At 37.3% G+C, this 72,089-nt stretch overlaps 1 protein-coding gene across 1 annotated transcript; it reads right to left on the bottom strand.

Moving 5' to 3' along the window:
- Positions 1-19,522: 19,522 nt before the first annotated feature.
- On the bottom strand, positions 19,523-60,633 carry wscd2 (WSC domain containing 2). The gene is given in 3 exon segments (NM_001113082.1): positions 19,523-20,874; positions 24,539-24,653; positions 59,972-60,633. Coding segments are annotated over 3 exon segments (693 nt in total). The 5' UTR covers positions 60,354-60,633; the 3' UTR covers positions 19,523-20,678.
- Positions 60,634-72,089: the final 11,456 nt, after the last annotated feature.

The raw sequence follows: 72,089 nt of genomic DNA, 5'->3' as shown, positions 1-72,089 counted from the left end.
AGAATATATTTACACCCATTTTAACAAGTATTTCTACTTTTTGTGAATTGTGCTAGTCCTGGGTTCACTTTTAGGGGCAAACCAAATGGGGCACATTCTTTTGTTTGAGTTGTAAATTCTGTAATTCCAATATTGAAAGGCCTAATATACATCACCCAGCTACAAGGAAAGAGATACCACTCCAAACATATGCCACATTTACTACTACCTATGCAGTACAGGAATATGTTCTAAAAAGCCCTTGTGGTATGTTGTAAGTAGGCAAAATGATTAGATCATTTAACAGCAGGATTGAGGTATATAGTCAAATAAATCCTGTCCACTCAAAAAATTAACAAGGGCACTGCTGCACATAGATGATCTGTATAGGAAACACTTTTTCAGTATAATTCCCCAGGATAAAGTATTTGCCGAAAACACTGGGGTGATCAATGAAAATCACTTATTTGAAATCTTTGGGGGCTTTGAGAATCCTCATACCCATTTTTGGCAAATACCATATCTTTTAAGTACCCTCCACTGATTTAGATTTCAACAGCAGGATTAAGGAACATAAAAGCAATACCTCTATCTTCAGACCCAAGACCTATACTAATACCAAAGTGTCAAACATTTTTCTACAGTGAAAAAAGCATAATGTCTGCTAATTAAATTGATACTGACACTATAAACTGACTGTTTTGCCAACTTGACTGTCCCTTCCCAATTTGAGAGATAGAATAGTTAAAACATAGACTACTGCAGCACAAATATGGCAGCCCCTCATAGAGGAACATGGGCACTGGATCACTGTTTTTGATTTTACAGATTCATTTGGGGGTCATGAAAGGATATCCATGGAAGGAAGCCTATTTTCTGTAAGTGCTTTACAGTAACTGCTCGGGTCAGACTGGGAGGTGCAGGGCCCACCGGGGCTTCTGCCTCAGGGGCCCCTGCACCCCCTAATGGCCCCTGCTGCCTTCACACACACCCCCCTGCAGGGGCCCAAAACACCTGTCTGATCCCCTCCCCTGAGCGCACCTAAATTAAATTTTCCTGATGTGCGTTGGTGGAGGCAGACTGGCGGATCAATGGAGCTCCCTGCTGGGAAAACAGTATTTAACTGCTCTACAGATAAATACTGTTTTCTGCTACATATACACATGACATTATTTCAGTTTTGATAGGCTTATTTATTAACAATTTTTAACTCCCTAAAATATTACCTTTGGACCTTGTCCAATTAATACAAAAGGAGTATTAATAAAGAATATCATGCTTTATCCTTTAGAATATACTGTATTATGTGGTCATTTCTAGTGAAAGATGATATTCTGCTGGTTTATGCAAGGAGTAATTGCTAAAGCATTATTTATTATCCTTGCCTCACATGACATCATATAATAGGAGGTGCTAGGAAGTCGATTTACTACATTTCTAATTCATGTTTTTTTAAAACTTGATTGGCTAGCATATTTAGTAAACAATGATGTTGGGGAAAAACTTGATTGCAGCAAAAAATCCTTTGTTCCATTCATTTTCAATGAATCTGTAAATATTTAACTGTTAAAAAAAAAAAACACATTTTTAAAAGTATGATTTTTTTTCAATTGATAAATCTCAAAAATTCAAGTTTAAAAAAACTGGGACAATTGTCTCTGCAAAACCTTAAATTCCAGTTTGAATACATTTGCACCGTAGTGCATCATTTGTGAACAGTTTGCTTAATAAATCCATATATTTGGAATGATATATTTTGAACAGCATTTCATATTTGGTTACACAGTTCTCAGTTCTGACTATGGAGTAGAAACATCCAGCAGGGAGCCTATTACCTCGCATAATTTTGCGTTGTCAGCAAAGAATGAGTTGCTGCTTTCAATGCCAACTTCAAGATAATTAATGAATACATTAAAAAGATGTGGCCCAAGGACAGAATCCTGATGTACTCCACTTACAACACTAGTACAACTATAAAATGAACCATTAATCAAAACTCGCCATTCTTTCCAGGCTCATTATTTTTAATCCACGCTGTAACCCAATGTATGAAAATTGTTTCAAAACTATTAACTTTCTCTGTAACAGGTCTAAGATTCTACTCACCCCTTCTAGCAAGCTATTACCTCTGTTTGGCAAGATAGTCATTCTGGTGTAATGCGGGTTTCATTTTCTAAATGTAATAACTGTAAATTGTATTCTCTTATATTAGTCCAAAAATTTCCAAGAACAGATGTTATGCCTAAATTTTAAACATTTGGTAAGTGAAAAAGTAGTCTTTTTGAATAATGACATTATGGGGCCGATAATTAAGTACCGATTCATCGAAGTCATTTCGCATGGGTTACTACTCATATTACACACGCAAAAATCCTGATTATCGCAAAGCGTTATTTCCAGGTAATTATCGAATAGAAATAATACTAAGGCATAATTCACAGACATATTTGAAGGGTTAAAAGCATAAAAAGTGGCTATAATTACTGTGAAACTTAACGGCTCCCAGAAGTAGGCGTTACTAAACAAAATTGCAGCTGGCGATTGTCTGTGGTGACAAGATGGAGTTTGCAGTCGGATTTTTTCAGGTATGTGATCGTTCTATAGTGATGTATCCTCCAGTTTTCAGGGAAATGGTAATTTTCAGAACAGTAGTTTTCAGAAAGTAACTGCTACGTGTGTAATAGCGTGTGCTAATATCGCCTGCTACGAATAACGCATAAATATATTGCATGGTTTAAAATAACATTTAAAAATATGTCATCGCCAGATAAATAACGTCAATAACATCACTTCTTAATTCAGACAAGTGGCCTTTTAGTGAATCGATCGTTAATTCACAAAATATAAGAAGTGATAATATTTTTAACGCATGCTATAAATATCACTCATTTTTTTGGCCTTAACTGAATTGGCCCCTATATCTACAGAGTTTGAATAGCAATGGGCCTTGGCAGGCATCAAAGAGCAATTCAAGCTACAAATGACTAAATTGTACCTGTAGGTGGGGCAGTCTGTAAATTATTTTAGAGAAAAAAATATTTAAAGGAATAATGTCATGGAAAACATGTTTTCTTCAAAATGCATCAGTAAAAGGGGACCTGTCACCCACACATAAAAAGCTGTATAATAAAAGTCCTTTTCAAATTAAACATGAAACCCAAATTCATTTTTATATTAACACATCCATACCCATTATAAAGGCAATTAAAAATCCCAGCTGTCAATCATATATTGCTTGCCCCGCCTCTACGCCTTAGGCATATCAGACAGTAACATCTAATTGTGTAGCCAGTGCATGGGCATCAGGCTTCCCATTCTGGCACATAAACAAGATTTTGGCATGATACAAAGTTTGCCTTCATAACAGTGTCCACAAAATGGTGCCTGCCTGCTTGCTTTGATTAAGTAATTCTAAGACAGAAGGAAACAAGGTTTCTATTATCTATATAGAGTAAGTAAAGTTTATTTTGCTCAACTAACAATATAGAAAATAATTTGGAGTTATTTCTTAGGGTGACAGGTTCCCTTTAATAGAGCTACTCCAGTAGAATCCTGCATTGAAATTTGTTTTCCCAGGGGGCCACAGCAGCGTGACCTGTGCTCTGACAAACTTCAATCCAAGTCCCACTTGTGACTCCTCCAGTTACATGGGAGTAGGAGAAACAATAGGTTACCTGAAAGCAGTTCTAATGTGTAGTGCTGGCTCCTTCTGAAAGCTCAGACTCAGGCACAATGCACTGAGATAGCTGCCTAGACACCAATATTACAACTAAAAAAAATACATAGTTTTCTGTCCAAGCTATCTTCTGTTCTCAGATCCTGCTCAAGCCTTTGTTTATGGCGTACTTCCCTGTTTTGTTTTTTTACTCCTCCCTCTTGCCACATGCCCTGAAATCTAGTCTGACTCTTTCTATGACTCTGAGATGCTCCATTCAGCTGCCTTCCAGTGTTACCTGTTAGCAAACTGTTACATTGCCTATATATTTGCAGAAAAATCTGACTATCAATGTTTACTTTACTTTGGAACCTGCTAGAAAAAAGCAGGTCAGGAGATAAAGGTCACTGACGCATTGAGCAATAATTGATTGCAATTCCAGGGTCAGTGCAATAAACATTGTAGTCTAGGCAGAGGCATTTTTGTTTGTTTTGCTGCCCACCCCTAAGCCAGAATTCACGTGGTTGGAAAATGCTCAGTCTGTCATTACCCTCACAGTTAGAACTCTTGCTGTTATGTATTCTGCAATAAAAGAACAAGGAACACAAAGAACATCCAAAAATGGCATTTCATGGTACAAAATAGAAAATATTAAAAAAATTGTTTGCTAGGTCACATATTAAGATATAAATTATCTGTTGGTTACATGTTATTTATAGATTCTCTTTAACCATGTATTTGCAGTACCTGGTATTTGACATTACACTACACAAGACAACAACCTTCAGTATAATATGCAGTTATTGTATCCTGTGGAAAAGTTCTAAAGCAAAGGACACTAATGCAATATAAAAAGATGGAGAGTGTATGGCCCAAAGAACTTTCTTATGCAGATATGGGGTCTATTATCTGGAATGTTGTAAGCCTAGAATTTTCCAAATATGAGGTACAGTAAGAAGTCTTTCTGTAATGTGGGGTATCACCCCTTTAGGTTACTAGATTAGCATTTAAACCTTTAAAAACCTAGTAAGATTCATTTGCCATCATTTTACTTAGTTACCATGACATACAAAGTACCAATAGGTAAATTGAAGGAATTGTTCAGAATTATTCTGATTCACATCATATAGTATAGTGTCTGAGATTTGATTTGACCGACAGTGATCAATACTGATAGTGATCAAATCATAAATTAAGAAATTGCTCATAGCCTTCTTTGGGATTCGACCTTTCACTATTTAGGTAAAATATCAAAATCCATTTTGATTCAATTATACTGGCCATTCAAATTGACTGAACTTCAGATGGTCAGATGGTTCAAATCATTAAAAATCCAAATTGATTGAATTTCCAGCATTTCCTGTTCAATTCTTTATATATCTGGTGCTACATCTTAGTAAATCAGATGTATTCATTAGGTTCATGGATAAAATATCCTGAGTAGAATGTGGGGCCAGGATTAAGCACGCAGAGCTCTACTTCTTACTTCCTGCTCAGGTCATGTCATGTATAACTATTCCTGCCACTTACAGATAGATGCTTTAGACTGTAACTCATAATTGAATGCTGTGCTCATAAAAATCTTTTTCTCAAAATTCAGTTATTTAAATCCTACTTCTTTTCAGCTGATCTTCTGTAAATTAATAGTGCTAGCAGCTCAGGGTCTAAAAACTGACAGAACAGTCTTTATATTAGCAGATAAATAATCTTGCAACCTCCCTTTTTCTGGGTCACTCCCTCCCTGCTTTATGTATGTATGTATGTATACTTTTTGCAAAATGTATTACCACATTAGAGCTTGCTGTGTCCCCATTTCTTGCTAGTAAATTTCTTCTACCAAGAACACTGGAGTTTACTGGTAGGAAAAAAATTAATCTTTCCATGTTGATTGCAAACTGCCTGCCTTGATCGCTTCGTACACTGGATTATGTGTAATTTGGTGCACATGATTACTGGTAAAAAGTGATCAAGGCAGGCAAGCTTTTAAAGGAACAGTAACACCAAAAATGAAAGTGTATTAAAGTATTTAAAATATAATGTACTGTTACCCTGCACAGGTAAAGTTGCGTATTTGCTAGAGTAACAGTACTATAGCTTATATAAATAAGCTGCTGTGTAGCCATGGGGGCAGCCATTCAACCTGGAAAAAAGAAGAAAATGCACAGGTTACATAGCAGATAACAGATAAGCTCTGTAGAATATAATGGGGCTTTATCTGTTATCTGCTATGTGCCTGTGCCTTTTCTCCTTTGAATGGCTGCCCCCATGGCTACACAGCAGCTTTGTTTATATAAACTATAGAAGTCTTTCTGAGCAAACACACCAGCTGTACCAGCACAGGGCAACAGTACATAATATCGTAATTATTTTTATACACTTTCATTTTTTGGTGTTACTGTTCCTTTAAACAGCATAGAAAAAAGATGTAGATTTGACCCCGTTAATAGAGGTCTGCATTATTAGTAAAACAAAGGCAAATGCTTTGTGGTGTTTTTTCTGCCAGTGGAAAACACCAATACACACCAATGTGCCCCTTGTTTGGTTAGAACTGACAGGCGCAGCATTTGCCTCGTCGTGCCTGTTGAGAAAATGCCCCGTGTGACATTAGCCAAAGGGAGCATTGTAGAGGCAGAGCAAGTTGGAATGTGATAGTAAATTTTCACAAGAGCCACTATTAGTGAAGATTGAGCAATCAAAAGAGGGCTGAAAACAACTCTTCAGAGCAGCAAACCCAGTAGTAATTAGCAAATGCCCCCTTTCCATTTGGTTTACTAAGGTCAGAGCTATTTGTAACCCTTTCCTGAAATCTTCTAGGGCAGGACCTTCCAATATATACCTGGTGCTCACCTTCTAGGTGTCAGGCAAGGAATACATTATGGATCCTCTATATCATCTTCAAACGATTACATGTACACAAATATACTCTTATAGCCAAATGTTGTATAAGAAAGAGGCTGCTATTAATGATGAGCGATTTTTTTCAGCAGGCATAGATTTGCAGCAAATTTCTGCATTTCGCCATTGCCGAATTGTTTTGCGAAACTTCAGAGAAAATTTGCAGGCGAAAAATTTGTTGCGTGACAGACATGTTTCTCTAATTTTTTGCCATTTCGCAAATTTTGCAGTTGTTTTGCGAAATTTTTAGGCGAGGCAAAACGGGACAGATTCGCTCATCACTAGCTGCTATATTAACATGAACTCTGCCAGTGCTAATGAAGCAGTAAAATAAAATAAAATGGTTTATTGACACAATATGTTGCCCACACATTTCAAAATATTCATATAGCGGAACCTCCAGGGACAATTATTATTATCACAAAGTGTCACGCAATACAGCAGTTCTGCCATTCGAATCTTCTAAATGAAATGAGTACCACCAACAAAATAGCAATTTTTCCATTAATTATTTGTTTGTGTCTGTTTTCACTCAGTAATTAAAGGGATATGTGTTAGTCATCTCTCTATTGATTTTAAAGTTTCCCTAAAAATGGTGACATGTGACACAGACTGGGTAATCTGCATCATTAAATGCCCTTGTTGGCTTGGCCTGTGTACAACATATAAAAAGACAAGCCCAAATTAGCATTCAAGACAAATATAACCAACTTCTCCCAAAAGGACACTGCTGAATAAAGAATGTTAGTTGATTACATTTCTTGTTAATGTGGTTAATCAACATGGTTTGCACAAAAAAAACATAGAATCTTAAGTGCTTTCTATACTAATAATAGCCTTGCATTAACTGATTGCTTCTGTCTCTTGGATATTAATTATTATCCCTAGATTAAAAGACTCTACTGGCAGGAATGCCACAAGTCTTTTCTTAAACTGGATTTACAACTTTGGGGACTCCATTTGTACCTCTGTGCATTATTGTTATTTCTCTGAGGCTGCTTTGTCTTTTGTATTATGCACTATGACATGGATAAATACCATATTTCCCATCTGTGTAAGCTCATATTTATAGCAGTTCTGCATCTGGTTCCTTGCCTCCCTTATTGTTATTATTCAATATTATGACTGGATTGCATTTTTAGTATTACCTTTCCTACTCCATGATTGGTCAGACAATTTGCCATAATAGGGTGGTACGTAACAACGACAGATGTAGAATGGGCCAAAGTGGTCTACAGGTTAGGGCAAAACAATGAGATAAATGTAAGTTTTCTAAGTACTAGTTCCATTCTGCTTTAATTTGATCTACTGATTTATAGTACTTGATAGGTCATCATTACGTTTCTACAATAAAAAAGTGACTTAGTTTTATTGTTAAAAATATGTTTTTTAAGTTCACATCTGAGGCTCATTTGCTAAACAATTTTCTAATACTTTTGTATTTGAAATATTCAAACCAAATGATTTGAGGAAACTGATTGGCAGTGGATCACTCATCTCTGTAAATATTTCTTTTCTATTTTCATGATAGCATTCCTTTATATTAATTGGGATATAATGAGTATTTAGGCTACTGTTACTCATAATGGATTTGAATTAGTGTAAATTAATTATTTAATTAGTGTCTTTGTTCAAGGTCCATCTGAGAGAGGCCTGGTTAATGTAATTTAATTAATGAAAGATTCTGTTACAGTACTGTTGAATCAGCTGTGCCTTTAGTTTGGCTCTTGTAAGATGCAATATATCCAAGTACAATTTTAAATGAATAAAACATGCCTGGCAGCTTTACTGGATAAATGAAGACGGCTGCTGTGCTTTCTACGAGTACCATGTTCCATCACGTTCCACTGATGAAAAATCCATAAAGTTGTTTCTCCATTATCATCTATTTTCTGTTTATCAACAGCTGATAACCTGTAACTACAAAATCATCTCCTTCAAATGAAAAGGCTGAAATCATATTTGTGCCTATAAAACTGCCTTTATGCAGAGGTTGAAAAAGTTTCAGATAAAAAGGAGTAAGTGCTTAAATCATTATTACATTGGGCTGTACAAAGGCAGTGAATGAGTACACTTTCTATAGCACTCTTAAGATTCATTCACCAATCCTCTATGGTATCTGACTGATCGGCCCTCACAGTATGAATGCACGGATACAGTACAAGTGGTCAAAAAAGTGGCCACCTTCCAATTGTTTCATATGCTTAGATTAACTCAAAAGAAAGAGTGGAACTTCAGGGAAGTAAAGAGGAGCTGGAACTCTTATTCACAGCCTCATCTGGCCATGCAAAAATAAAAAAAATGAAAACTAAACCAGAATTTTAATTATTTAGTAAACAAATAAGAACCCATAGTTACCAAAAATGGGTAATGTTAATACTAAATACAAATTTCTGTGCTACTCAAAAATCACTAGAAATTTCATGCTAACCCAGCACTAAATCATAGGCTCCCTCTCATCTGGCTATGTGCCATGTTTCTGCCAACATGGGTCATCAGCAAATTAAATTTTTTAAACATCTAAAACAATATATGACACTTTTCAACATCTTTGATCCAACAAGTTTGCAGGATGGTACAGATGGTGGGGCGTTATGGCTGAAATCCTGAACGTGGTCACATATGGACAACATTATTATCTTTGCAGTGTATGTGTTTATTTTGTGCCCTCTAGTCTTTGGGCTGAAGTAGCAACTAGTGATGAGTGAATCTGTCTCGTTTCTCTTCTGTAAAAAATTTGCTGAAAAGTTTTGCAAAACAGTGAAAACGCGGAAAATGCCGCGCATCGAAAAAAAGTGTCAAGTAACTTGCCTGGTGAAAAATTTCGTTCATCACTAGCAGCAACAAACCCACTTCTATACATAACTTTGAAATAGAATGAAACTATATGTTCAGTCTGTGTTGGGACTGTAAAAGTATTTTACTGTATTTACTTTGAGGCACAAGTATTTCTCTGAAAAAACAAAAAGATTTTCAAGATTACTCTGAATTACAGTACAGAGAAAGAAATCTGAAGAGCAAGGGAATGCATAAAGGGATCAAATCATGTGTCCATCAACATAAATTTGCAAACAAGCTTAGCAACATTTACCTCTCAATCGCCTGAGAGGGTAAAGGAGAAAAATGCTGAAGAGCAACAAGAATTAAGAATGTTAAAAATATATATTTAGAAATTGTGGTGAGCTCCGCACCAGTGTCAGACAGGGGTTTCTGGGCCTACCGGATATCTCACCTCCAGGGCCACCGCCAACAAGGCCTCCCATATCCACTGTAAACCCGCAGCTGAGTCCATAGCTCCCATCACAATTCTGCTAGCACTTATATGACACCCATGGTTAGCATATGGATTTTTTATATACATTATATATATTTTTTATTATATATTTATATAGAAATTCTCCTGAATACAGTATGAAGATAGAAGTGATAATGTGGGATAGGGCATATGGACAAATGGGTGAACAGACAAATAAACAATGGAAAGAGATTCATATAATGAAACATAAATCTTCTTTATATCAACTTATTACTACATATCAAATAATCATAATTATTTTGTCTTAGCATAACTTGCTTTCACAGCAACAGATTTGTTGCCTTTGGATTTGGGAAAGTATGCAGCTTCTGAAAACAAAACGACAGCAAAAGTCTGGGGAAATGCACAATCTCAGTAAATGTATTGTTACCTTCTCAGTGCAGAGATCAACACACTTGTCCACAGACATGTTCTTCATGACGCTGCTCACAGGGAGGGCAAGGGATAAATTGTCCGGTCTGCGGAAACATCCACGAAAAATGGCACTGCCATCTATAAAGTAACCAAGGGAAACCAATGAGCTTCTCAATCTATCGTCTTGGACAACAGAGGGTCAGAATGTTCTATAGGTTGGTTTCTTGGCAATAGAAAACAATTTAAAGACACCCAGTTATGGAAACAACTCTTCTTCATAGACTTCTACTATCACCCCTGTTTGAAAGGGAAAGTAAAACTAATTAAACTGTTGGTGATCTTTCCATTTCACTTGCTAAGTCTGTAATAAGCATCTTAATAACTTAAAATAGTTATATGCAATGATATCATTATTACTGTCATTATATTACTGTTAATTCTAATGATGAAAAGTACTCAGTATTGCATGATTAAGCAAGCTACCTACCTCCCATAACAGGTACTAACAGCAGATTTTAGATAAACTGAGATAAAATACAGTACAGTAAAATTAAAAACTGCTTTCATTAAAAAATTACAACTTATAGTATTTTTTTTAATAACATTTTAAAGTAGAAATAACCCCCAAGACACTTTTCATTGAAATAGCCTATGAGGAGAGGGAGCAAGGGGAGAGGGACTCAATTGAGGGCAGTAGATGGGGGCTTTTGTCAAGGGGAGGATTAGTTCTCCTTTAAAAGGTCATGCAACTCAGTGCTGGCAGTATGAATCTTTTGGGGAAATGCATAAAATAATTTTTTCATTGTCTGCTTATATACCTGTACCTAGGCCAGCACAGTACTGTCCTAAAGGTATGAGGGTACTGATTTCTCTACAGGTGTATGTGTTATAATGCAATGGTAAGACCCCAACTGGGGTATGAAGCCTTAGTACACAAAAATGATATCTTGAAACTAGAGAGAGTTTATTTAAGGGCAGCCAAGCAAACAAAAAGAATAGAGGATCTAAAGAGTTATAAAAATAGTTTGGACCAGTGGGGATTCTTTGCACTGCAGAAGAGGTACAAAGGAAACATGATCACACGTTTATTATTATTATAGACTCTCATGTAGTTTGTCCAACAAGAGTTTTTTTCTAGAAATCACAATTCAATACAGCATCCCTTGACATTAAAAGAAAGAAGTTATTATCTCAAGAAAGAATTACTACATGAAGAATGGTGAAGTTGCAGGATGCGCCCCCAATATGAAGTTGTGTTGGTAAACCCCAGTGCAAACTGTAAACATTAATAAGGAAAATACTCCAGCAGAATTCTAAATTAGTCGATTTGTTTTGGCTTTCACATCAGCCCTTTATTGACATGTCACCTAGTTTGTGTATTCTTTCCAAAGAAAGGACTGATGACTTTTTCTAGAAAATAAGAAATTAAATACAAAAATAGCATCATTATCACATAGTACAGTGTCATTATATTTAGTGCTGGGCCCATCCTGCCCCCCCCCCCTTGTGGTCATGTGCGCATGCTGGTGTGGGTACACTTATGCGCATTGGAGGGGGGAGCGCAGGGAAAACAACTCTTAGGGGCACATTTACTAACCCACGAATCCGAATTGGAAAAATTCCGATTGGAAAACGAACATTTTGCGACTTTTTCGTATTTTTTGCATTTTTTTTCGGCGCCTTTACAACTTTTCGGAAAAAGAGTTTTTCGTAGCCATTACGATGCGCTCGTATCTTGTCACGACTTTTTCGTATTGAGCGCTCGTAAGCGGCGGGCGAAACTTTGACTTTGCATGATTTTGGAAGCCTCCCATAGGACTCAATGGCACCCTGCAGCTCCAACCTGGCCCAAGAAAAGTCACCATATTGAAGCTTGAATGAATCCGAATCTTTCGTACTCGGCGCGAAGGCTACGAAAAAGTCGCGACTTTTTGCGCAAGTAGTAACGCTACGAAAAAATCACCAGATTTTGCGCAACATTCGGAATGGCAACGAAAAAGTTGTGACAATTTTCCGAAAAATCGCCAAATACCGATCATTATGAAAAAAACGCAATCGGACGCATTCGGCCCGTTCGTGGGTAAGTAAATGTGCCCCTTAGTTTGGGGTAGGGGTAGGCAGAAGAGGTAACTGTCTAGCACCCCCCCACCCTTGCACCCTAGGCAGGTACCTCTTCTACCTACCCCTAGTTAACAGGATATACAAAACAAACTTCGAGAAAATGATTGCATCACAATGAAAGGATTCAAGTTATTTCTATAAAATTATATGAGCTCATGCTGAAAATGTATGACCTGTTCTAAATACTTTATGCCTGGGAAGTGTTCAGCAGTTCCGCATTTCATGAATTCAGCACTGCATTTATCCCTATTTCATCCACCTTAATAATCTAGATATGTTAATATACCTAAATTACTTTGATAAAACTGTTACCATATGCTAATGAGCTTTGTATATCTCGAGGCTTAATGCTAAGTATTAACGGCATATCCTGAATGTATAATGACATGCCGGAGTTATAAGAAGTCCAGCAAGATACATAAATAATTTTTTGGATCCATCAAAGACAAATAAAATACTTTATAGCTAAAATGTAATCTACATTATTACTAAAATGTATTTCAAACACCAGATATAATGAGGTAACATCTCTTCCATTTTTAATGTCGAATGAATACATTAGTCACTTTGCAGATTCTTTGCACTTAATAAATATTGAACATTCACATTTTTTAACCATAATTTTTTAGCACAAAAAATCTGAATCATAAAAAAAACATTGATAATTCACCTCCAAATCAGACTGGTCCAGTCTCTAGACTAATGATATGATCAGAGTATGGGACCTCTTGCTCTTCACCTGTAATTTTTTTTGCACTTAATAAATATTTGAACATTCAAGTTTTTGAAACCATAATTCAAAATCATGAGTTTTAGTGCAAGAAAAAAATCAAATTGCTGTAAAAATTAATTGAAAAAGATATTAAACCTAAGGTATTTTTTGATATGACAGTTTGATCCTCACACTTTTGCACATTTTAGTTAAACAAATACAAAGAGAAAATATAGAATGTATATATAATAACTGTAGGAATTTGCTCAAACTGGTATGGAGTCAAGGCAGAGAGAAGACAGTAAATGTCAGTTTAAAGCCCTTTTCTCGCCCAAACAATGTAGCAAATACAGTCACTAACAAATAAAATCAAATCAAATTGGACCTTCAGTCTTGTGGGGTCTGATTAGGATTCTCCACCCTAAAGACAACAAGGTACATAATTACCTTTGGGGGTCACCATTTGCTACATATCTCTGCAGCTCTACAGAGAGACACTGAAGGGCAGATTTACTAAAACTCTAACATTTCTAATTTTTTTAAATTCAAATAAACTCATTTCCACAAATGTCTGGCATTTACTAAAAAATCTGAAATTAAAAGATTTGTGCAGAAAAATTCACATAAAAGTCTAAAATATTCAGAATTTTGAGAATTGTCGCATCAAAAATCAGAAACCTGATTTTGAAGCAAAAGAAAGATCCTCCAGGAAAAGGAAGGGACATTTGCTATTGACTTCTACATGATCTCGGCAAGTTTTAGCTGGCAAATTGTTGGATTCTTAGCCGTTTTTTTTTATGTAATTATCTGAAAAGTCGTGACTTTTTTCAGCGATTTTTAGCACTAAAAATCAGAATTTAAAAAAAAAAAATCAATGGTTTGCAAATGGCCCCCTTTCTCTTAATCTCTCGCTCTCTCACTAGCGTGCACACTGGGAACAGCCAGCCCCCCAGCTACAGAGCACCCTTTTATCACCTACTGCTAGCTCTAGCCTCAGCCGCCACTTAAAAGGGCTTGTTCACCTTAAGGTTAACTTTTAGTATGTTATAGAATGGTTATTACTTAGCAAGTTTTCAGTTGGTCTAAATTTTTTATTTGTTATAGTTTTTGAGTTATTTGCCTTCCTCTTCAGCCAAAAACTATTGCTCTGCAAGGCTACAGTTTTATTCTTACTTTTTATTACTTATCTCTATTTAGCACCTCATCTATTTATATTCCACTGCCTGGTTGCTAGGTTAAATTGGACCTTAGCAACCAGTTTGCTGCTGAAATTCCGAACTGGAGACCTGCTGAAAAAAAACTAAATAACTCAAAACCTGCAAATAAAAATAATAAAAAATGAAGACCAATTGTAAACTGTTTCTGAATAGCACTCTCTACCTCATACTACAAGTTAATCTAAAGGTGAACAACCCCTTTAATTGCTTGACTGAATGGGAAGATTAACCCTATCTCAAGCAAGAACATCTTTGCAGAAAAATGTAACATACATCTACATATTTTTCTACAAGTCGAGGCTGCCCTGCCATAAATATCATAATTTGTTATTGTCTGCTATCTACAACAGCCTTGATGAAATGATTCTTGAATACCTTCACTGTAAAACCAATATAATGAAAGCGTGACCTTAAAACATAATATATTTGCTTAACATCTGCTATAAAAATAGCAATGCCCATTAAAGGAAAATAATGGAAACATAGCTATTACATTAGAAATTGTCATTTATTTTCAAAAAGAGGGGGCTGCTCCCGTTAATTGTTATACCACTTTCCTTTTTATGTTCTTGAAGCTGATTTCCTGTTTAAAAGTTGGGTTTGTACTCGGAAAACAAAAATAAGAAGATCTTTCTGGATTTTTTTTATCCCCAGGAGAAGCTGGAACTGTGGAGCTGTTTTCAATACTCTGAGTGATAAGAGCTGCTGGTAATGTTGATTCCTTCAGACAACAAGTCTCCAGTTATTCTTTAAAGGTCTTGAATTAATTATACCAGATACTTTAGCTAACAAAGTAGTGCGGATTTCACAAGTAGAATTCAGATCTGGTGGCGTCAAATTGGAGATGAATAGGGTAATGGCAACAGTACTTTTAAATAGACTGGAGCCCCCTGGATACCTGGCATAGTATACGAATTGAGAGCAAATGATGTTATTGTTAGGTACTTAACCCATTTGTTTTGGTATGAAAGGTAATGTTTTTGGCAGTCAAGCCACCCTTCATCAATGAATGCATGAATGCAACCTATTGCTATTTGCGTAAGCCACTTCAATAACTGGCTAACAATGGCCCAAAAAACTAAAGGTAAAAATAAGCAAAGGGAGGTTCTGAATTTGCTGTATCCTTTGATGGTTGCTTTCCTTCTTTAGTCAATGCATTAAGCACACTGTTATAATCTGTTGGATGTGCGTCAAGGTACTGCTAACTGCACAGACAATTAAAGAAAACAATAGACAAACTGACTCAGAGTCTATGAAGCAACTAATGATGGAAAACCTAGTATTTGACAAGGACATTGCAATCCACTAATTAGCCTTTCACTAAATTACATAACTGGGCCTTTTATTTTATTATGTTAAGTGTTTTGTTTTCTCAACATCTTTCCCACTTTATTTTTTACTTAAATCTGCTAAGGTTTATCTAGGTTACAGTGCTGTAAATGAAATCCTTAAGTCATTCAAAGGATCAATGACATTCCCATGAGTTTTGTGACGTTACAGCTCACTGGCCTTGACTGATGGATAGGTGATGCAAGCAATGATAGCTGGCAGAGTGATCATATACAGTAGTTGGCTATGTGATCAAGCAATTGATATCAGGGAAGAGTGGTCATGGGCTCTAGCTGGATATGTAATGCAGGTGATGATATCTGTCAGACAGATCATACGCTATGGCTGTATATGTGATGCAGGAAGTGACAGCTGGTGCAGTAATGATATACTATGGCTGTTTGTGTGAAGCTGTCAATTATAGATGGCTGAGCAATCGTACACTACAGCTGGATATTGGACAAAGGTAGTGATATCTGTCTCAGTGATCATGCAATGCTGTTAGTACTTATCAGTAATTAATAAATAGCTCTTAGGAGCCTGCCTTGGGATTTAAAGCAGATAAAGCACACATGTCTGCCTTCAGCACTGGCAAACAAGCAAAATTGTGATTTGAAGTAAGCAATATTATAAAGTTATTGAATACCAAAATAACTCTTTTTTTAGATCCCTAAGGTATCTCTAGCGAGGGTCTGGTTACGAAATGTTCTGCTGACTGTCTTAATCAATATTCTGCTGTCCTGCTGGTTCCTTAATAGCCACAGAGTCTTCTCCTTACTTTATTGTTCTGTTTATAGAGTAAAAATGTGAAAAAACTATGTATAAACAATGGAAACATTAGAGCTCTAGGAGAGAGATTCTAATCAGCATAAAGAAATGGAATGCAATTTCAAAGTTTTATTCCACATAAAAGGATGAAATGTATGAAAATGGATTGACTCCCGAGTTGGCACACTGTTGCTCCTTTTATAGGAGCCTTTGTTTTGGTTCTATAATAGTAATGCATGTATAGCAATCATGATGTCTTTATACTTGCAATGGTGCAGACAATTTTGTTAAATATATTTTTATTTATTGAATATATTAACAAACATTGCATTCCTGTGTTTTTCAACAAAACAAACAACAATACCCTAAAACAGAAGCTAGTATCCAACAGAACCAAACAACAGAAGCTGGTACATCCAAAGTACCAAATACCAAAGTTCAAGAAGCACAATGAGGTCTGTGCTGTAAAGTGTAGTGAAGAGTGCACAGATCTATACATTGGGAGAATAAACAATGGCTCAGTAAGAGAATGGCCCAACATAGAAGGACTAACTCCTCAGGACAGGACCCAGCAGTTATCTACATCTGAAGGAAAATGGACACTCCTTTAAGAACAACAATATGCATATTTTGGACCAAGAAGTTGGTTTAAAAGACGTGTGAAGGAGGCCATTTATGCCAAACTGGAACCCATTCCTAAACAGAGGAGGGGGCCTGCAAAACTGTTTCTTAGCAATACTCAATGCCACTTCAACATGTTGGTTTCACAAAAGTTCACACTTGTAGTCATGTATATTAAAAAATAAATGCCTGCCTTCGCTAACGATAAATTTAACTCATTTCAATTAGTTTGGAAACCCTGGATAACCTATAGGTTTCAGGATCAGTTACCCCCCCACCTCCTCACGATATGAGTAGATACAGCAACAATAATTAAACCAGTGACCAATTCACATGGGATACTATATCTCCACTACCCAGTTACTAAGTTACTATGTTATTATGTTTTTTCATGCTATTTTGTTTTTATTCCGCTTCCCTTTTTCCTTTTTCTTTCACAATCACTAATCTATGGTTATAAAGATATGGCTATGCATAACCCAGACTAACTTTACAGGTATATAGCATATTTTAAGAAACTTGACTGCAGCTTCCAAAGCATAATAAAAGCTACATTGCTGAGGGAACTGGAGAAAGTAAAGCTAATGGGGCGTGCCCCTGTAAGAAGCATAATGCAAGACCAGACCGGTAAACAAATGTATGATTGTAATGATTTTATATTATATAAATAAAGATGTAACTTTTCTGTAATGGATACGGTTCATGTATGCTATGAAAATTTCTAAAAAATAAACGCCTGCCTTAATGAGAATCATGGTACCACTGTGACAGTGGGTTTTAGTTCAATGGAACCATTTGAATTGGATGTCGATGACTTGCACTTCTGTTGAACATAATTAAATAGTGCATCTAGCTCATAAGAGATGCCATGTTTGCACACAAATCAAAAGCATAGAAAGACAGAGGTCTTCTGAAATTTGAGAGGTTTGATGGAGGCAAACTTAAACCATTTACTTGTGCCCCACCAATCCGTTAGAGGTCTGCATACACACCAGGGTTTCAGACAATTCATCTAGAAATATAAAATGGGATAAAAATCTAACTGTTGATACAAGACATCTCAAAATGACATACATTCTTTTTGCAATATTAGCTACAGTAACTATTGTTTCACTCCAGCTTTTGGACAATGTAGTTAGGGAGTGTCACAATCATAGACAAATTCCAGCAATCATATTCATTTTAACAAGCAGAAAGACAACAGGGATAATTTACCCCTGCAATTCTGGATAAATTAATTGCCATAGGTCTTTGTGCTCAGTTTCGGCCTGCTTTTAGCAGTACTATAATTATGAAGGGCAGGTGGTGGGAGTCATGTAGTAGCGGGCTGCAACATGGACCTAAACTTTCCGACTGCCCTAGAGCAGATGGTAAGAACAGAGCTGCCCGGTGTCCCATGATGTTGCACCTTTCAACTTATGAAAATTATTTATTTGGCAGAGGACACTCAGACTTAGAAGGGTTAGAAGTTCTTTCTAAATGAGCGCTTTTGTGGACTTTAGGTAGTAGTAAATGACCTATACGGAAACATTAATAAAAGTGGCTCGTGAAAAAAAAATTGCACTTCAAAAAGGTATTCCTTTGCGTTGACTATTTTTCCTCTGCTCCAATTTAATATAACTTTTTCGTACCCAGATAGTATTTAGCAGCCTTTTCTAATGTAATAAATATTGTGAATTTTATAGTTTGCTCCTATGCACAGTGTATGTAATAAAACTTTACCCAATTACTATTTGGAATGTAATACATGACTAATGAAGAATATTACACTTCGTAATGCCAAATGTTATTGTTATTCATGCATTTTTTTTCTATAATTATAATTTTTATTACATCTGCCCCATCCCGACCAATGCAGTTTATCAGGTGTAGGCATATTTATATTACTTTGCATGGGACTGATTGGGTTATTATGCTAGATAGACAAGTTTATTATCAACCAAGCTGGTTTCTTACATGTACTGTATATACAGGTACAGGATCTATTATCCTAAAATCTGTTATTTAGAAAGCTCTGAATTATGGGCTGAATGATAGACTCCATTTTAAGCAAATAGTTATAATATTTAAAAATGATTTCCTTTTTCTCTGTGATAAGAAAACAGTGCCCAACTAAGTGCCTTAATTCCAACTAAGATATAATTAATACTTGCTGAATGCAAAATTGTCTAAATGATTTTTAGTAGGTAAAGTATGGTAATCTAAATTACAGAAAGATCCCTTACCTGAAAACCCCCAGGTCCCAAGCATTCTGGATAACAGGCACCGTAATTGTACACAGCGTGCCTAAACACATTTATCCAGTGGCACCTGTTGTAAGGTATTATAATGCTTAAATTATGGCATAACAAAGTACAAAATAAATGGCTACACCTTTTCAGCCACTAAAGCAAAATTAACTTAAATAGTGTGCATGCCAGAGGTATAAATACAATATCTGAATAAACAACAAATTCATATGAATGGGCTTCATTCTTTGTTAGTTGACATTTTAAGTGCATTCTATGATCTTTGTTGTCATAAGTTGGCTACATTGAACAATGCAGAAAAGTATATAAAGGTCATTTCAAATAGTTTATTTTGACATTTCCAATTATGCACCACTGACTTTATAACAGCCTCCACATAAACAAATTCTGCATTAACTGCAGTGCTCTATACCTATATAATCATTTTAACTAAGCACTGAATATTGAATGAATACAAGAGTATATTATACTATTTACACAAAATAAAATATGTTTAATAATTTACAACTACCCTGATACATGTATGGAATACTTTATGCAGAAACCCATCATCTAGAAAGCTCTGAATTACAGGAAGGCTATCTCCCATAGACTCCATTATAAGCAAATAATTAAAACTTTTAAAAATGATTTCCTTTTCTTTCTATCATAATAATATAACAGTACCTTGTACTTGATCACAACTAGGATAGAATTAAAATTTGAAAGCAAAACAATCCTACTGGGTTTATTTAATGTTTAAATTATTTTTTTTAGACTTAAGGTATGGAGACCCAAATTACGCAAACACCCTTACCTGCATTTGTTCTGATAGCAAAATCTTTAATGGCTCTTCAATGCATGGTTCAACATGAATTCCCCGGCATTTAAACCCTTGAGGTTAGTACATCTACTATAATTTGCCAGCTAAGTACTGAACAGCAGAAAGTATTCTGTTAAAACTATAAGGGTTAGGAATAGGCAGCAGAGATCCTCCCCCAAGGCACAACCATTTTAAGAAAGGCTGTGTAATTATAAAAAAAATGTTCACACGCTTTATTGCTGTTTAACTTTTTAAATATAAATGTACTACTATTAACAATGCCATAAATAAGAGTGCACCGGCACCATTATTTGATCTTGTGTCTTTTCACCCTGCCCATATCAGCTCCTCTGGGTCTGCCACTAACTCTGCCAAACAGTGTTGGTGTGACAGCAAGGGTGCAGGGATTTGATTGTCCCCTTTTCCTTGGGTGCCAATGTTCCTTTATAGTTGTTAAATATGCTTACTGTATATTACAGACAGTTTTGCCCTATTCTAAAACTGTTTCCTGTCACAGCTCTCACAGCAAAAACAAAAAGATTCAAAACAAAAGTCAAATTTATTGGAAAATTCACATTGTAAGTTGCTAGCACATGTATACTAATAGATATCTATGAACAAGCCTTATAGATACATGCTCATTTTCCTCCCCCTATTAGTTCAATACTCACACCTCCTTGCTGACTCCTGGTTTAGTTCCAGTCGGTATATAGAGAGACGATTCACTCCACCACAGAAGTTGCCTTTCTCTCCTTTGCATTCCATGTTACACTCTGACTCACTGACATTTAATGCTTTGATTCTGTGTCCACAGTAACATTCTGCACCAAATTCAAGCCCAGCATACATGTATCCACTGTGGACGGAAAAAAAAGATTCAAATTAGGAGTGTATTGTTGCCCACCTACAAAAACAGTTAGGGATATATATACAGTAATGGACAGGTATGGGTCTGTTATCCACAATGCTCGATACCTGAGTTTTTCCCAGGTCTTTCTATAGTTTGGAAATTTGAATGATCATATCATAGGGCTACTAAAAATCATTTAAACATTAAAGGACATTAAAGAACTAAATCCAAAAAGGCCATATTTAATATACTGTACTTATTGCACCAGCCTAAGTTTCAGCATGTCAATGATCCAGGACTTCACACTTATCGCAGAAGCTCCACATCTTGGAAATTGTCAGTGACACTCACATGCTCAGTGTGCTCTGGGCAGCTGTTGAGAAGCTGAGCTTAGGGGTTGTCGCAAATTATCAAGCAGAAACTGAGGTTTGCCTGTCATTTAAACTGATGCTACAGGGCTGATTATTAAATTAGGATGCTATTTGCACTGGTTTTTCAGCTGCCATGCAGTAACTATCTTTATTAATTACTAATCAGCCTTATATTGTGACATTTAAACTCTATATATACAGTATATTGTGAGTCGGTCCCTAAGCTCAGTAACTTTCAGCAACACAGAGCATGTGCAGTGAATCAGCAGAAAAGAAGATGGGGAGCTACTGGGGGCATTTAGAGGCACAGATCTTCCCTGCTAAAGGGCTGTGGTTGCCTTGGGCTGGTACAAAAGCACATTTAAATAAATCCAACATGATTGGTTTGCCTCCAATAAAGATGAATTATATCTCAGCTGGGATCAAGTACAAGGCACTTTGTTTTATTACTATAGAGAAAAAAGAATCATTTTTAAAAATCCAAATTATTTGATTAAAATGGAGTCTAAGGGAGACGGCCTTCCCTTTATTCGGAGCTTTCTGGATAACAGGTTAATAGATAACAAATCCAATACCTTTATGTTAGTGGAGCACAAACTACATGTAAGACTATGTCACTACCAGAGGGTTATGGAAGGTGAAAAGGAAGGTTGCTGGCGGCAGTCAATAAATAATGAAAACATGCCTGAAGATGCCAGGGAGTTATAAACATTTTTATCGAAGTTAGTGTGGGAGTGGGTATCATCGAGAGGCTTTGATTAAACAAACTCACAGGGAAACGATAAAAAAATAAGTAGTTGCCTTTTAATACTGAATCTTCCTATTAATATACATTAAAAGAGGTCCTGTAGGCAGACAGACAGGAACCTTTTCTTTTCTGACCTGTTGGGCACTGTGCCTAGGAGCCTCCTGCAGAGAAACCACTAAAACAAATGCTGTATATAGATTTCCTGCACAGTAGCATCCGACAGAAATAAAGCTGACAGCGCAATGTCAAACATGACTTGAGATGTAATATTAAAGTGCTAAAAAATCAATGCAGATTTATGAGGTAGGTAAAGCTGATGAGTGAGGAAAATACCATTGAGCCTTGTTTTAATCAGATGTTGCTAAATGGTTTAATCAACAGCTTTATGTGTGAGCAGATAAAGGCCAGAAGAGACTGATTGCTAAAATGAAGGCACTATTGAAGGTTTCCTGAATACGACAGTAAATGCTGTTAATCTTCATAGAGGATGAGATCAAGTAAAATACCAGTTCTTACTGCTCGCGTGCAGTTTATGTTCCCCTAAGATCACAATGGATTTACTGATTAACTTTCAGTAATTTGCTAGTAACTACAAGAGCAATCACATTCAAGAAACCTATTAATGTATACACACCCATGTTTATTGCCCCACTTATCAGAGCTTTAATATGTGTGTTTCAGTTTTTAAATGCCAAGGATCTAAATCCAGTAACACTGCTGCTGCAGTCTTGACTATTTCAGTTCTTCATAAGCCATCTATTGGTCACGGCTGCTCTTTCTGTGGGGTTACCTGTACACTTTCAGAAAAGGCTTTGGATCTCAAGATTTGAAATTCACAGTACAGGGTGTACATTGTGACTGAGGTTCCATTACACATACATTTCTTTGCTAACTCAGTCAATCGTGAATGAGTTGGATAAACATTGGGGTAATGTATTATTAACATATCTGATCAAATGTTAGTAAGAAATTGATTAGGCCAGAGGGAACATCCCATTGGCTAAAGCCCATAATATTGCTGAACAATCATATCAGAATAATTTGGTCCACTATATGTGTGGCCAGATCAGAGAAGTTACTCTTGCTTGCCTATCACTCTAAATAAGTGAATCTTCTAGTGCACAGCTATTTGTATACACTGAGCACAAAACATAGCTCAGCTCTAACAGCTTGTATGCACTATTAGACTCTTACTGAATGCTTGATCTATTTTGCTACAGGTATAGGATCTTGTATCCAAAATGCTCAGGACCTGGGGTTTTCTGGAAAAGGGATTGTTTCATAATTTGGATCTCCATGGTCTACCAAAAAATCATTTAAACATTAAATAAATGTAATAAGACGGTGTTGCCTCCAGTGAAAATTAATTATATTTTAGTTGGGATTAAGTACATTATACTGTTTTATTACAAAGTATTACAGAGGAAAATGACATTTTATTTAAAAACTTAAATTACTTTATTAAAAAAAAGTCTATGGAAGGCCTTCCAGTAATTTAGAGTAAAAACTTAAATTACTTTATTAAAAAAAAGTCTATGGAAGGCCTTCCAGTAATTTAGAGCTTTCTGTATTACAGGTTTCCTGATAATGGACCTCGTACCTGTATAACACTGGTGTGTCCACTTAAAGGGGACATGTCACCCTAAAAAAAAATCAAAATACTTTTCTATCGTGCTTATCAACCAAAGAAAGTGACTTCCTGCTCCGCTTCTATTCCTGAGCCAGGCAAGAAATATATGACTGACAGCTGAGATTTCTTCTTTAAATTTGGGTTTCATGTTTAATTTTAAAAAGACTATTATTATACATTTTATGTCTGGGTGACAGGTCCACCATAAAAATAAATATGAATTTAAATGGAGCACAGTTTATTTTCCCGTCTAGGTGTGGAAGTCTGTACCAGCAGTTGAAATAAACTATTCCATTTAAAGTAAACATGTTGCCATGTTATGAAAAAAACACATCCATTTATTTGCATTCTTAGTTTTAGAATTAGATTCTCATTTGTGCAGCTTTATCTGCATCATATGCTGAAATCTTAGCTCAACAGCCTGCAGTTTAATAGAGTCAAACAGATGGCTGTCTGTTGGGGATCTCTACCCTGGTAGGTCACTTGTCACTGAAGCCTGCAATCGCTGTAGAGTCTCTGGGGAAGAAGACAGGTCAATTAGCTTTATGCTTCATGCAGTTTTATCTCAGGATTTCATGATGCACAATAATAGGTGGCAACTTCTAAAGAGGCTCCTTAAGCTAGCAATTATTTTTGGTTAAACAGACCAACAGAGGGACTACTGGTGGCTCAATATCAAAGCCATAAATTCATTTATTAAAACCAGACAGACAGCTTTTACTATAATGTTCCCTGAAATGGGATAAGCTGCCTTCCTGATTTGGGATTATTAGCCTTTCTTAGCAGGAGTGGGCCATCACCATCACAGCGCGCAGGAGAAATAAAATCATGTAATGAAGCTTGGGATTTGGCAGGAGGAAAGAATTTGTTGATGTGCACAAACTAATAAAGCTCCTTTTCATTCACCAATCACCACCCTACCGTTCTGCACAGTTGTCTTGGCAACGGAACACTGTCATCTTCTTGTAGTCGAAAAAGGACACTCCACGGAGTGCTCTCTGCCGCGTGTCATCCGTGTAGCAGCCAATATACTTTGCTGCAAAACACCAACCAATGCAACATGTTAGACAAAGGTCAGCAAAGCAAGTCAGACCATACAGTTTGAAACCCATGTTTGTAATATTCATTCCAGGTATGATACCTAACAGCCTTTCCCTTGTGCTGCAGCTTCTAAGTTATTTCAGCTACTACCAGGCCTTCTAGCCATTCCCAGAGTCAGTGCTGAAACATTAAAATTATATTGGGATTTTGAACACTGATAAATATTTGTATTCCACAAAATAACTTTTGAATTGTGCAAGTATTTGACCAAAAAAAGTCTAATAGCTATTTTCCATGATTCTGTCCTTTTGCAGCTAAAGCATACAGTAATAATGAGCATAGTGCAACATATTATAAATAAGCACACATTCAAGTTTAGTCAGTTTCAGAGTTTCTTAGAATTAGAAAAAAAATTAAAAATTCACAAATTCGAAATTTGATAAATAGGCCTCCCAGATTTGCAACCAGGGTTTGAGGGTTAAAAAAAAAAAGAAATTATAAAAAGTAACAATAAAATTGTAGCCTCATCAAGCAATAACTTTTTGGCTGCTGGGGTCAGTGACCCCCATTTGAAAGCTGCAAAGAGTTAAAAGAAGAAGGTAAATATAAAAAAAAATAAATAATGAAGACCAACTAAAAGACTGCTTAGAATAGGCCATTCTATAACATACTGAAAGTTGACTTAAAGGTAAACCACCCTTATAATAATTAATCTTATTGTTTAAAGGAGAAAGAAAGGTAAAAACGCGAAAAATTCGGAAAGGCTCTGCTGCTGTTTGCAATGGTTTGGTACGAAAATTTCGTGACTTTCGGATCACCAATACGATATTATTGTGACTAATACGATTTTTCCATAAGCATTTTCGTGATATTTGCGATCTTCAGAAATTTTCTTTTCCAATCCGAATTTTTCCCATTCAGGATTTGAACTCGTGTTTTGATAAATCTGCCCCATAGTCTAACTAACTGAGCATGTTCACTTGGTCTGGGTGTCGGTGCAGGAGTGAGGCATTATGGGAACTTTCTTTACACAGCTCAGTGGTTTTTTTTTCCTATGATGCTTCTGATTATCTGAACAGGAGAAATATGGGGAGACTTAAGGACACTATTGAGAGAACTGAAGGTATGCCTGCAGCTTGAGATTAACTCTTTATTAGCCTTTCCTTCTCCTTTAAAGATAATGCAAGAAAGAAAATCTTCCCCAAGCAACTCTATAGAATGACATGAATGAAAACAATTATGGGCCAGATTCAATTTAATGAGAAAATTTGATTTTATGTTAACCACGTGAAAACTAATGAGCTTCAATCTGAGCCAGATGCAATTCAATGAGATAATCTTATCTCACTGGTTATCACATGAAAACTGCAACTGAACCAGGAGAAATATGTTTTGTCCTCAAATTGAATCTCACCACAGGTTTTCATGCAATAACAGTTTCTCAGTGAACTGAATCTGGCCCAATATATATAACTATGGCAGAAAAGCAATTAACTGTCTACAAAAATGTCTTGATGTACATGAAACTTGCCCCCATATGTAACAAAACGTACTAAATTTGCAAAAGGGCAGCAACCTATAGCAACCAATAAGATTTTTGCTTCTAAGCAGATGATTGGTTGCTATGGTTTATTGCTAATGGAAAAACATTTCCAACATAACCCTCTTAGAGTTCTTAACAGCTGGAAAACAAAGAAGGGAATTATCGATAAAATGCATAATGAAGCTACAGTACATATAACCGTAAGTCAAAAGACCAAATCTTATTGAGTTTGTTCTTTTTATTCATATGTAGAAAGACGGGCACTATTGTCTAAGCAACATTTAGGGAGACATTTAATTTTTTTCCACAATTTGAATTTTTTTGCCCCAAAATATGATTTTGTCATGGAAAAAAACACAATTTTATTTGCGATTTATTATGCCCCAAAACTGCAACAAATCCGAAAGGAAAATACAGCATCTAAAATCTCTCAAGGTCATGTAGAAGTCAATGGCAGTTGTCCCTTTTACAACTGGAAAAATGTTCTTTGTTTTGTGGTTTTTTTTAACACTTGCATTTGTGTGACTTTTGACGTTTTCATGTTTTTTCAGTGGGGTTTTTTTTTTGTTTGTGCTTTTTCAATTTGGATCTTTAAATAAATGGCTGACATTTGTTGTTTTTGTGGAAATTAGTTTAATTGTGGTTTCAAAAAACCATAAAAAAAAACATAAAAATCAGAATTTTAATAGATCTGACTAGTGATGATCGAATCTGTTCCGCTTCGCCATAAAATTCGCAAAACAGCAAAAAAATTTGCGAAAAAGCATTTGTTGCCGTCCGCGTCAATATTTTTTGTCGCCTGCAAGTTTTTTGCCACGAACATGCCCCGTTTTTGATGCAACCGCGCCCAATTTGACACGTGGCAAAAAAATTCTGCGCAACAAATTTTTCTGCGCCAAATTTTTCCTAAAGTCTTGCGAAACTATTTGCCAATGGCGAAATGCGGAAATTTGCTGCAAATCCATGCCTGGCGAAAAAATTCGCTCAGCACTAGATCTGACCCATACATTTTTGAAGATTTTTAGGTTTTTATAAAAAAGCCTTTGCACATGGCACACACAATGGAGTTTTAATGAAAACTGAATATATAAAATAGTTGTATTTGAAGTAGTCCTTTAAAACAAAATACACTTTAAAGCTTGCAGCACTGATCGTGCTTTAGAGATATACAGTCCTTCAAATTACTTCTCTCATGTCTTTTGATTCATGTGTCAATGGTGTGATTCCCTACTGTGAAAAAAGATCATCAAAGAGATGTGTCAAGGTCTTGGGGAAAAAGTCTTTCTGCCGCAATATGTTATATACTTCATCCTGATTTCTTGAGAAACATGAACAACAGAAAATGATTCTCTGCTGGTCTGATTTGGGTCACAAATGGTTAAATCATTTACTTGGAAAATGGTGGAAATATGACCCTTTCTAGGTGCTGTTGAACAGAGGAAACACCAACAGAACACTCCAGCTACAGTATTACAGCAGAGAATTTCTCTTATCTCTGCAAACATCGATGCTGACCTATACGCTTTGTTTCTTTGTAAACAAGCGAAATTGTTGGTGCCCTGAGCTTACTGGCTTGCTTACATAGTCAGTATCAGTCTCAAAGGCATCATATACTAAAATATACATATTTACGTAGGCAACTGATATTCACACATATGTAAAAGATTTCATTTTGAGAATGATAGAGCTGGTGTGTAGGTGAAAAATCCATACACACACAAAGAAAACACTCAATCATAGTAGGCTATGAACAATTGTCTTAAGTAATGGTAAATACAGAGCAATTTGGCATCTTGTAGACACCAAAGGCCAACAGCAACCCCGCCCCCCAAAGTTTCCAAAAAAGGCAGTTTCCCAACACAAAAAACAAGTGCGCTAGGATTTCAAGGTGAAACTGAGCAAGCGTAAGGTAAGTTATTCTACACTTGGTTTTTGTACTCTTGCAAGTGGCTAAAATATTATTAATCTTTGTTCATAGGTTCTTAAATCAGGTTCTTCCTTCTTAAAAAAACTATATGAATTTGCCATGGCTTGTCACTGAATAGGTAAATCATACCTAGAGTCAATAAGCGCCCCATATAACACACATTTCTTTATTAGAACATTTATGACTCAGTGGCTCTTAAGCAACATGTTGCTCACTGACCCCTTGGATGTTGATCCCAGTGGCCTCAAAGCAGGTGCTTACTTTTGAATTTCTGGTAAGGAGGCAAGTTTTGGTTGCATAAAAACCAGTGTAATTGCCAAACAAAGCCTTCTGTAGGCTGCCAGTCTACATAGGGGCTACCAAGTAGCCAATAATAGCTCTCATTGGCACCCCAGGAACTTTCCCCATGCTTGTGTTGCCCCCCCAACACTTTTTCCATTTGAATGTGGCTCATGGGTATAAAAGGTTGGGGGATCCCTGATTTATGTAAAGCACAGTGAAGTCTTTCAGGCTCTTTTCATGTAAACTTTAATTCAAATGGCTTCTCCCAAGGGTATTAGCTATATGAATTCTAAAACTAATTATGGCCCACCCATAAATCAGAGGGTCTTAAGCCTGCACATTCTGGGTGTGAGGGAACTCTTCCCTCTCATTTATTTAAAACATTTTAAGAAATATATTTTAACACTGCTGCCTATCCTTGTGTTCTCAGTGAAGGATTTTTTTTCTATTGAGGCACCGTTGAACACAATTATGCAGATACTCAGCTGACCTGGAAACATATTGTACATTCAGGGGTTCTTTGGGTGTTTGAGAGATGGAATCCAAGTATATTCTATGAAATAAGGAGGTTGGACACAAGAATATTCAATAGTTAGCCCCATGGACAAGTCAGCAGCACAGAAGTAGCTGTCCTGTTGTACTGATCCTAAGGAGTTACTGGATCGCTGGTATGTTGCTTGTTGTTCATGTATTTCAGACTCTTTTTTTCTTGCTTTCATTGCTGATATTGATGCAATTACAGCAATGGATACTCAACCAACTTCTTAAAGGCCCATAAACACCGACTATCATAATAGGGGCTAGATTACATTCAGTGAGAAAAAGTTCTCACGTGAAATCTTATGGCTAAGATTTAATTTGAGGAGAAAAAAGCTTTCTCCTAATTCAGTTCAGTATAGACTATAGACCTACCGTGTTTTCCCGAAAATAAGACACTGTCTTATATTTTTTTAAGCTCCAAAATGTGCACTAGGACTTATTTTCAGGGGATGTCTTATTTTTCCATGAAGAAGAACACATTTATTCCATCGTTTGGGCGAGATTTATCGCACACCCTAGGTGGGTGTCTTATTTTCGGGGGGGGTGCCTAATTTTCTGAAGGGGGTGAAAAATCGGGGGGGCGCCTTACTTTCGGAGGATGTCCTATTTTTGGGGAAACGGGGTATAGACCTCAATAGAGTTTTTATATGATAAACCATGAGATAACTTTTTCTCATTGAATCGCATCTCAAACTGAATCTCTTCCATAGGTTTCACATGATAAACGTTTTTCTTAAACGTAAGCTGGCACAATGTTTGGAAATGAAACCTCATTTATATCTGTGCATATGTGCAATATGATTAATTATTACCGGGATATCTTGTGCATCCCAGTCTCAGACAGTTTGGCAGAGACACAAGAAAACTTTATTTTATGGTTTATCACATAAAAAAATTATTTGCAAGGTCCAATTTGAAGAGAAAAACCATTTCTCCTAATTCAATCCAGTTTTTCCTATAGACTACAATAGAGTTTTGATGTGATAAACAGTGAGTTTTTCTCATTGAATTGCATCTGGTCCTATGGGAAAACCTGGAATTGAATTAGGTGATAAGCTTTAATCAAATTTAATCTGGCCCATAATATGCCCTTTTTAACTTGGCTTGGAACAATTGTACAGATAAAGGATTTTGCACCATGCTGAATGGCCTGCCATGTTTGTACTTGTACAGTTTTTGTGATGTTCCTTTTCATTTCTCACTATTTTGCTTTTAAAAGTAGAGCCATATTGATGGGATAAGAGCACTGGCGCTTCATTTCAGATTCCATAATATCAGAATGTCAAAGATAAGATCACACTCAGCTAAAGTCTATGAAAGGCAAATGATATCCTAGACAAGATTAAAATGTGCTATCACAAGGATTACTCTCCTGCTCAGTCGTGAATGACAATATACAGAAGGTGCCATTTTAGTAGCATTTTCAGTCCTGCCATATCTCCAAAGGTCACATTTTTTAGTGCACCGAAGCCACAGTAATTTTGACACATGGGTAACAGAGATCTCAGGAAACCAGACATTGAGAGATGCTGTTTAGAGCCCATGTCTGCCCATAGAAAATGGTATGAACATAAGAATATAGTCAATGTGTCAGTCAGTGTAATCTCAGTCATGTGATTTTCAAATTGCAATAGCTGGTGTTAAGCTGAATCTGTGCAGCAAGGCAAAATTCCAGCTGCTCTTACATCTGCTCTGCCCGTCCTGATGCATGACTGCATTTCATTGGTTCAGGGAAACTCCTTATGTACTGGAATCACATTATAACAAAATGTTCAAAAGAGGGGGAAGAGAAAATTAGTTCCCTACTGGGTGGTGACAAATCTGCCACCTCCATTCTTGGGCACTGGAGTAACATTGGCATGAAGCCCTGGAGAACCTACCAGGAAACATTTTGAAAGTGTAAAGTCCATATACTACAACAAGCCTAGGCGCTAAACACAGTACCGAACAGAATAATTTAGAAAATTTAAACATTCTGCACATTTGGTGACATCAAAAAGGCTCAAGAGACAGATTTCCTCTGACTGCAGGCACTTCACAGACTGGGAAAAATACACCACTAGGGGCCAAGTGATTTTTTTTTGCAAATTTTAATTTATGTCTAATAATTATTCATTCATAAAACAAAAATGTTTTTGCCTTTTTGTCAGTGTCTTTTGGCCCACACATCATTACGACCTCACCATGTCCTATTGGGCCCTTGGCCACTCAAGTCCCAAACTCTGCCCAATACTGCCTGTTTCTGAAGAAATTTCAGAAGGTTTTATAGGCTTTTTTAATTGCAGCTTTAAGATTAATTCTGGCGATATAATGGAGAGAGGGAAACTGGGCTGCAGAGGTAGACCGGGCTGTTAATGTGGTAAACTGCCACAGGGGAGCCAAAGACACATGATTTATGAAATATTCATATGCTGATTTATCAGATATAAGAAATTAATCTCCCTAGGGTGGCCACCTTTTTTGTGTTGATATAATTCATTTTGTACCCATAATATTATATTTATGTTCACAGCATTCAATTTGTGCTAACAAAATAATTTTGTGTGGAAAAATATAATTTTGTCACTGTAGAATTCATTCTGTGTTGGGAAAAAAATTCCTTTTGTGACTACAAAAAGCTTTGTGCTCACAGAATGCCTTTCATGGGACAAAATTAACTTTTTGTTTGTGAAATGTACTTTGTGAACACACAAGTAATGTCAACAAAAATGTAACGTATGGCATTTTGAGTTCAAAATGCTTGGGTACAAATGACACCCAGTATATAACAGAGCCGATTATCTGTTTTTTTTCCCTATGTAGCCTATACAATAATAAGCTATTAAATGCAAGAAATGACATAGGAATTAACCAATCCAAATAGGTTTTAGATTGGCTATGACACAAATAAATAATTCAGATACATTTCTCATCTGCTTATGAGCCCACACCACATAGAATACCTAAAAGGAAATGTCCATTATGCCCTTTGACAGACTGTTTTTTTATTTTTTCTTTATTTTTTTTCAACCTTTGAAAACTGGAAGGCTGTGAAGAACAGCGTTTTGCCAGAACTAACAGAAAATAACAAACTGGTGCAGAGCACAAAGATCATCGCTCTCCTGCACAAGGGATTCCTGTACGTAACTGCTTACCTTAGCTCTCACTACAACTTGGATCCACAGGAGCTGCTTCTAGCACCTAATGAATGGTATGCTAGTAATGGGGCCACTGCATTCCCTGCAGGCACAAATCTTTTATCAAGATTCCAGAGGCACTAAGATTTCCTTTTGAGAGGCTCCAATACAAGGGAACAAAAATGTGGCACAATATTTTTTTGTACTTTGGCCCTTGCTTCCTTTAGCTAAAGTCTTTAGTCTCTCATCATCAACAACGAAAAAACACAGATAATGGATTAAAAATAAACATGACATAAAATAAATTTGAAATAACTGTTATGACATCTTTCCTTTTCTCTAACAACTGCTTACTATTTGGGCTAGGATTACTGGTGCCAGGGTCACTAAGGTGCAACATAATTACTGTATCTAACTGTATCTAATTACTATATCTAACAGATCACCCAATCTTGCTTAGAGATGAGTTTTACAACTAAAGGATTTCATTATAAGGAGAATTCAGAAATACCTTAAAGGCCTCTCCCATTAGCTTCTATAACCTCCCTTGTGAACAAGAATATCCATTTACAGCATGAATGCTCTGTTTAATCTCCCAATATAGGCCAGTTACAGGTTAAAAAAAATAGTTAAAAAAAATAATATAACAACGGCCAATGTTAAATTTGTGTTTAAAGGGCCAGTGACACCAGGAAAGTAAAAAAGCATGTCAAAATATCCAAGGCACATTTAACAAATATGAGCACAGTAGAGCTTAAAGTCAATAAACTGGATAAACCCCAAAGCTTCTAGTTTAGCTGCAGTGCAGAATAGAAATAAATCATAACTACATTGTACCTTGCATGTGGATAACATATAGATATATTTTAATTAAAAACAATGGGTGCATTAACCCTTTGTCAGCTGTCAGAATAGAATTCTACACTTGGGGCAGTACATAGTGACACATCTGCAATGTAGTTGATAACCTGACACAAGCTCATAATGATGTCCCTTCAATCAGTCAGCTTGGCACTAAATTTCAGCTTGCATTCAGATTTCACCACCAATTATTTTTTTCCCATAATGGGAGACAGTGAACTCATTTCCATACAATTCACAAAAGTGGATCCACTGTTACAATCTCCCTTAGGCGTACATTTGCTACAGCACACAAAAACTGGCTATAACCCTTGCCAATTATGCAGCGCCCTTGCAATCTGCCAAATATGTTCTGCATATGTTATTCAATCACTGATGTTATTTACATGTCACCACTAATTTAAGCACTATTTCTGAAAAGTGGCTTGAAGGTAACAGAATTGTGAAACTGCTACTAATACATTTATGAACACTATGGTCAGTTTAATGAGGGCCCAATAAAAGGATATGTAAAGGGTATTTTACTGGGGGGGGGTTAAAATGTAATGTAACATCGATGAAATACATTTCTAAGGTTTTTTCTCCTTAGTAGTGTTACTGCTCACAGAAAACTGCAGGGCCTGTGGAAAAGCACTGCTCCAACATTTCCTTCCATTTTAGTCAACCACATGTGCAGTAGTGTAGCGTAGACATTCTGGGTTTACTCTATTGCACAAAAAAAAGAGACTTCACTAAAGATGCCTGGGATGCCAGAAAAATGCTATGTAAAATGCCAGCACAGAAGTTAGAGAGTTTTTCTCACTCTCCAGCAGTTTTCTCCGAAGTGGAGCAATAGCCCAGGAAAAAACCTTAGCAATTTATTTCACTGGGGGGTGTTTAAGGTACACCTATTGCATGAAAATTGCTTCCCCCACCAGAAGTGAAGGCTAACTCGCTCATGATGTGCATGTGAGTGCCACAACATGGCTGCCCGCACCGGGAGCTCCCTTCTGGTGCGGGCAGCCTAGCACTGTAGGGGGCTATTTTTTTTATAAATAACCCTATTGTTTCCCCCATCCAGAGAGTGGGCTCTATTAGCCTACACCTCTGGTGGGGGAAGCAATTTTCGGGTGATAGGTGCTACAATAAATCTAGGACCCCAGTACAACAAGACAGGAGTGCTAACCACTGTGCCACCATGCATCGGGTCCTGATTTACAGCATGTCACAATAATAAATTAGCTCCTGTATAGGGTTTCACCAATAAGGCATAGTCTGAGCTCTATGTATAAGGTTTTTGTTCATTTTAAAATCAGTGGAAACATACATGTGTACCCAAAAATTCAGAATTACACATATGATGACAATTTAGTAAACCAGAGCTGGTGCTTTAGCTGGCTTTATTAATGCCACAAGACAGAAGCCATAATCAAGTAATTTCCTTTAAATGTTGCCTCATTTTGCATCCTTTGTCTTTAGTCAGAAGTCAACAGTTTATCTTAAGAGCTGGACTCTGTACCAAAGGCTGAAGTCTAAGGACTGGCCAAAGGACCGACTAACATTTCAAAAGCCTGTGATAACAAGCACGTGAACCCAAAAGCAATTAAAGCAGTGCTCTCCATCTTTTGCCATATTATTCAATATACCAGTGTTTAGAAGCCAGTTTGTAAAAACATGAGGACAAAACTGAAATAATTCCATACAAAGAAATCTGTGCATCCCATGTTCCGACTGGGCCCAGAAAAATGTTGTGGATGGTCACATCTTAAATTACATTACATGCCTATTCATTTTAAATAATAAAATGCAGGGCACCCTAGGGGCAGAGGGTGCAGTTCATTTATCTAACATTCAGTTACACATAAACATTAAATGAATAAATATTACTGTTGTCATAGAAACCATCGTCTCATACACTACTTAAGTGTTATTAGAGTCTGCAAACTTGTGTCTGAATGTTTTTTTTTTATTTACAGTACAAGGGAAACATATAAATATATAATTTTTCAGAATAATGAGCCTCTGCTTGATGGGTAAAAAAAAAAAAAAAATGTTTTTCAAAGCCGGAGTCTTTTGCAGTGTGGTGACTAATTAAAAAAAGGTATAGAGACCATGAATGTGTTTATTTGTACAAGAGCTCAGTGAGATCTCGTATGCTGCAAAGGTTCTAGAGCTTGCAAAATAAAATGACTATAACAACACATTCTGTAGATACTTTAGCTCATACTGTATAGCAGGTAGGAGAAGTTTTGTGTGAGGACATGGTTAGTGCCAGCCAAAGCTGAATGCTTGTCAGTTTGTTCATCCATGGACTTCATGAATGTCACTTGTCAGAGTCTCATTCAATAGCAAAAGCTCACTTCTTGATTTGTATTCCAAGCTCATGTGTCAAAACGGATTTATCCCCGTAAACTTATATAATAATCTAGGTATGCATTGGCAATGGTGGGTTGTGAAATGACTGTGAAACCCCCAGCATTCAAACTTTCTGGAAATATTATTATTAAAATCAGCCTGTAAGGAGGTGGAACATAAGAATGGCAATGGTGAATATAATAATGTTTTTCAATGTGGTTATATCAATGCACCTTACCAAAGTTCATCATTTACTGTTGTAAGTGTTTGTTAGGCCCCTAGGTGGCAGTGGGTCATTAGTTTGGGATGATATGGGTAATATAACATCAAGCCATTAGAGGGAATAGAGTTGGGGAAAGTGTAGTTCAATCCCCAGCCAGTAGAGGGGGATGGTGTGCAGACAAATATAAAGAGATGACACACCTAATTAAGGGTCTTTTTTCGATCAGACAGTCAGGGTAACCAGACAGGGTCTCCTGAGTATGTAGTACTAGGTGCTCCAGGTAGTCAGGCCAGGTAGCACAGGTAGACCTCAACAAGGAGACAGAGGCTTAGTAACCGTGGCTATGCCACCATTCAGGCTGGAATGCTAGTGTAGGGACCAGCGAGGCCTTTGGCAAGATGAGGAAAAGTCCTATGCAGAGTAGGGCAGAGAGGCACTGGGAGAACGCCAGACTGTCAGGCCAGAAAGGTGGCTAAGATTCCCAGGTAGGAATGAGAATAGTCCTTGTGCAATAGAAAAATGTGAGTGTATTGTTGGGAGTCTGTGTGCCTGTCATGTAAATCTGGTCCATGTGAGCACTGTCTGAATGTGAGACCCAATTCACAATTGGAATTAAAGAGTTGCTTCAGCATTTGACTGTGAGATCCTTGTGTAAGAACATCTTGTGTGCTAGTGTTACAAGCCTTTAATGGGCCCTCTATACTCCTGGATTCTTTTACAGCCACTGCACCTATTGTCGTCTACTAAAATGGCAACAGGGCAAAGTCCACAGAAATCCCATAGTCTTCTCCCACAACCAGGGCCGCCATCAGGGGGGTACAGGGGGTACAGCCGTCCCGGGCCCGGACGATTTTAACTTTAAAAGGGGGCCCGGCGCTGCTACAGTTTTCTTAGCTGGGGCCCCCTTTAATCTGTTCTGGGCCCTGTCATTGGTGGTCAGCGGTAATCCTATTGGTCGCGCCCCGTGCGTACATGCACGTCAGTACGCACGGGGCGCAACCTTATAAAAGGGCCTGGCGTCGTTCGGCACTCAGAAGTGCAGTGCTGTTGGGAACGAAGGACCTCGCCGGAGGAGCCGTAGCCGGAGGATTGTGCTGTGCTGGCTACCAATGAACTAGGGGGGTTTTCTGGCTACCAATGTACTAGGGGGGTTTGCTGGCTACCAATGTACTAGGGGGGTTTGCTGGCTACCAATGTACTAGGGGGGTTTTCTGGCTACCAATGTACTAGGGGGGTTTGCTGGCTACCAATGTACTAGGGGGGTTTGCTGGCTACCAATGTACTAGGGGGGTTTGCTGGCTACCAATGTACTAGGGGGGTTTTCTGGCTACCAATGTACTAGGGGGGTTTGCTGGCTACCAATGTACTAGGGGGGTTTGCTGGCTACCAATGTACTAGGGGGGTTTTCTGGCTACCAATGTACTAGGGGGGTTTTCTGGCTACCAATGTACTAGGGGGGTTTGCTGGCTACCAATGTACTAGGGGGGTTTGCTGGCTACCAATGTACTAGGGGGGTTTTCTGGCTACCAATGTACTAGGGGGGTTTTCTGGCTACCAATGTACTAGGGGGGTTTTCTGGCTACCAATGTACTAGGGGGGTTTGCTGGCTGCCAATGTACTAGGAGGGTTTGCTGGCTACCAATGTACTAGGGGGGTTTGCTGGCTACCAATGTACTAGGGGGGTTTTCTGGCTACCAATGTACTAGGGGGGTTTGCTGGCTACCAATGTACTAGGGGGGTTTGCTGGCTACCAATGTACTAGGGGGGTTTGCTGGCTACCAATATACTAGGGGGGTTTGCTGGCTACCAATGGATTAGGTGGATTAGGGGGGGCCCTGCTGGCTACCAATGTACTAGGGGGGGTTTGCTGGCTACCAATGTACTAGGGGGGTTTGCTGGCTACCAATGTACTAGGGGGGTTTGCTGGCTACCAATGTACTAGGGGGGTTTGCTGGCTACCAATGTACTAGGGGGGTTTGCTGGCTGCCAATGTACTAGGAGGGTTTGCTGGCTACCAATGTACTAGGGGGGTTTGCTGGCTACCAATGTACTAGGGGGGTTTTCTGGCTACCAATGTACTAGGGGGGTTTGCTGGCTACCAATGTACTAGGGGGGTTTGCTGGCTACCAATGTACTAGGGGGGTTTGCTGGCTACCAATGTACTAGGGGGGTTTGCTGGCTACCAATGTACTAGGGGGGTTTGCTGGCTACCAATATACTAGGGGGGTTTGCTGGCTACCAATGGATTAGGTGGATTAGGGGGGGCCCTGCTGGCTACCAATGTACTAGGGGGGTTTGCTGGCTACCAATGTACTAGGGGGGTTTGCTGGCTACCAATGTACTAGGGGGGTTTGCTGGCTACCAATGTACTAGGGGGGTTTGCTGGCTACCAATATACTAGGGGGGTTTGCTGGCTACCAATGGATTAGGTGGATTAGGGGGGGCCCTGCTGGCTACCAATGTACTAGGGGGGGGTTTGCTGGCTACCAATGTACTGGGGGGGCACTGCTGGCTACCAATGTATTAGGGGGGGTCCTGCTGGCTACCAATATATTAGGGGGGTGCCTGCTGGCTACCAATGTATTAGGGGGGGCCCTGCTGGCTACCAATGTATTAGGGGGGGCCCTGCTGGCTACCAATGTACTAGGGGGGCCCTGCTGGCTACCAATGTACTAGGGGGGCCCTGCTTGCTACCAATGTACTAGGGGGGGCCCTGCTTGCTACCAATGTACTAGGGGGGGCACTGCTGGCTACCAATGTACTAGGGGGGGCACTGCTGGCTACCAATGTACTAGGGGGGGCCCTGCTGGCTACCAATGTCTCATATCTGTGAGTCCTTTGTATTTGTGGGAGGGGGGCCCAGAAATTTTTTTTTGTGAGGGGCCCCGTGATTTCTGATGGCGGCCCTGCCCACAACTACAGCCTCATGGTCACAGCAACTCTTCAGCAGGTAGTCCAACAATCCCATGTGCATTCTCACTTGTACCAGAACTCACCATTCTACATCTTGTTTTCAAAGAACCAGATACCATTTGCCCCAGTGAAAAAACAACATTTCATTGTTTATCTTGTGCATAAAAAGAGCATGAAAGGGTCTAAATTAGGAACCACTTCTGAATCTGGCCCAGTATATATCGCAAAACAACACAAAATTCACTTATGCTTCACATAAAAGCAACAAATATTACACAGTAGATTTTTTTTTTGCTAAAGAACAGAATTCCTTTCCTGCACAAAAATAATTTTTTTCTAAATCTTAGTTTTTCAAGACCAAACAACGCTATGTGAAGCACAACATATGGCATTTTTTAACCTTGTACGAAAGAGACATATTGCATTTTTCAAATTAACACTCTACTTGTTTTTTCATTGAGAGCATTTAAAAAAATACATAAATGTATTTTGTTTTTGGCCAGATATGTACAGCGGGAATTTCATGGCAGTGAATAGGCTATATTTGGGACAGGTGACCATAATACAATAAACTTAGTTTAGAGGAGAATCATGGGAGGCAGCTATAGTTGGTTATAGTATTAAGCTATTTTCTAGGAAGGTTTCAAGTTTATCTTGCCGTTTGAGGTGCTAACATGATATGAGGAGTTATGAAAGTAACCCCTCCCAAGCCAGAGACCTACCAAAACCCAGCCAATAATGGGTTCCATTAATTTGTAACATAATACAAAGTAATTAGACCACAGACTTTTTTACCCTAAGGGGCCCATTTATCAATATACGATTGAGTCTGAATACTAAAAATTAGTATTTTTTTAAGTTTTAGAACTGTGCCTATTTTCTGCAATTTTTTCATTAATTTCCACAACTTTTCCAGACTTTGCGACAATTTGTGCAATAAAATCGTATTTGTCGCAGTGAGTAAGAAAGTTTTGGATTCATTAAAGCTTCGGTATCGTGACTTTCCTTGGGCCAGGTTGGAGCTGCAGAGTGCCATTGAGCCCTATGGGAGACTTTCCTTGGGCCGGGTTGGAGCTGCAGAGTGCCATTGAGTCCTATGGGAGACTTTCCTTGGGCCAGGTTGGAGCTGCAGAGTGCCATTGAGCCCTATGGGAGACTTTCCTTGGGCCAGGTTGGAGCTGCAGAGTGCCATTGAGTCCTATGGGTGACTTACCTTGGGCTGGGTTGGAGCTGCAGAGTGCCATTGAGCCCTATGGGAGACTTTCCTTGGGCCAGGTTGGAGCTGCAGAGTGCCATTGAGCCCTATGGGAGACTTTCCTTGGGCCAGGTTGGAGCTGCAGAGTGCCATTGAGCCCTATGGGAGACTTTCCTTGGGCCGGGTTGGAGCTGCAGAGTGCCATTGAGCCCTATGGGAGACTTTCCTTGGGCCAGGTTGGAGCTGCAGAGTGCCATTGAGCCCTATGGGAGACTTTCCTTGGGCCAGGTTGGAGCTGCAGAGTGCCATTGAGCCCTATGGGAGACTTTCCTTGGGCCAGGTTGGAGCTGCAGAGTGCCATTGAGTCCTATGGGAGGTTTCCAAAATCATGCACTGAAGGTTCAAAGTCAGAAAGTTTTTCCTGCCATTTACGATCGTTCAGATTGTGATTTGGATAGTACAATATTTTCGTACAACCACAATCCGAAATTTTCCTACTTTTAACACACATCAGAAATTATCGGATTTAATCCGAATTTTCCCTATCGTGCTTTTTAATGTCCGAAATTCGGACTTTGATAAATGGGCCCCTAGGTGTCAATAATGCAACTCTGTATTTCCTAGGACCAATTTAATTATTTGAACAAAATGAACTGAGGCTGATGTACAAGGACAAATACCAGACCTGATTTTCAAGTCCACACATGCTCTGAGAAGATTTTTCCAAGGGTTTTTGTTTTTTTAATAACTAATTAAGCAAGAGTGAGCTCCTGAAATGGTCTCAGGTGTACATCTTAGCAAATATACTTGATGGTTCTCATGCAAACAATATATACTAGAGATCTGGTATAACTACATTAGTCAGCAGGGCACCTGTGCAAAATATAAATATATATGCAATGGCGGTCTTAATGGTGGTCTTGGAAACACTGCAAAGCGAATGCTGCACTTGGGGTTCTGAATGTTGCTGAGCTTTTGCAGAAGAGGTAGGGTTACAGGTAGAACTGTGCAGTTTGGATAATGGGTGGAATTGGTGTCCTGAGGGAAAATGCTTTTACCAAGCAAATCTGGAGACACTTGAACAAACCAAACATGTACTTATTCACTGCTCCTGGCATTTTCCCCTTCCAGTCTTTATTTAAACAAAAGGTCTGCTTACTTTTTTTTAGCTTTTTGTGCCATGTAAATCTTCTGTTTCTATGTCTTTCACAAGATTTTATCATAATATCCCTGCCTACAGCACAATGCACTGCACAAGGTCAACAGATTGGATCTGCGATTGCTGCACAACTGCTGGATTGTACCAGGTTGTTTCTTTTTAGCACAAAAATGTGAAGAGCTTTTACCATTTGAGCATCCCTTGAATGTCTTTGTGTATATATATTTGAGATTGAGTGCAAAATATAATACTTAGATTGCATAAATACTAGAATCGGCAGCAATCCAACAGCAGGGACTTACTTAGTAATAACTATGACACAAATTGGTAAAACCTATTTTTTATAATAAATAAAATGTATCTTAAATGTGATTTAATACATTCATTTCATTTTTGCTAGAGAGAAAAACAGACATTGTCTATTGGGTATGTGAATTAAGCCCTTTATGTTTTAGTGGCATTAATCATTCAGATATTAGGGATCATTTATGTACTCAAGTACAGTGTTCCAGGTGCAAAATTGAATGCAAATAACCATGTAGTGTATTTTTTTTCAACCATAATACAGCATTTCCCTCACAATCCCAGTGTAATTGCACTTGTGTTTTAATACAAGTAGTGTCTAACACGTAGAAGTAAGCATTTGCACGCAACGTTATAAGCAGGCCTGCACTGGGATTCAAAGTACACAGAGGCCCAAACAGCCCCCCCCCCCCAGCCCAATAAATAGTAACTGTCGATGGCATCTTACAGCAGCCCCTCTGGCATTTGGTCAAAATGCCAGTCTGGGCGTAGTTACAAGGTTCCGCCAAGGTCCAGGGTGGCAGTTACCTCACGGACCTGCTTGTGTCATCAATATAAACATTGCTGTCTCTCAATCAACTGGATACTCATCAGTGGGCTGCTCGACCTTGGGCATATTATGCCATGTAGGAAATGGGTAAAGAGACTTAAAGTAGCAGCAAGTTATGCAGCTCTTTACAGTATAACAGGAGTCTTACAATAACGTGACAAACAAGTGTTACATTATAAAATAATGTTTTATTTGTAATATAACCATAGCGCTTTTGTATTTTGTCCTTGGTGTTAAATCATTAATTTTCCAGCATATTTTCTTCACTTAATAAAAATGGCAAAATGTTCCTTTAAGTTTACTGCAAGCATTTACCTGGCTTCCTTTGTGCTGTCTCTTTCATTTCGTATTTTGTAGCTTTCTCCTTGTCTAACCTCATTATCAGTCTTAAAAAGGTCTTCCCTGCCTGCTATTTCTTAAATAATAGCCTTGTGTGGCACGTCGCTTCAGAACAGAGACATGCCACCGGAACAAAAACAACATCTTTTTTCCCACTGAATGCAATACCTCCTGCCTCTCTTAATTTGTGTTTGCTCCATGCAGAAAGAAGAGGTCTAAGAGGCAAGTTTTGACCTTGGAACAAAATCGCCTGAAAGGCAGCCTGCACCATAGGCAGTAGATTGAAACAGAAAAGAGGGAGGCAAATTTACAAAGGAATAAAAGCACCAGGGCAAGTGTTCTGTACAGCTTATGTCTTTTTTATCAACCTTCAGCAATGATCAGAAATATAAGTGGCTGCCGGCAAAATAACAAACAAGTTATAGCAGGGAATTTTTCCCAGTTACAAAAAAAATGCTCTTTCTGTCACCAACACTGTTAATAAGTTGAGAATGCCCCGGCCTTGCACTGACCTAGAAAGAATAAAAGAAATTCCCTTTAGCATCCTGTGGGGGTGTTAGGACACCCGTCCGTGTGTTATTCAGTGTACTCTGTAACAAAATCTATAATTAAAAGCTTCTAATTGCAAATGTTTTGTTGGGTGGGTTGCAAATGTCCCCCATTCTGATCTGAGCAAGCCCCCTTTCCAATGGGGAGGCCTATCAATGAAAAATTGAAATTGGTGAGATTTTAGAGGTTTTTCTACTGAAAAAACTCATACTTAAAAAAATGTTTGCTCATTCATTTAAAAATCTGAACATAAAAACTCAATTGAATAAAATAGTGGGAAAAAAACTCAAATTCCTTCAGTGTGAGTTTACAAGCTAAAAAAAAAGCTTGAAAAATGTGAACAGTTTATCTTTTGCCTATTACAGCTCCCATTGCCTTCTACATGACTTTGCAAACTTTTAGATGCTCAAGTTTTACATTCAAGTTTTCCAAGTTTTTTTTAGCTTAACAAATTTGTTTGTGAGTTTAATGCAAAAAAACGTTGTGGTAACAATTTATATTTGGGCTTTGATAAATCAGCACCATAGTGTTTCTAAGTAGCACATTTCTGACCTACACTAAATGAATACACTTCCAAAGGGCAGGTCTACAGGTAAAGGATGCATCCACTGCTGCCTCCAGTCTCACGTCCAACCTTTTAATAGACTGGATACTTGTTTCAAGATCTAGAGGTAGGAAACTAAGGGTCCTATAACCAAAACAGTGTCCAGTGGTGGAGTTTTGCAGCTCGCATTTAGCTAAAGCTCAGATTATTTTAGGGTATCCGTAACCCCATAGAGCATGAGTTATTCTTCTTATTCTTCTTATTCTTCTTATTAGTTTGCAGTTTGTGTGCAACATGAAGTAAAGATCCATATCAGCAACATATCTCTATAAGGAATAGTAGGCGTATAGTCACCGCCATTTATTTAAATGACGAAAGACTTTATCGAGAGATGCCAACAAAGATATCAGACACAATGAGGGTTTATTTTGGGCAGCTAAAAATGTGGTTGGCCTGAAATACGCATTAGCTGTTGATCTTAAGGCTCTAAAGTAATAGGCAGGTTTAAATGCCTGGTATGTACTGTAACCTCTATTTCAGCTCAATAGCTGCCTTCCCGGACTAGTACCAGTAGAACATGGCTTACACTGTACTCTCTCACCACAATGGATCTTCCCTAAGTGGAAGAGGAAGATGAGGGGGAGGAAGGTTGTGCAACTACACCTGTCTTGCTGCTATGCAGAAAAATAAAAACAGAGGGCGCTAGAGGCTCTTACAAACAACACAATAACAAGTGTTTATTGAACATCCACAAGGTTACTCACAACACAGCTTCTCTGAGGCAAGTAGTATATGCAAAGTCACATGCAGAATGTAATACAGACTGACACTCCCCTAAGAGCAGATTTGGTAGGAATCACCTCAGGGAATTCTTATCCTGATTCCCTATCCACTGGGATCCCTACACTGCAGACAATATGGCCTGGGAGATTTACCTCCAAAACTACCAGTCCTATGTAGGAGCTCAAAACTGCTCTTTCTAGCTCAACCATAACTGCCTTACACTCCTGGAATGCACTATTATGGGAGCTACACCTGCCACATATTTTTCACAGGGCCCTGTTCCCCAACTTAACTGGGCCTGTGCCATGGCTCATAGCAGGCACCCACCCTGTTCCTCAGGTGGAAGCAAAGAGGAAGGTGCCACTCCTTTCCCAACACTATATAAAAGTGAGGCAGGAAGTGGTCACCCTACTGGCTAACCAATAGCATCCATATGTAAATCAGCTTACTAGATACATTCCCTTCTGCCTAGCAACTAACGGAACTGAACCTGTAGGGAGTTGTTCTTGCAATTACAGTTCTTCTCTGCAAAAATCCATGTTCAAATTAGAGTTTCTGGAAACTCAAATACAGTATCTGAGATTTGTTAAGTGCAAAAAAACTCTAAAACTCAAATATAAAAGTAAAATTGGTATCTAAAAGCTAAGAATTTAATGGGAGTTGTGTTTTTAAAATTCAAGTTATTTTACATTATAAGTTCTCAACATGAATTAAAAATTTGATTTTGCTGTGTTCAAATGCTGTTAAGCAATCAAGTTTTCAAATTTTATTTGAATCAGAAACATCCTTAGAATTCAAACATCTGCCTCCCCGTATTTGGTAAAAATGGTAAACATGTAGGTTTGTATGTATAACTTTATTTATAAAGCATTACAGTGCTGTACAATCCAACAATGTACAACAGTACACACAGGGAGGACACGTACTACATTAAATACAATGAATAAGTATAAATACAAAGATTAAGTGCCATGTGGTATATACACCCCTGCCCCCTAAAGCTTACAATCTAACATTTCCATATAATACTGGTTCAAACAGCACATTTCAGTAATGGCTTTCTAACTTCAGCCACAATATTTCAGTCATATCGAAAGATGCACCTACATATTTTTTTGTGCATATCAAACATTGTTGCCTGGTTGAATAATGTCTGATTTACTATATTAAGTTCTTATGTTGAAAAATATTCCAATCAGTATTGTCGGCAAGCATTTTTTCCCTGAGTTATATATGGTAACACTGCCTAAGCCTGCAATAAGAATTATATGATTTTAGCAAATAAGTTTTAGTTCTCATAGGATTATTAGAAGTTAATTGTGGTGGACACTTGACATATGCCAGGAACAGACGTGCTGCATGCTTTCACAGTGATTGGCAGTTTATTCTCATTAACCATCTGTTTACAAATCTTAAAATGCCAATTCAAATCAATATGATGAATTTTACCAGTTCAGCTGAAGGTTCAATCATGATACGTTAAGAAAATAAGTATATTAGCTTCAGGACAAACCCGAAGTCATTGGAGTTATTTATATTTGCTCTAAAGAAAATCAGCTCATTAAAGGCACACTTTTTACTGCAGTACATTGTCCTATTGCAGTGTTTCTGAGTCCTTGTGTCACCACTATATTGGCTTTATTTTGCTGGCTCCTTGCAAACATTTACTTTTTTTTTTCATTTGCACTGGTGGCCAGTAGAGACTTCTCTTTCTCTGTGGTTAAGGTTTTATTGATGATAGATTGGACTAGAGAAATCACTGGAGTCTGGCAGGAGTCCCCTATAATTAAATAAAGGCTCAACATTTATAGGATGGCAATGGGTATTGCTGCTTCTCCCTTTTACAGCAGCCAGAACATACAACTAAACAGCACAACAGAATATGTGATGTGACACTAATTCACTATACATCACAAATACTTTAACAGGGAGAAGTTGAGACACTGGGCACCATCTGTAGGTATATAAATGGCAAGCCAGGACTTATTTAAATAAAGAGGACTCCCTTATGACCACTGATTATTTTTTTAGGCCAGTCCAGCACCCCCCCCCCCCCTTAGTTTGTTTATGCATGTTGAGAATATAATAAAATACAGGGAACGCCCACTGTCCGCCAAACTTTTGTTTAGGTCATTTGACCACTGCCAATCAATTTGTATATATGCCAGAATTAGGGACGTCCCACTGGCCATCATTTAGATTTCTGTGCAATCCCCTAGTCACCATCCATAAATGTTTAGCGACAAACAATGAAAAAAACATTAAGATGAAAAAGAATAAAAACCAATGCTTACCATATATTGCGCCGTGGGGAGCGGGAGCTTAAAATTAATATATATGTTAACCTATTTATTGAATTGCTGACCAGCAAAGAGCTCTCATTCCCTGTGACACAACATTTACAGATGGAAAGTGCTGAACTGGCAAAAAAAAAATATTTGATGTCTAGAAGGGAGATATACCGTATATGGATAACTTGTTGAGCCACAGGGAAAGGGATATATCCACTGGTTAACAATTAAAAAAATGGAAAATATAATGTAACCCTTGGGCATCAATTAATTTCAATTCAATTTTTGCTGGATTCCTATGACGTCAACACTTATTTTTGGCTAATACCCCACAAAAAAAGGGCACTGTCTCCAGAAACATTTTTGGTGCCCAACAGAATATGCTTAAGGACCACTGCCCTGCAGAGATAGATTCCGATGGTGAGATTATTTCAAATAAAATCTATTCAGGATCAAATAATGCTTCTATTACTATCTATGTGCAAGAAACATTAAGAAAAGAATATCACAAAACATGGCTATGTCATTATGACTCCTTCGGGATCAATGATGAGCAAAAAAAATGTTTAGACAACCTACTGTATGTTGCAAGAAAACACTACTGTATTTCCTATGTCTCATGGTGATGCAGTGGGTAGTATACATTGCATCAATGAAATATAATTCTTCTACATAATCCTTGTGGGATAATACCCAATGTGAATCAGCCATCACCTTTTAGATCATAAATATTGCAAATTCCAATAGTGCCAGTCAAATGCTACATGTAAGAATATATAGAGAAAATATCTACATTTATTCTGCTCTTTTTATAATACTGAATCACAATAAAAAATATACTAGTTGTCATTCTTGCCACATCTTCTTGCAAGCCACCTAATATTCTGGTGTCCTAGCAGTTTCACATTTTGACATTGCACCTTTTCATTTAGCCACAGATTTAAGACTAGATAAAAGATAAGAGATAAAAGATGGTAGAACAGAATGAAAAGCATTCTGCATACAAGCACATGGTGATACAAATCAAGACTAATGCTTCAAAGAAAATAATTCTACAGGCATATAAAATAAAAGTATGTCAGCCAAATTTATAATATTTATTTTTGGTGTTCAAGGTCCTTAAATGTTGACTGAGAGGCATAGAGGCAGAGACCACATAGTTATTATCATCTATCCATAAGCAGAATATAAGTGTTGTGAAGTAGAAAAGAACAACAACAAAACAAACAAAAGTATTCAGCTCCTTAGATCCTTTCCCATCTTCCAACTACCATACAGTTTCTCTTCTTCCTTTTTGCTATTTTAGAATCTTGTCTACAACCTTGTTCTTCATTATTTTTACCCCAACTTCCTATAACTTATTATAATTATTTATATAGTATACTTGTATATATGTTCAGACATATTCTGAAGCACATTGCAGAGATTATACATCATTTACATCAGCCCCTGCCACATTTGACAGTCTAACTTCCTATTACATTCACACACACTACTGTAATTTCTTTATCAGGAGACAATTAATTTGCCTTTTGGGAGTGAATCAGAGTGCCCAGAGGAAACCCACATCCTTTCTCATCTTAGACTTTCCTCAATCCAATGTCCTCTACAATAGCACACCTTCAAATCCTCCTAACTTCCTTTTGGACTTTTTATTATGGGAATCTGTAAGTCTTAGTAAGCTTTTTTAGACGCACTCTGCTCTCTAGAGTATCCATAATATCCCTATACATCCAGATTTACATTTTAATCACTGATCTCTGATCCTATCTGCTACTCAAGGTCACTGATTCTCTCTTTGCCCTTCCCTGTCTGATGTTCTGACTTTGTCATAAGCTATATCTCATCAAAATGGAGGTCAAAATATTTCCATTAGCACCATCTTCTTGAGACCATAAACTCACTTATGGTTAACAACTCCACCCTATATTCCACCCTACTCTTAAATACCATATAAATGCCATTTTAAAGAATTTGCTTAATCCTTCATACAGAAACAATAAAGACATTTTTTCACTTAGAATCAGTGAACCTTTTTGTCTAACTTCATTGTCCCTTTCATTCTCCTAAGAAACTCATTCTCCATCATCCCCTCAATGACTTGCTATTCTGTGCCACATTTCAATTAACCCTTCTATGCTAAGGTTCAGTGACCTCAATAATACAACTGCTACCTGAAATTCGAACCCATTTCAAAATGGGTCTATCTCTGCCATAATTCCCTTTTTATAAAACCTTCACACCAAGACTTCTCTCATGCTGCTGACTAAAGTTCCCAAGCATGTACCATACCAAAGCTCCTGAAAATCATTTAAACATACCCCGAAGACCATTCTTTCCCTAAAGACACCACTCTGATACTGTCAGTCTTTACTGAAACCAAGATAACATATATTTACAATTCAGTCCTAGAAACTATTGTCCTAATTTTTCACTGACACTTTAGATTGCATTTTCTTTGTATAACATCAGTCATCAAGCCCTTTTCCATTTGAAGTATAACCTGTAAGCATTTAGAGAACAGTGCAGTGGGCCTGGAGAATGTTTCTGGGAAAATAACGTGCAAGTTACCTGCTCATCTCTAGCAGGACAGAGTTTGTGAATAAATATTGCGTCTCTACAGATGTTGTCCATCCAGGGCACAAAAGTATATTTTGTCATTTGTACATTTAACAAATGCTTAAATAAATAAAAGGCGGCAACAACCCCAATGAAGATTTTTCACTGAAACAGTGACATATTTTCCACCGAGGAAGGTGTGAAAGGTGCTGAAGTAATTAGGTCTCTTAGGAGACTGAAAAGTAATGTAATAACTCAATGTATGACACCATTGCTTCTACAGAATGTTTATAAAATGAATCAAATTGCTGCCTTACAAACTGGGCGGATGTCAAACCTGGAGCTCTGTAGCTGTCACGAACAGCAGTTTTCAGCTTTACTAAACATGCCGCAAGTCACTACTGAAGACAGCTAGAGATCTATGAGCATGACATTCCTGGCATAGAGTATGCTTGGGCTGGGGAGTTCAGCATTACAGAATTGTCAACCATAAAATGTCATTTCACTATTTTAAAATAATGCAACACCTACTTTCAGTTCTGACCATGGCTATGTCATTGGTAAAAAGACTTTGCTCAACTATCTAAAGGCTACTGTCAGGTTAAGGCTGCTAAGTCTATCTGTCTCTAATAAATAGTTTGGTTCAAAGTGTTAGGGCAAAGGCAGATGGGACTATTAGTTGCCGCAACACATCACGGCACCTCCATGCAAATATATAAAAGTCGCTGCATGCAAAATCGCTGCGTGCTACGTTACCTTCATGCAAATACTGTATATGCACGTCACTGGTACTTTTAGCGGGGCCGATTAGTTGCTGTGATTGTTTTTTTTAAAATAGCACCAACTAATCAATTGATTTGAATTGAATTTCTCATTTTTATAATTTTGGGGCGATTACAAACAAAAAAAGCCCGAAAACCTCTAAATCCTCAAACTTTATAGTGTGTTGCAGTTTTCAAAGCACAGCTGCCACTGATTTCTACATGACCTCTCTAACTTTTAGGTGGTTTTTATATGAAACATTTGGGTTTTCGATTAATAATCTAAATACATGATTTTTTTTGATTCAGGAAAATGAAAAATTATGAACATTAATAAGTATGCCCCATAGAATTTACAGTTTAAATATTTATATATATATAATTTTTTTTTTTTAAATAAACTCTTCCAAATTTAAGCAGGGATGATAATTTAGCAGAGTTGGGAAAAGAAGAACATTAATGTACAGCTTCGACTATATATTATTTATTGGCTTGGTATCTAATACATATAATTATTTTGGATGTAAACTGTGTAAAAAAATAAAATGTGGCAAAAAGAAAGAAAACACAATCTAAGCATCTTTCCAGCACATTAATTAAAAATGTAAATACTATTTTGGATTACAACACTTTTACTTGCAATGAAGCCCAACCATACTATGGATCTTACATATAACAGTTTTTTTTTGTTTTTCATTTATTTGCTTTTTATTCCCAGTATAGATACACAGTCACATGATAAGAAAGAAATACACATTTGCACCCAGAAAACTAAACCTTATTCTTCCATATACAGAATTTCAGTCACTACTGAAAACCAGGATATCCTGCCTTGTCTGCCAGCCAGTACCAAATTAACAAGTTAAATGGCCAAAGGGTGAATACAGTTACATCATACATAATAAGATTAACCTGTGGCTTTAATAGTACTGTATGTAATAAAACTGACAAGGCTGAATAAGAAATGCATTAGGGAAACTTTACATATTCCCTTGAGATTAGGAAGTTCACTGCTGTTTAACAGATCTCTAGTGATAAAGCCCAATTAGCCAGTTAAATGAGTGAATTTTACACACGGTAATGACAAGCAGATAGGAAGCTATGTATCTAGAAGTATTCTGCCACACTGGCTGGAAAATAACACACAGCAAAATTAGATGCCACCAACTACACTGACCCAGTAGCCTCGGTCTGGTGGTAATTCCAGGGTTCCCTAGTTTCCATGCTTGCTACTGCACGTTATTCATCAGAATAGGCTGGATGGGTGAATTGGTGCGTGCCATATGTACATGTGCAAATAATTTTGTAAATAGTGTCAAAGGGTACTCAATTCTGCTTTACTCAATTCCATTTTAGTACTTTGAAGTTCCACTTGCTTGGCAAATGAGACATCTTCAAAGGCAAAGTAGATGCCATTCTGACATTTTTGGTAACCAGTGTGAGATCTGACTGTCCTTGTTATTTTTACCTAACATTTTCTATAAGGCCATAATGAAACGTGAACAGAGCCAGTGCCAACTACCCATGGAGTGTTTGCAAGAGTGACTTCCATGAAACAGCTTTATACACATGTAAAAATGTGAATGTTCCTGCTATTTCTAACAGAATCTAAAAAATGGCCTAGTGAGATTATTTCAGGTACGTTACTTATATACACAAATTCAGCACACATTCATATTTTAATTATTAACAATGTGCTATAACTGAATTTCCCATGCCCAGACTAAGGGGCCCATTCATTAAAGCACAATTGAGTACGAATGAGAAACATTCGTATTTTTTCTCATTTTTAGAATTTTGCGTTATGTCCACAATATTTTCATTAAATTCTGCAACTTTTTTGTGGTTTGTGTTAATTGTATTTGTCGCAACAGCTACAAACATTTCGAAATTCATTCAAGCTTCGGTATCGTGACTATCTTTTGGCCAGGTTGGAGCTGCAGAGTGCCATTGAGTCCTATGGGAGGCTTCCATAATCATGCATTGAAATTTCAAAGTCAGAAAGGTTTTTCCGCCATTTACAATAGTTCGGATACAAAGATTTCGTAACTTTGCAATCACAATTTGGTACACAAATTTCCGCGCAATTTACGCACATCAGAAATTATCGTGGTTACTACAAAATTTTTCCAATCGTGCTTTAATGAATGGGCCCCTAAGTTTGTTTACAATTTTGCAATATACATAGGTGAGACAATGTAGGAGATTAATGATTGGGGGGGATTTACAACACAGGTGCTTTATTGGTTGTTATTGGCATCTATACATGTGCAACTACAAGCAACTAAGCTTGTAATTAAGCTATGGTGGCCAGACGTCCTGCTTTAGGCAGGAAAGTTCTGCTTTTGAGCATACTGTCCTCCACCCTGAGCCACCTTCTTTTTGGGACCCATCTATAGAGAATGTTATAAATTACCTTACTTATACTAAAACAGCAGGAACTGAAGGCCACAATTACTACTGACATATCTGGGTTACAATTAGATGTAGTTTCCGTATGTAATGTATACAGTGTATTTTTAAAAAATAATTTTAGAAAAAAAAACAATAGTAGCAGCTTTCATCAAATTATAGTGATATCTGACAAATACATATTCCTATACTTTCCAATGCTATAAAGTAAAACAGTCAGATATGGACATACTTATTATGGATACTCTTACAGAAGGGTCCATCTAAATTGGTCTAGTATTGACTGTTTTATAAAGCTTTAAAATAATGACATTAATTCTGTTTTTTTTAGTCCCCTGACCTGTATTACAGCATTTGAACTGCTGCCTCATGCCTTTACATGGTCACAGAACTCCTTATTCTGAAGTAGTGGATATATATGTGTATATAATGAATGTGCAGCAGTATTGTACAACATAAAATACTGACACTGCTCAGTGAATTCTAGATGAAAAGCTGTACGTTTGCCTTGTATTATTTTGTGTGCAGTATAAGCTCCAGATGAGTGGACACAAGTGTCTGCTGAGTTATTACTTAAGTGACTTCGCTCTGGGTCTTTTGATCACCGATGCCTATTCAGTAGTGTGACACAGAGAGAAATCAGTACAAAAAAGTCAGTCACATCAATCACAGATGAGACTGAGGTGAATGTTCACGGTGTTTATAGCATTTGCCAGACAAAAGAATCTGTGTCAAATATGTGAAAAGCAGAAGAGAAAGTGTTGGGGCAAGAAAACAGTTTAATGCAGAAATATAGGTTCATAAAAGGGGTATGGTAAATGACGGACATATATAGAGATCCCAATTAAAGGCATTGGTCACAAAATAAAATTTAGTGCAGTGGGAGAGACACAGTCTGGCCCAACCTCTTGTACCACTACTAACCCCTTAGATGCACATTGAAGACTGCTTCAGATGAATGTATTTATTTTTGCCATCCTCCACATTAACTATAAGTTTAAAGGACAAGGAAAGCACTGTAAATAAAATTCCAAACAACTGGACAACATGATCCCTTTTACTTAATAAACCTTACATTCACTGCATTACTACTTCAGATATACACACATTTAGCCAGGTCCACAGCTGCCATATTGTTTATACCAATGTCATTCTCTAGGCCAGTGTGTTTTATTGGTGCATACGCACATAGCTCTTGAGAATTCAAAATCTTTTATTTGTGACCTAGCATACACCATAAAATAATGTGTAGGGTTTCCTAATGGAAAATATAACAGTAAATTGTCCAGAAGGTGTTAAGCATAAAGCACCTCTGATCCAATTATTCAATCTCAGACAGACCCATATTAAAAGGTGCTAGCTACAGATTTTCACTGTGTCATTATTATCTATGTCTATGCTGTCCATATGTATGCAAGAAAACACACTCTCTAGAGGAAGAAGGTGACTGTCAATTATAGTATGAACTAAAAGAGCTCTAAATATAAAAAATTTCTATACTGTCCATTTCCTCAGTAAGCTTTACAAAATGCAATGTAACCAGACAAACACCAATTTGTAGGAAAATGTCTCTAATTTTGTCGATGCCTTCACCTAAACCACTTGCGTCTTTATAAAAAAGGCATAATATTGCAGGAAATACTTTCTACATTGTCCAATACCTTCAGGGTTGTGAGAAACAGCAGCCTTTTTCCAGCTGTTGTGGGTCAACAACACCCATCATTCCCCAGACAGCCAATCCTATCAGAAGGCTTAAAAGGACATAACCCTGAAGAAACTCAGGGGTAAATGCATGCTTAATGTACATTTAAATTTTCAATAGGATAAAAGCAGCTATAGGATCTACAGCATCGACCAGATCAGGATGAGATGATATAAACTCTAGTTATTATGAACCCTCCATGTTTTTATATATTTTGTCTGAAAGGAGATTTAAATTTTAAATCCACATGCCAGAGCTGTTGCTGAGGGAATCTTTCTGGTTAGCTCAGTTCTCTCTCTCTCTTTCTCTCTGCTGTATCTCTCTCTTTATATATACAGTATATGTATGGTTCAATAAATTACTATTTTTTTCACTTTGCAAGACCTGTAAGTATATATATAATTATAAAATGCTCTGAAATTTTCTTATAATCCATGTGCATGTTGCAGTGAGATTCTCTCAGCACACAGAAGGTTAGCTTTTTAGTTACAGACTAATTGCTGCCATTATGGTAATTTTACAATTGATGATATTAGATATTAGACATGTCAGTGCCTTTTAGAGTAACAATAGTCTCTCAGCTCTTTTCTTTCAGACTGTTACATATTATGTATGTACTGGGCACACTTCTCACTGTTACTGAGGGTGGATGAATTCCAGGAAGAAAAATTCCACCAGTAAAAATTCATTGAGGGAATTTGCTTCTCTGAGGCTTTCAGATTTCAGAAAAGCAAATACTAAAACATCACTGCAGAGCACAGGTAAAAGGGAGCTTCAGGGAAGTGACACACAGGGCGACGTCAGGTCTGTTATCCAAATGTTTTGTCAAGTGCAGTGAGCAGAAATTTCTCACTGAACCTGATCTCACCTTGTATAGGAGTCCAAAAAAAAACTTAATACTGTTTGCAATCAAGTGGATTCCAGCCAGGCATGTTGGGAAATCCATTTCAGCCAGTGATTGCTAGGGACATCACTATATTATACAATCATCAGCTAAAGGATAATGAATCAGAGACTATGGGCCTGCTTCAGTTTCATGAGAAATTCTCTCCACAAATTGTCCATAAGTTTTCACTTGATAAACCATAAAATAACATTTCCTCATGGAATTGAATCTGGCCCAATATTGGCCAAACTGGCTATTAGTTTGTGCACACAAACTGGCCAATGATCCCCTCATTTAGCCATCAAATGATTATTGCCATCATGCTATTATTTCTGTTAGGGATTCGATCTCAGATTTAACCAAATAATAACATTTTGATTCACTTCAGTTCAGTGCATCCCTAATTCATCATGGTTTCCTGATTCATATCTTTTAAATACAGGGCATTTTCCTCTTTAGCCTCTCTTTTCTATCACACTTTAGGTCAGGGGTCTCAAACTCGCGGCCCGCGGGCCATTTGCGGCCCACGGTACAATATTTTGTGGCCCGCACCAACACCTCCTCAAAAGCAATGAATGGATCGCGATTTTTATTGCAATTCAAGGGATAATGCAAGGCACGGCGGGCGGGAGCTGCTGATTGCGGAAATGACGTTATGCCATCATAACAGTTATTATGGGAAGACGTTCTGTGTGCACAATTAGCTGCTAAGGAGCTAATTGTGCACACAGAACGTCTTCCCATAATAACTGTTATGATGGCATAACGTCATTTCCGCAATCAGCAGCTCCCGCCCGCCGTGCCTTGCATTATCCCTTGAAAGCCAATTTTTTGTGAAATCCCTTATGCGGCCCAGCCTCATCCTGACTTTGCCTCCTGCGGCCCCCAGGTAAATTGAGTTTGAGCCCCCTGCTTTAGGTGCATTTATATGAAAGCTGAATAAAGTTTCTAAAAGAAAACCAGCAGTGTGACCGGCAGGATCAGCCCTTTCACATCACAGATTTTCATATTTGAACATATGCAGCAATTTTGTTAAACCTATCTTTATAAATTATTACTGTCATGGCAGTCAGTGTTTGCGCACGAGAAATGATTCTGAATAATTTATAGCCATGAATCTCAGCTTACAGTTGCAACTATGCCTTTTCTGGACAAAATTGGACTGCTATTTTTGATCATGTACATTGTTATCAAGATACAAACAGTTAGCTGGCATCTCACCAGCAGCACGGAATGTTGCCCCAATGACAGGAGAATGTCTGCTCTTATACAAAAGAATCTACCAACTGGCAGATGATTAGTAATTATTTTTTATCAAACAGGTATTTTTATTTTTCATATAGATTTAGAGATATTAGTCGTTTGAGTCTGTCATCAATAGGGCATTGCAACTTGGAATCAGCCAAATAAAGCAGGCAAAATCTTTCAGCAATTCACAGTGTGTGTCTGTATTGGTCGCACATGCAAAACAAATTGTTATGGTGAGCAACTCACAAATAAATTGTCAAATATATTAGCTGTAATAAAAACAATAACTATTTGTAAAACAGATTTATTAAAAATTCACTACAGATTAGTGCATTATTTTATAACAGTGACAGTGCCCTTTTAAAGGGACACTAACACTAATAAATACAGATAGATATCCCATATTTTTTAGAATGAGCTTTATGCACCAGCCTAAATCTTCAGCAACTCTATAGTAGAAATGATCCAGGCCTGCAAAATTATGCACCATCTTGGAATTTGTTATAATTGTCAGTGACACTGCACATGCTCAGTGTCCAGCTGTTAAGAAGCTAAGCATACGGGTCTTTGCAAAGCATCAAGCAGAAAATTAGGTTTGCCTGTAATATAAGCTGATGCTACAGGGCTGATTATTAAATGCTGATGCTAATTGCACTGGTTTTGAAGCTATCATGTATTGAATATTTGAATAAATTACTAATCAGCCTTGCATGGTGACATTTATTTTCTATATTTACTATATGTTGTGAGTCGGTCCCTAAGCTCAGTAACTGACAGAAGTACAGAGCATGTTCAGTGAATTAGTAGAAAAGAAGATGGGGGGGCTACAAATTTGTAGGCACAGATCTTCACTTCTAAAGGGCTGTAGTTGCCTTGTGTAGTTACAGAACCCTAAAACATAATCTGTAGCATACTTAGCCTACTTCTTTGTTTAGCTCTCATTTTACCAAATCATTATTGGTATTATCTGGCACACCTTTTTCCAAATGTATTTTTTTTTTTCCAGATTTATTGAGTGCCCTGTCCAAACCAGCAGTCCCTCATGTTTATTGCCAGCTATAGGAAGCAAGTAAAGAAGTGGGATTTATGTGCAGAAAGTTTCAAAACACAGGTATGGGATGTGAAATGAGTAAACCTGTTATCCAGAAAGGTTTGAAATAAAGGAAGACCATCTTCCATAGACGCAATTTTAACCAAATAATTGCAATTTCTAAAAATGTTTTTCTTTTTCTCAGTACAGTGCAGTACCTTGTACTTCCTATCCTTACTACAATATAATAAATCCTTACTGGAGGCAAAACAATCCTATTGGGTTTAATTAATGTTCAAATTATTTTTCAGTGGACTTAAAGTATGGACATCCAAATTACAGAAACAACCCTGGTCCCCAGCACTATGGATAACAGTGCTCATACTGTACCTGTACAACATTCCCATTTCCCATAGTGACCTATTTAAACGAAAAAAAATCTTTATATTTGTGTTATTGGCTTTTTCTATAATAAATTCATGTTCATAGTGCTCTGCTCTTTCCAGGAAAACCTCAGGTCCTAATAATTCCAGATAATAAATCCTATGCCTGTATGAGCATCCATACTATAAATTGCAGAATTACAGGACAACCACCCTAGGCCCCAAACACAGGAAGACATCACTATTTAATAAGGTAAAAACCCAAACAGTTTGCCCCCCAGCATCACTTCATATCAATTTCTGGTCCTTCCTAAACCTATATTCTTTTTACTAAAGTCATCATATTGTGACTTGGATTGTTTGATAAATAAAATGAAACTCGGCTCTAAATCAAGAACCCTGTGTAACAGTTGACAGCACTGCGATAAAGAGCAACTGAGTGACAATATAACCCTAACAAAGTGATGATCAGCTGCACACAAATGGACATGCATGGCTGAAGTTCCTGCTTGCAGGCAGAGTAAAAAGAAAGTCATTATAAACAGAAGATGCTAGTTTAATCAAAATTCTGGCACTGTACATCTTCAGTAGTCTGTGTTGTTTCTTATATCATCTTTTTGCTTGTATTATGGGTAATTCTGCTATTTCCCTAAATACCACAGTAATCCATTATATGGCTGTCACTGGAGCAGCGTTCTGTAGCAATATGTTATATAGCATCTTCCCACAAGCCTACTTCATCACTGACAACACATTTCTAGCTGTATAAGATTTAGTTTTCTATTTCATAGAAAAGCCAATTCCCACTGTTATTTTTCTTAATATTTATCACTACCTGAAATATTCATGGGACAACATTTTTTTTTATAAAACTGTTCTACAGTGTATGAATTCATATCTGTTTCAGTTCAAATAAGTTTTTCTACAAGGAAAATATATCCCTTGAATTATGTATTGTTTTCTTCCATTTATTTCCCACAAATAGACAGTAAAATATAAGATCTTATTTTGTTTATTTTGTATTTGTCCTAATATTCTACTATACATAGTGAGGACTGCCATATTGTTGCATTGTAACAGACATTATCCTTATTACTATGCTTTCCCAGTTCATGGATCTCTATGAGTGCACCCACAAAAGACATTCAGATTTTAGTGGTCAAAATAGGTCGTAAACACAAGATCATAGCAGTTCTACCCATATTACATGCATTTGGAGCCTATAAAACAAACTATAAAACACCCTTTTATACCAAAAAGGAGATGTGTCAGTGCTTCATAGCCCCATAGCTCCATAGGGAGGTTGCCCTTTGTTAGTGTATATCATATTCTGCATATTCTGGGTGTGCCTTGAATCTCTTCATGGTTTCAGATTTCTGACTATTGATTACAGAATGCATTTTTATTGACTGTCTGCAAGGTAATTAGGAGAATAATTATTCTTAATTGTGAGGGCTTATTCATTAGAAATACCTAGAAACCATAAACAGCATTGCAGTATCCCTATATTTCCGTTTGTCTCACACTATCCATCACTTTGTGCCTAATGGCAGCTACATCACATACATGAGTAAGCTTATTTATACTCCATTTGCGAATAAAAGTGGCCTTAACATTCAAGCAGTATTCAAGATCATCTAGCATGTATAGTGAGTTCTCTTTTGTGCTAATGGACAAAGATTAAAGGGACAAAGTAAAGGCTGTAAAGATTGATTATGCACCAAAGTACTGAGAAACATATCATATTTCTGCTTGAATATGAAATAGTGCATAGAAATAGTGAAGCCTCCTTCCTTAACCTGGCCATACATGCACTGATACAATCATACAAAACTATTTGTGTGTGGGCTCTGAATTATCATCTTGATAATTTTCGTACCATGACGATCAGTTGTTTAGTTGATTGGACAGGTTAGAACATTTTGGTCAGATAACGATAAAATCTGTGTTTTGTGTATCTTATGATATCCTTTGGGGACCTACAATGCATTTCTGGGATGTCACTTTCGTATGACTGGTGTCCTCCAATTACTTTATATTCAGAACATCCTTCAATTTATTTTAAGTACTTTATCCTACAATTTCAGTTTGAATGTTAGTTTTTGATTATTGCATTTAAACAAACAATCGATATCTGAATGTTTGTTGGAAGAAGACAAAAATCTAAACGTGTATGGCCCGCTTTACTCTCTCTATAGAACATCTCTCTTATATTTATGATTACAATTTAAGCTATATTTATAATACATATATCTGTATTAGAATGTTATCCAGAATGCTCAGAACCTGGAGTTAAAGGGAGAAGGGATCTTTCTATAATTTGGATCTCTACTTTGTCTGCTAAAAGATAATTAAATATTATATAAACTCATTAGCATTGTTTGAGCATTAAGGTATTGTTTTATTATTGCAGAGAAAATGGTTTTACATTTTTGAATTATTTGATTAAAATGGAATCTATGGATGACCTTCCTGTAGTTCATAGATTTCTGAATAATATATTTCTGGATAACAGATCCCATACCTGTACCATTTAGACCTCTGTTTCCAAAAATCTATGATTTATCTCACTGCAGAAGTCTGAATCCTAGGCATAGGAAATAACTCCACTAAACTGCACATACCTGTATTTGGTGACAAAATAAACATACAGCACAAATAAACACACAGCACAAATTTTAAAATGAAATTAAAATATTTATAAAAGTTAGAATTAGAAGATAGCATTATTGCTTTAATGGTCTAACTAGAGAACCTTCTGCATACCACCAGACATTATGATTAAACTAAGAGCAAAAATACATGGAAGTTTCTGCTGATTTGAGCTGAATTTTGAGTTATCCTATATTCGTATTATACAATTGTTAGTTTGATGCTTACCTCTACATTCCTCTTGCTCTCTCATGCTTCTGCCTTTTAAAGCCCTGTTCCATGTACCTCCAAATTCTCCTTGTTTGATCCTTTCTGGAAGTTCTTTCCCAGGGGTTTTGAGCCATGGTCCATATCGCCTATGTGTACTTGGAGACTCTGGAACTTCTTTAAATACTCTGCTTAAAGGGGCAATTCCAAGTTCTTGGACATCTGGCCCATTGCTAGTGCCATCTACTGAAGTCTTGTCATTGTCTGATACAATTTGTTCTCCTTCAAAACTAGCATGGAGAAAAACCACACTGCCAGCAGTTAAATAAAGGATTATAAAAGTAAAAAATCGCACAGGCTTCCGTCGAAAATAACGCTGGAATTTCACAATTATTTTGGCCATATCTTGTACATTTCATTCATTGATTTTGCTTAGCGTTGCTTCAATTTCTTGCAATTTAAATTACTACAACAGAAAGCGGCTTTTTCTTTACACAAAGTAATGCAATATATACCAAATTATCTGCATAAATATGTTATAAACAAATCTGTTTCAGGTCAAATATGAAAATAATTTGCTTTATGAAAATTTTCTTGGATGAAAACCCTGGGTTTCTGCTAAAAATGCCTGTTCTGCAAAAATAAAATCAGATTATTTTCATGTTGCTGTGGTTTCCATCTCATTTTATTTTACTCCTCGCCAATGAAAGTTCCAAAGGGGGGCCCTAGAGACGCCACTGATGGACAGATCATTTTGAGAAAATTGAGAGTCTGAAGGTGGTTTGAAAGCTGATCAGCTGACCCAGCTCTCTTTCATTTCCTTGGCTTTCAGCTCTTGAACGCAGATTGTGGGAAGCATCGCTTTAATGGAAATGACACTGCTCGGTTTTCAGCAAAGAAAGGCCCCTGGGTAAAAAAAACGCTCACAGGAGACCCTTGTTAAATAAACCGTCATTCACTTTTATCCAGGATGAAGATACTGGACCTACAAGTCAAACAGAGAGAAAAAAACTCATTAGCTTTTATCAGTCTTTGGGATAAGATTACAAATGTTTTCTAATTGCCAACCTCATACAACATGAGCCCAAGAAATAAATATTAATTACCAAATAAAAGCTTAATTTGCCAGTGTCTCTTTATATACACCTAAATGTTTTATGCTTTGTACAGCCCTGACGTTCCAGAGACACAGTTTGCAGTGTTGCAACCCTTTCCATGCTGTGGCTTTTTCGGGTTTTTTTTTTTTTTTTTGCAAAGTTGGTTGAAATCTATGGCAATGAATGAATTTCATATTAAATGTTTAAAATGTGGCCAGTATTAATTAGACCATCCCATATTTATTGAGAGGCTTTGCACTGTCCTCTGTGCAATTCTTCAGGTTCCCTTATTTTGATAATTGATAAATCAGTCTCTACACTTTTATACATCATCTCTCTTCCTTTCTTGTTTCTTTTCACCATCTAAATTATTTACTGTGGGAATGATGTCTCCCAGTTACTCTAAGGGGCAGAATTATAAACAATTATAGAAAAACCTGTGTGAGTTAAGGAACTCAAGTGGGATTTCTGGCAAAAATACCTCATTAGTTGAGGTTTTTTTCCATGAGCAGGCTTTCTTAAAGGAGAAAGAAAGGTTGTATTACTGGGGGGTGCCAAGATGTTAGGCACCCCCTAGTGATTGTATTCAATTACCTGATACCCCGGGCTGGTGCTCCTGTTAGTGAGAAAATGCACCGGCCCGGAGTCCTCATCCATCCTCTTTCTTCATGCTGGCTGCACATGGTCAGTAAAGTGAAAAGCGGCACTTTAACGAAAAAGTCTCTATTGAGCGCACGTGGGCCCTGGGAAGATCGCTCACCTGCATGTACCCTGGGCCAGTGAGATTTTCTGTTATTATGAGCACCAGCACGGGCTATCAGGTAAGTAATTACTATCACTGGGGGGTGCCTAACATTTGGCACCCCCCAGTTATTTTAACTTTCCTTCTCCTTTAAATAATAACAATTTTGACAGCTTTTATCTGCCCCTAAAATTCATGTAACCTCTCATGGCCAAGGTGACTGCTGAAAGTATCTTTAGTCAGTGATTTACCAGTGAGTTACCAACCATGCAAAGTATATCACAAAGACAATCATGCATGGTGAGGGAAACAGGTATGTATTTATTAGTGATACACAGAATCCAGGATTCAGTTTCCATTCAGCCAAGGATTCAGATTCAGCCGAGTCCACAAACCTGGCCAAACCAAATCCGAATCCTTAAAATCATGTGACATTTCGTCACATTGACATGTAAGCTGTACGCAAATTTGGATTTGGTTCAGTATTCAGCCGTATCTTTCACAAAGGATTTGGCAGAATCCCAAAATAGTGGATTCGGTGCATCCCTAGCATATATTGGATATATATTACCTGCACTAGGATTATATACCTGGAGTTTTGCAAGGCCATTTTGCAATCCTATCTGATTGTCGGTGGCATAACAATAGCACACTGGGCCTACATGCAAAGATAAATGCAGAGGGACCTGATGCGCACGTTAGCCCATAACCAGCCCTCCCTCACCCGCCTACTTGCATCTCCCACTCTTCAGCCACTCATGCTGGGGTAGGAAGAGAGTAGCTTGGGAGGAGGAAATTCTAAAAACTGTAGAGGAAGCAGTCTGGGCCCCTCACAAACCTAGGGTCTGATAATCGTAGTTGATCATTCCAATCTGTAAATTTAATCTGCTATTCCAAGAGGTTAGCAGGCAGAAGAATCGCCAGATGAAGGAGAAAAAGAAGCGTCCGTCATCACTTCCTCTCATATCAACAGTATTTGGTCATATTTGTGTATGGCCACATCATACAGTATAAGCCCATTTGGCCCAAGGGCTTATCTATAATACCTAAGAGTGGCCAGGTTATGTTCACCTCAACTGCCTTAAATGTCTCTTTTTTCAGCTATAAACAATTGGACTTGAACAAACCTGAACCACGAGCTTCATTGTTTAATTATATACCTCAAATTTCTCCAGACTGCAGTCTGAAATTAGGGTGTTCTTATGACTTTCTATGTTAAACAGCAATGAAAACAAAAAATAATGGTGTTTAATGATTGAACTTGAACAATAAGTACAGTTTGACTTTTCTAGAAAGACACAAATAAACACTCTTCATTAGAAAAATGTGCCACCAAGCAATAAGGTAATATAAAAAAGGAATTTAAAGCATACTTAAATGAGTAATATGAAAAAGCCAGTGAGCATAATGCAGAACATTTTTATTAATGTACATTGTATTTATCTTTAATTGATTTGCACTGAGTCATTAACATTGATAATTGCAGGCTCAGCAGTTATTCTGCAGATTCTCTTTGATTTTCAATTACATCTTATAGAACAGTCACACATCTTGGCTTGTCTTTAATTAGTGTCTTCGCTCTCTGTGGATTGCAAAGCATGACACAAAGAATTTTGTTTTCAGCATCTGAGAACAGTAGGCCATGGCAGAGACCTGTATATCTAAAGGGCAACTGTCAACATGAACTTTAATAAAGGATAAAACATCAGTTTACTAATACTGTATGTATAGCTCTGTTTTGCTGTGTAGGTAAGGAATATACCGAGATCACAGGCCTTATTATAAAACTGTAGAATTAAACTGTTTTGTGGAAATTAAATTGCCTATTTCCACAGCATTAAAAAAACATTCTATCAATATCATAGGAAAGATAACTATAGATAACAATAGTGAAATGGAGATAGCATCTTGTCTGAGGTCTTAGACATATTGTTCATATATTCATTCAGTTGGCCAAATCTGATTTAAAAAAAAAGTAACAAAACATAGACAGTTTTTCAATTCTGACAATTAATAAATTGGGCCATATGTTCTGGTAGCCTGCCATTTACCCAAACAAGGTTGATATAGAAACTTGCATTATATTTTTACTTCATTTGTGTAAAATTATAGCATTAGTATACTTTATTTCTCCTTTACAATTCAGTAGCCATGATCTAAACTGGGAAGGCTGATCATAGCAGCAATGCCTAACACAGCTATTTAAATATATCCAATTAGTTAATCGGATCTCCCTCTGTTGAGTACACCCCTTAGCAAGATACCATTCTCCTAAACCATTGCAGATAACCTATTTATCTGGGTGGTGTTTCATCTTCATTCTGCATGTTGAACTGTAGTTTTCCCCAATAGAACTGCTTTGTGTCAGAATATTGCTTTGTTGGTGATAACGCATAATAAAGGCTTTTGAAGCACACAGGACAGATTCTAGCACCAAACTTTTCCTTTGATGAACAAAGACCCTCTGGATATATTGCTTCTTTTACCATCAAGCGGGTTTAATAGAAAGTTTTGAAAGAACTGCCCATGGGGGCTTGACTGTGAAATGCATTAAGCCTGATTTCATGTACTATTTAGTTATTAGGTTTCACAGTTTAGGCAGGTTTCTGCTTCCATGCAAGATATATTAATGCATTATATGGACAATTTTCTTCTCAGCAAAATGGTGCTGTCAGACATCTTAAGCACATCCTTAATCACTGAACTGCATCAAATAGACTTCCTCTTCTCAATATTAATTAACAGCATTTTTAGCGATTATTCTCTTAAATTCAGATATAGTGGCGGGTGTTCTTATTGCCTCTGAATAACTACCTAGTACAGGAGCAATCCAAACAAAATATAAATGTAATAGAATAGGCCACTTTCTGCTCTGATGGATTATAGTCAGTTATCTGAATCTGAATAAAGGAAATAACTCATATTAAACTGATAACTGAAATTCAGAGTTACAGGGTGTTGTAATCTTCATGTTTTATTCTACAGCCCTTGTTATATAAGCCCCCTCTGTGTCATAAATTTATATAAACTTGGTAATGCTACCTACATAATGTTGATGACAATGAAGAAATAAAGAACATGAAGCATTATTTAAAGTGTAAATGTCCTGAACTAAACAAATGAGATATACAGCCTGTTTATAAATATCTGTGCCTAGGCTCACTTGCCCTTGGATAGAGAAATAGCCCTCATCAGCTCTAGGAATTTGTGGGGTTTTTTGCGCTAAAACACATATTTTTTGTGGTAAAAAAAAATATTTTTTGCATTTATTATGCGTCAAAACTGCAAACAATCAAAGTAAAAATATGCAATCCCAAAGCTGTCATGTAGAATCTAAAGATTTGTTATCTATGTTTCTTTTATGGTCTGTGGTATAACAATGGGTCATGATTTTGCATTCACTCACCCTTTTGCATCATTTTAAATGATAACTTTTCTACTAAGTATGTTAAAAAGAATTAAAATGTTCCAAAATGACAAAACCACCATCCAGACACCACTGGCAGAAGCAAGTTTCTACCTTCCATATAAGTAGGGCGCACAAGTACATCAGGAACTGCAGAAAAACAATGCCTACAGGTGCAAGGCCCAGAGGAGCCCTGTACATAATGTAAACTCAAGTTATGTATGAAGCACAGAGCTCTCTCATGCTCCTGAGCACTGTGCTGTACCTTACAAACAGAGCACAACAATGGGCGCAATACACAAGGTGTAATTTGCACTGGCCAAAAAGATCAATGTATAGCTTTGTCTGTAATAATTAGCCCACATCATATGTTTTATATTTATCACTTGTCTTCATCATAAATGATTTAAAAAAAAAAAATATTCATTACTTATATGAGCTTCAAATATATTTAATGAGTTAAGTGCTTTAGGTTGTACATCTTTAATTACATATATAATAGAAAGGAAATGCAGAGAAAATCAAGTTGCTGAATATTTAATAAAACATTTTCATGGAGCATCTGAGAGAAACAAGGGACGGCTAACATAGTAAAATAATCAGGGGAATTGGAAAGGACAGATAAGATGGAATATTTTGAAGGGGATTTACATACCTGATATCAGTGACATCTGAGTATATAAGAGTTTGTAAATACTGCGGACAGGGAGAGAATGATGTTGTTGGAACATTGCTACTTATACACAATATAATGGCAGAAATGTCTGGCATATATTCTCAGAAATATGACATAACTGAATTTATTTTACCCTTTTTGAAATGAGCTCTTACTGAATGCCCAGAATTGAATATAAATGCATTTTTTGCATAGGCACACCTGATTCCACAAATTAAAAGGAAAAAATGATAGTCTATTTCTGACTTATAAGAGCTATTCCGCCCCCCCCCCCCCCCCTTCATTAACTTCACTGTGTTTTGCAACCCCCTCCCTCACCTTGGTCCCTTAGGAAATTATGGATTCTGGGATCTGCTTTCCAGAAGGACTTTGTGTAAAAAGCAAGCTAAATCCCTGGACTCAAGTGATCGTTTGAATGAGCATTTAAAGACATGCATTTGTATCCCTCAGTTCTTTGTGTCCAGGAACCCCTACTGTGTCTGGCATGGGCCTTAAGCTGGCCATACACATTGCAATCTGCTCATTTGGGGACCTCGCTAATTGAGCAGATCTTGTCCCGACATGCCCACCAAGGTGGGTCATATTGGGCTTATTCGATCAAATTAAAATTGCAGGCGTAGGCGCCGTTGAACTGAGGACCACATCAACAAGTCGATTTTGTCCCCAAACTGATGGGAAAATTAAACCTGCCTTATCGACATCAGCCCAATTTTAGGCCATATGGTGGTCAGGTAGGCCCATACATGAGCAGATTAACTGCTGAATCGGTCTAAAGAACCCAAATCAACAGCCCATAAACTGCCTTTGTATGGCCACCTTTACAGATTTCCTAAGACACAAATGTACATACAGTACATACAGTACATACATAGACCAACTTTATTGCAGAAAATAGTTGCCATATAAGTGAAGATACATATAAAAAACCGATGTACATGGGAGGAAAATGAGATTGAGAGAATAAATGAAAGGCAGTGTCACATGGAACAGAAAGGTCAAGGAAAAGAAAAATAGATAGATGTCCTTTGTTTCACTGTCAGGATCTCATTAGCAATTTTATTGTTCTAGAGCAGTTGACAAAAGTTAGATTAATGTAGGTCAAAAAAAGATTATTTTGACTCTGGGACTTTAGATGATATGCTTTGCATTTCTAACTTACTGGACCAGTAAGGCCATAAAGTAAAAAAAAACAATTTTTAAATTGTAAAGTCTGTAATTGTTCCTTCGCCACCTATTTTTTAGCAGAACATCTTCTTTTGTATGAGAAAGCTTTTCATTTTATAGCTCTGTGAGTCCTGAACGACATTTGTCTCCTGCTTATCTTCCTATGTAAAAACCATTGCATTCTACACAGCTTATCTGCTGTCTGCTAAGGAAATGTGTGCCCTACCCTAATTTCAACTTGAACGGCTGCCCCAGTGCTGGGTGGCTCTATATTATATTTAAATGCATAATAAACCTTTTCATTTTTTAAGGCTCACTGGTAGTTTAAATATTATAGCACATGGCGCATGTGCTTTTTGCCTCCATGTCAGTAAACATATTTCCATATAGCACATCAGTGCCCTCTACAAACCAATCAGATAATTGAATTCATTAATATAAATAAAATAGTAAAATAGTATATTTCATAATATATCAACCTAAAAGAAGCAGGCATTCAGAAATAATCTCAGCTAACAGAGGATTTAGAAATGAATCATACCCAGAAACAGACCTGACATACGTATCAGTATCCTTACTAAATTATCCAGGGGGTTCATAAGCTGAACAATAAATCTTATCCAGCAACATATTTAGATTGTTTGACACTGGTATACTGCCATAATTTGCCCATAAATTGGTAACATTGCAGTGGAGTCAATATGAGAATATGAAACTCAAGCTCTTGATGTTAGAAAGTAGCTCAGTATATCACTGAATACAAACATTATGGGGCAGATTTACTAAAACTAGAAGTTCTCTCATTTTATTTTTTTAAACCACTAATAAGTTTGAAGCAAAGAAACATTTTCCAGAGAAGGGAAGGGACATCTGCCATTGACTTCTACATGACCTTGACAGGTTTTAGGTGGAAAGTTTTTGGATTCGGAAACAGCACAATAAATCACAACTTTTTCGGGGTTTGCGACTTTTTCCACATCCACACCCCGACCCGAAAAAAAGTTTCGGGTTAGTAAATGCGTGTGTCTCATATACTGAGAAATGTGACCTCTTCTGATTATGAAAGTGTTTTTTAAAGGAGAAGGAAAGGTAGAAACTAAGTAAGCTTTATCAGAAAGGTCTATGTATATACAGCCATAAGCACTCACAGAAACACTGCACTGACTTCTCTGTCAAAAGAAACACAGGATTTCTTGTCTGTTTGTCTCCTGTGCCAGAGACAAGCAGCTCTCTCCTCTCTCCCCCCTCCCTCAAGAGTGCTAAGAACTCCATCCCCCCCTTAGGAATGTGTGATCTGAGCCAATCAGCAGGAAGCTTCCTCATAGTCTTACAAACTGCACATGTACAGGGGTCTGGGTCTCGGTGCAGGAGCAAGGCATTATGGGAACTTTCTTTACACAGCTCAGCATTTTTTTTTTCCTATGAGGCTTCTGAACATCCGAACATGAGAAATATGGGGAGACTTAAGGGCACTATTGAGACAACTGAAGGTATGCCTGCAGCTTGAGATTAACTCTTAATTAGCCTTTTCTTCTCCTTTAAATGCTAAGAGAGTTATTTTCAGGAATTCTGTGACATCCCAAACCCTACTGGTTATATCAATGTAAAAGAAAATGGTTGGCTTATTTCTATACAGCATTTGGTGAAGCTGATGCCTCCATTATTCTCTTTTTTAGCCATTCAGTACAGTGACTTCTGCCCGTTGTCTCAGATTGCACATGCAATATCTGCATCACAGATCAATGCTTTTCATATTTTTCTTATAAATCCATCTCAACTGTAGTATTATATTGATGCACATATACTGAGCAAATAATGCTGGGATATTACATTTCTGGAGCATGGAATGGTTGGTCTATTAAATATCTACCTGGCTTAACATAAGTATTTATATGAGGGAAGATGTAAAACTTAAAGGAAAACTATACCCCAAATTTTCTATTTAGGATTAACCAATGGCACATACTACTAAAAAAGTATATTTTTATGAAAATGATTTATTGTGAAGCAGGGTTTTACATATCAGCTGTTTGTGCAGCATATTTTTATAGAGACCTACATTGTTTGGGGGCATAGTCATCCTTTAAAATGTATACCGGAATGTTAAAAGCTTCTTAAAGGAACAGTAACACCAAAAAATGAAAGAGCTTTAAAGTAATAAAAATATAATGCACTGTTGCCCAGCACTGGTAAAACTGGTGTGTTTGCTACAGTAACACTACTATAATTTATATAATAAGCTGCTGTGTAGCCACGGGGGCAACCATTCAAGCTGGAAAAAAGGAGAAAAGGCACAGGTTACATAAATGAGAACAGATAAGTTCTGTAGAATACAATAGTGTTTTATCTGTTATCTGCTATGTGCCTGTGCCTTTTCTCCTTTGAATGGCTGCCTCCATGGCTACATAGCAGCTTATTTATATAAATTATAGTAGACTTTCTAAAGTAAACACACAACTTTTACCAGTGCAGGGCAGCAGCACATTATATTTTAGTTACTTTTATACACTTTCATTTTTTGGTGTTACTGTTCCTTTAAAGGGACGCTGTTATCAGAATATAAAGTGTTTCTTTTTTGCTTGAAAACAATGTGTAATATTGCATACTGTATTGTAGTTTTGGGAAGAAATATTTGACAACAAAAAGTTATTGCCACTTGTTAATCTTGCACAGAGGAATCCATTTTTTAGTGCTCAAATGACCATTTTTGTTTCTTATCTGGTAAACAACAGATGCCATGGTCCCACAAGGCAAACAGTGAACAATCATCTGTTATATAAAAAGCTTATTAAAATGTACTGCTCTTTTGCCTGAATTTCCTGTTACTGATTTAAAAGTGAAATAGCTAAGAAAGCTTAAGGTGGCCCTGCACAGCCAGATCCGCTCGTTCGTTTGGTGAGGGCACAAAATGAGCAGATCTGGGCTGATTTGGCCATCCACATGCCATGCCACATCAGGCTGATGAGATTGCAGCAACCATTGAGGCTTATAGGAACCAGTCAGAAGAGGACTGAATCAATGTGCTTCTATTTTAAAACCTTGATTATCTATGCCTTATTATTAACCCAATCAATACTTTTGCTACAAAATCAGTAGAATGAGACATTGTAATGAAAGGCTGGGGAGGGAGTAAAAAATCCTGAAAAAATAGGAATTGTCATTATCTAATGACAATAATACAACCTTATTGTGAACCCTGTGGTTTGGTTCAATAAAAGCCTTTTGTTTGTTTTAAAGAAACTGTCTATTTCTATTTTTGTTTCTATGTAGAAGCAGTGAGGTTTAGTTTATAGTAAAAAAAAAAAACCAGTGTGACCTAGGGTCTAACACAGGGGGCTCAAACTCAATTTACCTGGGGGCCGCAGGAGGCAAAGTCAGGATGAGGCTGGGCCGCATAAGGGATTTCACAAAAAATTGGCTTTCAAGGGATAATGCAAGGCACAGCGGGCGGGAGCTGCTGATTGCGGAAATGACGTTATGCCATCATAACAGTTATTATGGGAAGACGTTCTTTGTGCACAATTAGCTGCTAAGGAGCTAATTGTGCACACAGAACGTCTTCCCATAATAACTGTTATGATGGCATAACGTCATTTCCGCAATCAGCAGCTCCCGCCCGCTGTGCCTTGCATTATCCCTTGAATCGCAATAAAAATCTCGATCCATTCATTGCTTTTGAGAAGGCGTTGGTGCGGGCCACAAGATATTGTACCGAGGGCCGCAAATGGCCCGCGGGCCGCGAGTTTGAGACCCCTGGTCTAACACCACTAGCTGGAAATTGCCTTTTTATTTAAGATAGAGTTACATGCATTTTCTGGCTTATCTTCTGGTAATTTAGGCAGTATTTTGTTGAGGTCATATGATGTTTGAGCTGAAAGAAAAGATCAGATCATTGTTTTAATCAGTGATGCAATTTTCCCCCTTGTTTATAGCATGAGATGAGATGAGAATATCTCTAGTGTTTTATGGAAAACAAATTAAGCAGGTTCAGAGAACTCTCTACCAAAGTGATTCCTGATTCCTATTTTGCTTTTGACTTTGCTTGACAAACCTTTCAAAATATGTTTGTAAAACAAATCATCAAAATGATAGTTTTAACAGACCTTTAAGTATTTCTATATCATAAACAGGAATAGAAAGCCAAAATCAGACCTCTCTTATACTGAATAGTTGATTTACTATAGTCTCTCTTGTACTGAATGGTTAATTTACTATAGTCTATTTAAAGAAGGTAAAATAGAAACATTTTCTCAGACAGTATATCTACAGTATATGATACATACTGATTGGTACCAATCCTTGTTTCTGTAAATAAAAATTAAGCAGAGTAACCCTAAATGTCTTTTCTCTATTCCTTTCATAATGTAGGGGCTGATATATGAAACACTGAACTGGACAGATTTGACAAAGCTTTCCTAACTACTAGGAACATTTTCCTGACAGACAAGAAACTTTTTAATGAATTGACCCATTTATCAAAGCTGATACCTGTGTCAGTTCATCAGAATGTGTTTGCCTGCTTTGAGTAAACGGCATTGTTCTATGGGGAGATGAATTTCACAGGCATGGAGAAACGGGCAGATGAGTATCGTTCAGATGGGCAATTATTTTCAACAACAGAACAAAGTGTTTTAATAGATTGTTAAACGTAAAACCCTCGGTGATATTTTCAGTATTGTTCTTGTTTTGTAAAAATGATGAAGGGTTGATAAATTAACCCCTGGGTCTCCTACCACCACTCTCTGTTTTAATCCTACCACATATGGAAGACACGTAATTTGGATTATATTATACATAAATATAAAATGCAATATGTAACACTTTTATTGCATGTGTACTGTACATGCTGGACAAATGCATACTACATGAAGTGTCAAGATCTGTTTTTAAGAGCTTGTATTTGCTGTAAATATGGGGGGGGCTTACAATTCTCATCAGCCTTAATAACTTAGGTATTTAGCTATAAAATAAGGTTACCATCAGTTCCCAGTCAGACAGACTGGCCACGTTTCAGATTCCCTGTCCTCATGGAAAATTGACCCCAGATACATCCC

This window comes from Xenopus tropicalis, chromosome 1, assembly GCF_000004195.4.
Source record: "Xenopus tropicalis strain Nigerian chromosome 1, UCB_Xtro_10.0, whole genome shotgun sequence".
Lineage (NCBI taxonomy): Eukaryota > Metazoa > Chordata > Amphibia > Anura > Pipidae > Xenopus > Xenopus tropicalis.
Note: the sequence above shows the minus strand (reverse complement) of the source record. Positions and strands in the feature narration are given on the sequence as shown.